Raw genomic sequence first — 72089 nt, 5'->3', positions numbered from 1 at the left:
CCACATGCCAATGAGACCCATTCCCCCTCCTTCCACCATAATGTAGAGCTCTTCTTAGGGCGCCCCGTCGCCGGACCATTCTCTGTGACAAAGCGGGCTTCGACTCCCACTGATAACACTTTTTCCCCGCTCTCATATTTCTCCTCCACGTGGCCTCATCCCGCGGGACTTCTACCCACTCTGGTGGTTGTTGCCGTGACATCAATAATATTGAATTCTGTACACCCCTGACCCAAGCTGATCTCACTCGTCTCAACGCACTGCTCTCCTTCCTCTCAACCATAGTCCGGACATTGTGATTAACCCGCCGACAAGTGAGAGAATACATGTCCCATATAAACCTTTCCCTTAATAAAACGAATAATCGTTCATCTATTCCCGTCCTGAATCGCTTGCATTACATTTGTCTTTGAAAGCAGAGTAAATCGTTTGGCATAGCAATACGTAAGCTCAGTTGTCTTTCAACAAAGTCTTAATATTCAACCAATGTTTATTTCAAGATTAGTGGTAACTATTCAGCTTCCTTTTCACAGATAAGCAGGACGTTCCTTGACAATGGGACCAATTCGAATCATATACAAAAAAATTGTGATCCCCAGTCTTGTAAGTTTTGGAAAGGACAAGCATTTAGCACAATAGCTTTTCAAAAACAATGTTTCAGTTTATCCTACTCTGGAGATACAGCAAGGAGACAATGTCTTCGACCCACCGAATCCACGCCGACTACCGATCTCCTTCACGCTACTATAATATTTCTTTCTTTTTCCTCTCCCTCCAAACAAACGGACAATTTATAGAGGCCAATCAACCTGTGTGGACGGCGGAGCAATCCGAGGACACCGGTAACACGGAGAACGTGGTAAACCTACGCTTCACTCGGGCCATTTCCCCCCATCATGCTTCCCCAGTATGTGTGCTCTCGAGTTAACCAAATTTCTGGTTGATGTAATACCTTTGCCAAAATTAAATGCAAGCTTAGTTTTCTTTGGTCACTGTTGTTTTGGTGCATTGTGTAATAAACACTCTAACAAATAGCTCAATTAATGAAACGAGAGTAATGAGGAAATCATGTTTTTGCATTTTAGATGCATAATAGCGAATAAATGCTCCTTCTGCTCTTGAAATAGCTTTCAGTTGGTTATGTGTACGATGTTTATCCGTATTTTCCGTGTTACCACTGCCGACATAAGTTGCATTCAGTGATCTCAGAAAAACTGTCGGGTTAAAAATAGTAATGCAGAATGATCGCGTGTGCACACTCAGTCGATTGGACTGGTTTTCAAAAACTGCGCCTGTAATTGCATTTCTTCAATTAATTACGAGTCTGTCTGCTAAACGTTCTTTTAAATAATTTTGAAATTAATAAATGCACATTTATGCTTGAACGTGTGTCCTGTTGCTTTTTAAGCAATATTATTACCAGTATCCTGATCACAAAACATTGTTTTACATTGCAGGCACGCAAAGCAACACCGATAATTAAAAACGAAAAATAAGTCACAGAGGGAACAATATACACTTGTGAGAGGCTGGCCTGTGGCATTACCAGGAATATTGAGAACAATTAAGTAAAACTATATTGCAATTATGTATTGCTATTTGTATTTGTTTATTTTTGACACGTTTACCGCCAAAGTGTGTAAAACATATGAGTGCGTGAGATATGTTGGACGATGGGAACCCTTTAACGTCCTGCCCTATGGGAGGTTCGTTTGATCGTCTGGGGTAGGTTCCCGACGCGCAACGTCGCCCATCCACTGCCTGCACAGGATCGGTTCCATGGCAGGAGCAAAAACACAATTCCCTGAATTTAAATATAAACAGTTCTTATCTCTGCATCTCAAGTTTTCAAGTTGTATCGATGTGATTGATGTTGCATCAGGAAGTCAAGGATTCAGTCGCAATAGGGGGTGCTGACTCCGAGGTCATGCATGACAAAGAATACTGATATAGTCGATCGATCGCAAGGAAAACATTGCTATGGCACATCAAATGATCGAATGTTCATACAGGTGTATTCAAGAAAATCGGCACTTAATCTTGCATCCAAATACAAGCAATAAATCATGTGTTTCTCCCAAATCATCTCACCACTTCTATTATCTCACGATGTATTCATCATCATATGCCAGGTGTTGCTCGCCAAACGGTTGCTTGGTGTGATTTAAGCTGGGACCGCAGCTACTTACAATATACATTAATGACTTGGATGAAGGGATTAAAAGTACCATTAGCAAATTTGCAGATGATACAAAGCTGGGTAGTAGTGTGAGCTGTGAGGAAGATGCTATGAGGTTGCAGGGTATCTTGGACAGGTTGTGTGAGTGGGCGGATGCATGGCAGATGCAGATTAATGTGGATTAGTGTGAGGTTATCCACTTTGGTGGTAAAATGGCAGATTATTATCTGAATGGTGTCAAGTTCGGAAAAGTGGACGGACAACGAGATCTGGGTGTCCTAGTACATCAGTCACTGAAAGGAAGCAAGCAGGTACAGCAGGCAGTGAAGAAAGCCAATGGAATGTTGGCCTTCATAACAAGAGGAGTTGGGTATAGGAGCAAAGAGGTCCTTCTGCAATTGTATAGGACCCGAGTGAGACCGCACCTGGAGTACTGTGTGCAGTTTTGGTCTCCAAATATGAGGAATGATATTCTTGCTATTGAGGACGTGCAGCGTAGGTTTACTAGGTTAATTCCCAAAATGGCGGGACTGTCATACGTTGAAACACTGGAGCGGCTGGGCTTGTATACACTGGAATTTAGAAGGATGAGAGGGGATCTTATTGAAACATATAAGATTATTAAGGGGTTGGACACGTTACAGGCAGGAAACATGCTCCCAATGTTGGGGGAGTCCAGAACCAGGGGCCACAGTTTAAGAAGAAGGGGTAGGCCATTTAGAACGGGGATGAGGAAAAACATTTTCAGTCAGAGAATTGTAAATCTGTGGAATTCACTGCCTCTGAATGCATTCAAGAGAGTGCTAGATAGAGCTCTTAAGGATAGCGGAGTCAGGGGGTATGGGGAGGAGGCAGGAACGGTGTACTGATCGAGAATGATCAGCCATAATCACATTGAATGGTGGTGCTGGCACGAAGGGCCGAATGGCCTGCTCCTGCACCTATTGTCTATTGTCTATTGTCTATAATTCAAAAATCAGCAGCCGCAAGTGCAATATTTTGCCATTCAGAAACCACGTTCCGTGTTGTGTAATAGCTTGAAATTATTGAAGTTTCTGTCGGGAAACTGCATATTCTTGTACACAATCATTGAACAACTTTCAGAAGATAGAGTGGGAAAGGACAGTTTTCCCCACTCAAACACGTTGACGAAACAGGCAGAATGGTGTAATTAAGTTAGAGTGTAACGTCTCCAGTGGGATTCATAGAGAAAACCTATTATGATAGTGGGAGATTCAAATTCCACGGAGCTATGAGACATATTTGCGTAAGCAATTCTCCGCTCTTACGTGTCGGACGATCAGCAGACATTTTCTTATCTTCCCACGGATCACAGAATCTCTTGTCCAGAGTAGGTGAATAGTGGACCAGAGGACATAGGTTTAAGCTGAAGGGGATAAGGTTTAACAGGAATATGAGAGGTAACCTTTTCACACAAACGGCGGTGGAGGTATGGAATAAGCTGCCAGAGGAGGTAGTTGAGGCAGTAACTATCCCACATTTTAAGAAACTGTTAAACTGATAAATGAACTGGAGGACAAACGCGGCAGGTGGGACCAGTGCAGCTGGGCACGTGGGCCGGTGTGGGCAAGTTGCGCCAAAGCTCCTGTTTCCCAGCTGTATCACTCTATGCCTCTATGAATCAATGACACAGCCTTCTGCGCCAACAACATGTGATGCTTGACGTGATTTCTATGATCCAGAGTGCCTCTCTGTCGGAGGCACACTGGCGAGCCTGGACTCTGCGAGCCTCGCGAACCAGGCCATGATTCATTCCGATAAGAAGGTTACGATGGCGCATCTCTGGATGTTGGCGAGGGTTGTTGCAGACAGGGCGAACTTCCTAAGCCTTCTAATAAAACAGGCAGGTGTGATTTGTTGGTCATTGCGTTGATGTGACTGGCCTGGGACAAATTGCTGGTAATATTTACTCCTAGGGACTTGATATTTATTCTTACATACTTGATATTTATTCCTAGGAACTTGATATGTATTCCTATGAACTTGGAATGAATATCAATATAGATCAACTGTAACAATGTATTGGCACGCCAAGTGGATACACCAGCACTACACGGGAAAATTGGAAGCCGTGTCATACATTTCTAAATTCAGATTTAAAATAGATTATTGTCAAACCCACCAGGGCGCAATGAAAGGCATTGTTCACACGAAACTCACGATGCAAATAATTTATGAATTTTAATGCTACAATAAATACAACAGTGCGTGCGAAGCAGCAGAATGGTGCAGGTGTGGAACACCTTAGTTGGTGTTGGCCACATGAGCGTACAACAACGGATTAACGGAATGAGGGAACGTTATGAGTAAGATATGTAGCGGCATATCCCGGAAGGGGCTGCGAAACAAGTGATTGTTTCAGTAGTTGGATAGTAGGGAGGAAAAAAAAGCTATTCTTAATTCTGGTAATCCGAACTTTCAAGCTCTTGCATCTTCTCCGAGAAAGTTGAAGAGAAAAGGCAATGACCAGGATAGCAAGAATGCTTGACGATACTTCTGGCCTTCTGGTGAAACGTACTTTGATATTGAACTGGATGGAAGGAATGATTGACTGCAGTCTGTTCACTGTTCTCTGACCGTTTTTCAGACGTTCATGACCGGAATATTTGGCAGTCTAGTTGGAATGTCATCGATGGAGCATCGTAGATTTCCGGCGGTATACTCGCGCCCACGCCATATGTTCTCAGGCACAAGAAAATAAGTCCGCTAATGCATTTTCTTTATGACCGCCTCAGTAGTAAAAAATCGGGATAGGTTGCTAATGATACGGATGGTCAGGAACCCGAAGCCCCGGACAATCTGTAGAGTGGGCTCGTTGATGAGGACAGGACGTGTTATGTTCACCCTCCCGCCTGTTTACGTCAACGACGAACTCTGTCACCTTGATCAGTTAAGATTGATTTCCTGACAGAATACAGATGATTGTTGAACTCCTTCCAACATTTCCTCTCATTCAATATGTGAATGAGGCAATATTGTCGACACCAATAGTGTCGGTGTACACAGATCGATTTCCCATTGTATGTAGTCACAGTTGTTGGTGTTCAAGAAGTGAGAGGGACTGAACAAACGCCACGGAGTATCACTGGTGTTTACTGTCATGGTGGAGAAATGCTATGACCTTTTGTAAACTACTCATGTCTGCCTGTCAGGAAGTAATAAAGACGGCTTTAGATGGAGGCCCTGAAGCCAAGGTTGAGATATTTAGGGCTGAGCTTATTCTTTACTCTGGTGTTGCCAATGAACTTGTATCACCGAATAACATTCCAACACATATATTGCTGTTATCAACGCGATCAGAAGCTGGGTGGATTGCAAGAGAGATGGGATGATCCATAAGCCATTTGTGGCAAATTGCAGGGAGTAAATATTATCCTGCTGAACGTGGGCTATTACCAATCTTTCAATGCACTTTATAATGGTTGACGGTAAATGTGCTGAGCGGCAGTGTGAGACAGGGCAATTTGGTTTTATTTAGTGACTGTACTGATTTAAGTTTCCTTGAATCAGATGGGGGCAGTGGAATGTTGAAGTGAGATGTTAAAAATGGCAGCGAAGACTGAGGCCAGTTAATTGCCGCATGATTTCAGGACTCGCCCAGGGATTCCGTCCGCGCTGGCAGCTTACCGTTAGATTACATTTGTCGAAGGAGATCACCACTGATCGGCGCCGCAAAGGCTGCTTCGCCAAAATTCTGTCTCGTCCTTTTCTTCCTTTTGTTGTATTTACTGTGTGTTAAATGTATGTTTTAGTGTTCTTTAGCTTTGTTTTATGTGGGGGGTGGGGGAATTGCGGGAAACTTTTTTAAATCTCTTACCTCGACTGAGATGCGGTTATATTCCGTATCGTATCACCATCCGCACTGCGGCCTCTAGCTGGGGATCGACTTTGGGACCTCCAACCGCGGGAGCCCGCAGGACTTAATATCGTTGATCTGGTGGTCCCTTTGTCAGGGATCGACCTCGGGAGTTCCAACCGCGGGATCCTGCGGACGTTAACATCGTGGAGCTCGCGGTACCTTGGTTAGGGACCGACTTCGGAAGCTTCAGGCCACAGGTGCTTTGCGGGAGCGTCAAAGCGGGAGCTTTGACGCCCCAATGCGGGTGCTTGGATCGCCGGCTGCGGGAGCATCGATTGCCCCGACTACGGATGGTTCGACTGCCCCGACCGCGGGAGAATAAAGAGAAAAGAAGATTAGACTTTATTGCCTTCCATCACAGTGAGAAATGTGGGGAATCCGCTGTGTTGGATGTTTATTTGAACTTTTATGAAGTTGTGTGTCTTGTTGATTTTTTTAGTATGACTTTATGGTCAATCGAGTTTTACTGTACCTTAATTGGTACACGTGACAATAAAATACCTCCGAACCTTCGAACCTTTGACTTCCTTCGCGATGTGAGGTCAGAGATATGTGGGGGTGGGAGTGAGCGGACGCTCCAAGGTGAAGGTTTGTTCACTTGGCACCCCATTGATTTAATGGAGCATCAAGTTTCTTGGGAAATCTCTTCTTGCATCTTTGCAGAGATGATCATTGGACCTTTGTACACCGGAGGTCTACCGGTCCTGAAATCCTCGGACCTGGACATTAACAGAGAATGAATCTCCCTCTACATCACAGATTCTTGGTTAAGACGGATATAAATTGCGATTGATGGAACAGAAGCGACAATGTATTTCTGGAAGAAACTAATGAGAACTGAGATATACTGGACGAGGCTGCATCAAGTGATCTTGATCGCGTTCTAGTCCAGTGTCTCAAAACAGTCCGGAAATGGAACCGAGGCATCTTTACACCGCTGCTACATTACACTTTGCTTTGGTGTCTCATGCTTCGTTCACTATCTGTAAGCCGCCGCAACAGACTGGCCAAAAGGACGGAAAGCATAGCAACGATTGGCATCCTCGAACGTTGTACAGAAGTGATGAAGGGTTTTACTATCCCCCGTGGCGCAAAGACGTTCCGCCTGCAGTCAGGAAAGATTCAACAGGATTTCTGCATTTTCAGTCTGAAAGCAATGTACGATAGAATGGTATAGAATTCGGTCAGTGCTGCGTTGGCTTTGGCTTGTACTGGTTTGTAGACTGCGGAAAAGATAGTTGAGGTGAATTCCCACGGTAGATAAAAAGTGATGGAAAAGTAAGAACAGCTATTTCAGGCCAGGAGAGTGGGATCGTCAGAAAAGTGCACTGGGGCACTGGCCAAAAGGAGAAGCCGCTGCTTTTCTCTTCGGCGCTGCCATACGATAAGTGCAGAAAGCCTCAGATTGTAGAACAGGGCAAGCTCAGTTGGGTTAAGCCATGTTGAGTGCAACAGAGAACACAGGTACCCTTAAATTCCCTTTGAAACGGCAGGTTTGTTGAAACTTGTCTAGGCAGACTGGATGTTAGCGAGAAGTATGCGGACTGCATGGACTTGCCGTCGATCCAGCTATAAAGCACTGAAAGAAAAGGCAGCCATGATAAGTCAATGAATCCAGTGCGTTATCCGATCTAATGTTTCAACCCAACATTCGTTGATTGATAGAACTCCAGTCTTTCTATAACTTTATCAATAAAACACATATATTTTTACTTTGGTATAAAAAGAAAAAATATCTATCTGAGTCCTTTGCTCAGAACTGCAATATTTATAAAACATTTTGCACTGATTTTGTTTCATTATCACGGGCAAATTATATGGACCTCTTTATGGAATTTCATTGAATTTTCTCCAGATGTGAAGATGCTTTCGTTTGATTGATTTGGTTTATTAATGTCATGTTTGTGGACATTCCATGAAAAGCATTATATGCGTGCCATCCACTCAAATTATATCATATATGAATATAATCAAACCATATAAACGTGCAACAAAAAGAGATGGTAGTGCAAAGAAAAACACACCAGACCCCCAAAATGTAGCATTGTACAGCACTTATTGAATTTCCAGCATTGTAGTGTTGCAGTTGCAGAAACATGTTAGATGTCCACAAAATCTATTGATCATATAACATGAAACAGCTCAGCGCGGGATCACAATGTTTGTGCAGAAGACGATGCCATAGTAAACTAATGCCATCTGCTTGCAAGTAATCTATATCTTTTCATTCCCTGCACATCCACTTACAAACTCATGCACATTGACACGAGCGCACGTCTCCCATAAATAAGCATTGGAAGCTTTTATCGTGCAGTATATTTCTTGAGCGTGCGTGCTAAAATATTAATGATACAGTGCATCCCAATTGTCTTAAACAGTGGCAATAAACAAAATTCACCTTGATTGTATTATAAAGGGAGTGGAAAATTCCGATCATTTTGCAGGGCTCGCTATTCCCTCGAGGTTTATCTCAGATATAAATAAGAGGTAAACAAGAGAGTAGGAGATCCCCGTTCCTTCAACTAACTGGAAACATCGCTTCCCTTTGACGATGGGATTACCGGTCAAGTTACTCGTACAACGCATTTACTATCCCATTCTTGTAATAATTGGTATTCCTGGTAAGCCATTTACATAATATTATTATACCTACACTGAATAACTCGTTCTACGCTCGCTGGCATATGCATATATATATATGGAGAGAAGGAATGGGTGACGTTTTGGGTCGAGACCCTTCTTCAGGATCTACCCGAAACTTCACCCATTTCTTCTCGCCAGAGATGCTGCCTGTCTCGCTGAGTTATTCCAGCACTTTGTGTCCACCATATATATGTGTGTGTTTGTGTGTGTGTGTGTGTGTGTGTGCGTGTGTGTGTGTGTGTGTGTGTGTGTGTGTGTGTGTGTGTTTGTGTGTGTGTGTGTGTGTGTGTGTGTGTGTGTGTGTGTGTGTGTGTGTGTGTGTGTGTGTGTGTGTGTGTGTGTGTGTGTGTGTGTGTGTGTGTGTGTGTGTGTGTGTGTGTGTGTGTGTGTGTGTGTGTGTGTGTGTGTGTGTGTGTGTTTGTGTGTGTGCGTGTATATGTATATGTATATATGTGTATATATATATAAAATATGCCGACATTGATAATGGGCTGCGAATAGATCTGATACTTATATAGACGACTATGAAACTGGTCATACAATAACGGCACTGACAGAAACAAACAAACAAACAACGATTATGACTTTTTTTCCGGAACCGTGAAATTGATATCAATGTTGCATCTGGGTCCTATTCCATGTGACAGAGCAACCCAGTCACGTTTGTGTAAATGAATCCTTGCAGAGTCATCCAATGTCTATATTCGTGCTCTACGCTGCATGTATTCCAAAACCGTTTCGATAATTTGAACCCGCCGTCTGTGATAATTTAATATAAGGTATTTTATTTGGTAGACAATCGAGCCTAACTTCACGTTCGTGACGATAAATATCCCAAGGTATATTTTCTGTTTTTCCATGGTCCGCTTTGGTACTTGGCACAGAAAATCTTAAGTGACTTTTCATTCCATTTATAATTGCCAAACGACGCTACTAACACTGGGAAACGACTCGGTATCATTCTGACCGAACCACGTTATGTTCCTGATAACCCGAGGAGAAGGACGGGTTACCTAAACATGATTGTCTTTTGTATCCTGCGAAAAATGTCAACTGGGGTGAACGTTAGAAAATAACCCCAGGTATAGCTGAACGGTTATAATTAAGCTCAAAGAGGAGATCTCTTCACTCAAAAATGGATGTATTTTATTTGTTATACAATGTGGCAACAGCGCCGAAGTTACGTGGAGAGATATTCTTGGTGGGATGAAATTGAACATTGAACAGTACAGTACAGGAATGAGCCTTTCGGCCCACAATGTCAGTGCCACAGACGATTGCAAGTTAAATAGGTCACATCTGCCTATACACCGACCACATCCGTCCATTCCTTGCACTTCCGTATGCCGATCTAACAGCGTCTGAATCGCCATTACGGTACCTGCCTCCGCAACCACGGAGGTCGATGCTGTCCAGGGCCCCACCACTCTCAACGTAAAAAAAGAACATGCCCCGCAGATCCCACTTAATCTTAACCCCTCTCACCTTATTGCTACAACCTCGAGATTTGCACCCTGATAATAAAGCTCTGATTGTCTACTCGACCGGGTGGCGCCGATTACCGGTACGTGGCAGCCTCGTCTCGTCCCTTTCTTATTTTGATGTTTTTAAGTATATTCTAGTTATATGTTTTAGTGGATGTGTAGCTTTTGTATTTGGGGGTGGGGGACGGACTTTTTAAAATCTTTTCCCGCAACGGAGATGCGACTTTTTCCCGTATCGTATCTCCGTCCGCACTGCGGCCTTAACATCGTGAAGCTGGCGGTCCGTTTGTTTGGTAGCTCCAAACGCCCCGATCGCGGGAGCCTCGATCGCCGACTGCGGGAGCTTCGTTCGCCCTGACCGCGGGAGACAAGGAGGAAGAAGGTAATAGGGGATCTTATCGAAACGTATAAGGTTATTAAAGTGTTGGACACGTTTGAGGCAGGAAACATGTTCCCAATGTTGGGGGAGTACAGAACAGGGGGCCACAGTTTAAGAATAAGGGGTAGGCCATTTAGAACTGAGATGAGGAAAAACTTTTTCAGTCAGAGAGTTGTGAATCTGTGGAATTCTCTGTCTCAGAAGGCAGTGGAGGCCAATTCTCTGAATGCATTCAAGAGAGCGCTAGATAGAGCCCTTAAGGATAGCGGAGTCAGGGTATATGGGGAGAAGGCAGGAACGGGGTACTGATTGAGAATGATCAGCCATGATCACATTGAATGGCGGTGCTGGCTTGATGGGCCGAATGGCCTCCTTCTGCACCTATTGTCTATTGTCTATTGTCCATCACAGTGGGGAATGGGAGGTCGCCAAAAAACAAGATGGGCATGCTGCCCGCGTTGGTGGGGACTCCGAGGAAGTGCCGTGAGTGCGATGATCTCGGAGTTTGCGGGCTCATCACGCCATGAGGACATCCGGAGTTTACTGTCGAGTGTAGAAGGCTTTCTGACTGTTCGGCGGACAGGGACTGCAGAGGGGGACAGCGGTTGGTACAACCTTGTTCACATCACGGTGTAGGAGCGTGTGTGTAGCCCGGACATTGAACTGATGGCTGTGGGTCTACCCTTATGCTGTGTACCCCAGGGATTCTCACACGCCGCTGTGTTGGCTGTGTATGTTTAATCTTTATGTAGGTTTGTATCTTGTTGCTTTTTTGTTATGACTGTATGGCAAATCAAATTTCACTGCTCACACGTGATAATTAAGGGCCATTGAACCACTGAACCATTGAGCATATGCTTCTCATAATTAACCCCTTTCAAATGCGAGCTAATCCTGTCTCGAATAATTCTCTCCAATAGTTCACTTACCGCTGAATCTTGCTCCACGGATCCTCTCCACAACCCTTCCGAAAAACTAACGAACAACTTTGGCCACTCTTCTGTGTTCCTCGCTTGTGGCTGAAAATATTCTCGTCGAGGCACGCACATTCTCCTCTCTTGCTTCCGTCAACACCTTGGGATAGATCTTTGGCCTTGCGGACATAACCATGTTAATGCTTTTCAGGAGCCTCGGCACAAACTCTTTGTAGATCGCAAACTGTTCTAACATGTTTATGTAGTCTCAACAGTAATCTTACTGCCCTCCAAGTCCTTCTCTGTCAGTGAAGGTGACAACTATCCGTTTAACACTTCACCCACATCCTCCAACTTCAATCATATATATCCTCCTTTATCCTTGAGCGTTCTACATTCTCGCGGTTTACCCGCTTGTGATTAATGAACCTATAGAAAGCTTTTGGATGTTTATGAATCCAATCCGCCAGTGACATTTCAAAACGCCTTCTGGCCCTTCTAATCGCCCCCTTCAGGGTTTTTTCCTCCAACATGCTTTATCTTCCCCTAAATAGCCGTCGGATCACATCTTCCCAATTAGTAAAGCATTTTGTTTCAACTGCTAATGCATACTATCTTAATTGTCCAGAATGAGTAACCTATCGATTTTGACTCTGACTTGTATTTCCAGCTTGACGATAAAATATACAAAACAAATACATTACTAATTTACACATTTATTTAATTATCAGTGCCAGAAATGCAAACTGGTGTTGATTTAGTCTGGACGAGAAAGGGAAATGGAAAACATGCAACAAAGCATATTTTAAACAAACATGTCAACTGGTGATTCCACGATCAGTCAAAATACAATTTTAATTCTCCAATCAGAAATTTGTGGGGGTTCTGCAAAAACAGCATCCGTTTGCTGATGGTTTCGACGACGGCGCAGAAAACGATCCTGGCACGTTATTTAACTTTATAAATCGTAAATATCCCATCAAGAAAGCAATTAAAGCACGCTTATCCAATCATGCTCACCGCTGAATCGCTAAACCACAGATAATTTTCTCCAGATGGGAAGTGCAATGATTGTTGACCGGAAATATGAAACAAAATAAAAGCAAATGGTTAATTGCACTGCTTCCTGAAATGGTCTCATCCAGTCCAGATCGTCGGATTAATAAGGCGGGGCATAATAAAGCATATTCCGGTTTCATTCATTCCATGGTTTTAAATAAAACGTGCATAAATGAACATTGCAACCTCGGAAAGAAAGGTAACATAACTTCGATTGATCCCGGAAGAAGATACACCTTAATACAATTCCCTTAATTGTTTCCAGCTAATTTGTTGACAATGTTCATCCTGTCCACCGGAAGATGCGGACTCTCCAGATGCATTACCCGATATCTGGTGTGGATGGCGGCAAGTAACCTACTGCATTTGATAGTTGGTGCGATTCTTTATCAGATTAATGACGCGTTTCTTCCACGGTCATTTCTGCATTACACACCCATCTGCCGGATTATTCTGACTCTGAGTTTTATCGCTATTGACTGCTCCGTCTGGTTAACTGTGGTCTTTACCTTTGATCGATTTGTTGCGATTTGTTGCCACTCGTTACGAATGAGGTTTTGCACAGCAAAAATTGCATCAAGGGTTATCACAGTATGCTCTGCATTATAGAAAATATACCAATCTACTTCTTACTTGAACCTCGCGATATAATTGACCATGTGCCATGGTTCTGTAATGTGAAATCAAATTTCTACGCTTTACCTATGTGGGCTGCATTTTTATGGTTGGAGACCATCTTAACTCCATTTCTGCCATTTGTGTTGATCCCCTTGTTCAATGCCTTAACTATAAGTCACATTATGCGGGCAAACAGAGTCAGAAGCAAGCTCCGTGGAAAGGAAAGCGAGAAGGGCCAGATGGATCAAGAAATTCAAAACCGAAGAAAATCAATAATGCTACTACTCGCAATATCTGGTAGTTTCCTTTTATTGTGGATGGTAAATTTTTCTTGCTTTATTTCTCTATATTTTACCGATAACGAACTGATGAAATCTGATTACAGTGATCCATTCAGCATTGCGGAACAAACTGGATTCCAGTTAAGATTTTTAAATACTTGCACAAACACCTTCATTTATGCTGCCTCCCAAAGCAAATTCAGAGAAGAACTGAAGACAATTTTTAGAAGGCCACTTGTTTTTCTTTGTAATTTATTCCAGTAGATTACACGATTTGATAATTTCAGAAGACATGTACATACACGTCTTTGAGTGTTAGAAAAGCGCTATATAAATGTCATGCATTATTATTATTATTATTATTATTATTATTATTATTATTATTATTATTATTATTATTATATTTAGGTGAATTAAAGGTGTAATTGGCATACGCTTGAATGTCCATTCCGTGATATATTACAGTTTGTCTTGTTTACATAAACGCCTGGGATATATTGTTACATAGGTTATTAAAAAGATAGGTGGTGTGAAATAAAGTTTGAAGTGCTGTGGGTTGTGTATATACGGAAAATAATATAGTTGGTTGCGGACAGGGATGGTGGGTAGGGCGGAAATGGGTTCTAAGGTAAGAGGGGTCAGCGATCAGCGGCGGTATAACAATGGGAGCGGGAGAGAAGGGGGGGTGTTTGTAGGTTGATCACCTAATGTTGGAGAATTCAAAGTGGATATCGTTAGGTTGTAAGCTACCCAAATGGAATATGAAGTGTTGTTCCTTCATTTTACAGCGGTAGAGGCTCACGGCAGAATCGTCAGTGTAGTAATAGGAAGGGACGTCAAAATGGTTAGCAACCGGGATATCCAAACGGGATATCCAGCAGACCTTGGCAAACCGAGCACACGTGTGTGGTGAAAGGGTCGCCTAGTCTACACTTAGTCTCGCCAATGTACTGTAGGGCACATCGGGAACTGAAGTTAGTCGATGTGCACGTGTACCCCTGCCTCACCTGGAAAGCCTGCTGTGGCCCATGAAGGATGTAAGGGGAGGAAATGAGCGGTATCTGGAGAAGAGGTATCTTCGGTTTCCTCCCACACTCCAAAGACGTACAGGTATGTAGGTTAATTGGCTGGGTGAAATGTAAAAATTGTCCCTAGTGGGTGTAGGATAGTGTTAATGTGCGGGGATCACTGGGCGGCACGGACTTGGAGGGCCGAAAAGGCCTGTTTCCGGCTGTATATATATGATATGATATGATAAGACGGAAAATTGGTTGGATGAGAAAATGTGACAGTTGGAGGCGTTGGATATGTCCGAGAATAATGTGTTGGATACGGCTGGTTGTGTGAGAGTTATGGAACAGTAGAACACGTTTTTGAGTCTGGAGAGGAGGCGGGAGGGGTGGGGTGAAGGGACAAGAGTCCAAAATTACGGGGCACGGAGGAATTGTGGGTTAGAGTAAGTTTGATATCTATATACTACTAAAACTCTCGGTTTGTTTGTGTTTATGTGTGTACCATGCCCTCCACATTCCCAAAACGGTAGGCAATAGACAGTAGACAGTAGACAATAGGTGCAGGAGTAGGCCATTCGGCACTCGGAGCCAGCACCATTCAATGTGATCATGGCTGATCATTCTCAATCAGTACCCCGTTCCTGCCTTCTCGATAGCGCCACAATTTTAGGCCCACCCTCCTCACCATTCCGCTGTGGTGTGAATAACCCCACTTCTGTTACTCTTTAAAAACAATTTACTTTATAAACTTTAATAAATCCCCCCCCTCCCCGAAAGACCAGCGAGAGGACCGGCGCCGTCCCGGTGTGCCCCGCGCCTGACCTCCCTCCCATGCTGCAGCGCGCCGCAGAGGCTGTGGCAGAGGGTCCAACAAGATGGCCGTCGCTGCCGCTCCCCGCCGACCGCAGCAGGAGAAATGGGGCTGAAGTCAGTGCCTTTTCTCTGTCCACTCTCGCCCACCCACGGCCCCGGGAGACGCGCCCCGCCTGGCAACGGGTGCATGCCGTCGACACCGTTCCCCGCCGCAGATTGCAGCCGAGCTGCAGGAGACGCCTCGGCCCCGCAGGAGAAACGGAGCCGACGTCACTGCTTTTTCCCTATCCCCCTTGCTGACACACGGCCACGGGGGCCATCGCCGCCTGGCACCGGCTCCACGGTTGGGCCGAGGGGAGCGGGATGAGGGGGAGTAGGAGGGGTTGAGGGGGAGTGGTAGAGAGGCGGGGAGGGAGGGAGGGAGGGAGGGAGGGAGGGAGGGAGGGAGGGAGGGAGGGAGGGAGGGAGGGAGGGAGGGAGGGAGGGAGGGAGGGAGGGAGGGAGGGAGGGAGGGAGGGAGGGAGGGAGGGAGGGAGGGAGGGAGGGAGGGAGGGAGGGAGGGAGGGAGGGAGGGAGGGAGGGAGGGAGGGAGGGAGGGAGGGAGGGAGGGAGGGGAGAGAGCTGAAGTGGATGGGGAGCGGGGGTTGGGGGAAGGGGGTTGGGGGGAGGTGATGGGGAGGGGAGGGAGGGGGAAGGATGGGGAAGGGGTGAAGGGGATGGGGAAGGAGTGGGGGAGTGTGAAGTGTAGGTGGGGGTGCTGCACCAATGCAGGAGAGGTTTGGACCCATCGGCTCCACTTGGTCTTGTGATAGATATAACAGCATGATGCGCGGATTATTGTTACTAAATAAGGCGAATGTCCATCGTAAGCATACGTTTTCCTTGGTTTCTAGCTGAAAACATTATATTACAGAATTTAGTATCCATCCCGATAAACTTCCTTTGCGAGCGTTTGTTAATATTTTTTGAATGATACTTATTTTAGAAATAACTTCCATGCAGAACAATCATTTCGATTTTAATAAACTTCTACGTTAATAATTATCGACTATAAGAAAATCCTGCGGCATTTCTAGTAAAATATTCAGATACATGCTGTTCTACAAATCTGATATATTTTTTTCGCCGCTCCCCCAGCTGAATGCTGACCTTTTCCCACAATACGACATGAAGGGAACGGTACGTTACTGCAATAGAGATTTTTTTTTCCAAATCAGTTAATCGAACGTTTCAATAAATATTGATGTTCAGTCAATGTAGTCTGTCACGATCTTGAACGCAATTGCTGGGAGAGGGATCGCTTCACTGTTCAGCGATAAATAAGTCCAAGATGACTAACATTTCAACCCATTTAACGTCAAAGTGATGAATTTTATTATCAGTCACGTCTTTAATTTTCACGTTCTTGTTTTCAGGATGAATTGCTGCGCAGTTATTATTTGTAGATGTTGGTGAATGAGATGAGACGGTGGAAAAGGATAGTAATGGCACAGGTTTTTATATTCTCACGTGTACACAGATACAGTGAGATACAGCCATATCAAATCTTACTGCACATGAAGCCAATCAAGTCTTACACAAGAACAACGGATAGAGCAAGGAGCAACATATCACTATACTGTGCACAATATAATGTGACAGCATCTTCGTGTTACATTCGCAAGAAAAGAGTCCAAATTCTGTACTGAGTTTAGGTCGATGATCGCGACTGGGGGGAGAAATCTGTTCCTGAATCTGGTGGTTAGTAATTCCAAGCTTTTGTATCTGCCGGAGAGTAGAGTTCGGAAGAGAGGCAGACGGGGTGAAAAAGGTAATTCATAATGTTGGCAGCCTTACCGAGACAGGATGCAGTGTAGAAGGATTACATGGTGGGTACACTAGTCATGTGCGATGAATTGGACTATATCCAGAACAGTTTGCATCTTCATGCGGCCTCAGGAAGAGTGGTTCCTAAGTTACATTTAAGAGATTGTCAGGCTCCCTCAGCAACCGCGATCTCCAAGCCTTAGTGTCATGAGCCATATTCGACACTAATCAGCAGTGGTCCACATCGTCCACAGTCACCAAAAATGATCACATGATGTAGTTTAACCATGAAGACTGTTACAAATACTCCAACACAAATGCTGGCGTTTTCCCGCCAAGGATTCTGTTTCCTGCAGAAATTTGCGACACAATTATTTGGGATTGTGAAGGGCAACCTTCCCACAGCTTCCAGCAACGGTGACGTGAGAATGTATTTTCTAGCTGCCCTAATAATTTCGCTTGCAATTTTTGTCATTGCCGATTGCAATCCGCCCACAGTTATAGTAGATATTCGGGGAGGGGCGGCTTATCGCTTCGTTTCTAGATGAATATTTCAGGATAATCATTTTAGAAAACATAGTTACGGGAGATCGGAAGCGAAGTTGTGAGTTGAGTTGTAACCAGCAGCAGCTTGTATCGCTCTCCGTTCTCGCTGAGGAATTGGAAGACATCCACCTTCACTGTGATCAGAACAAAAACAAAGTTAAATTAAGCTCTTTCCACTACACGTCCCGAGACCGTATCACTACAGCCCACTATACAGGAGACACTTGAGTGCAAAAGTGCATGCTTTATATAAACGTTTGTGTGTAACATTAAAGAACTAGTTTTTTGGCACATTGTTGCATTTTCTCCTGATACACCATGCACCGTTACATATCCGCTGGGACTTACTGCACCGGCATTCAACTCACCATCCTCCGAGTAATCACGTCCAGACTCCCTCCATTGCCCGAGATCTACAAACAGGATATTATTATAGCGCAAGTGTTCCAGCCATTACATGTGGAAAATATATATATTTGTTTGTGCTTGACACTGTGGCTTATTCCTTAATTCGTATTCCCGTCCCATACTCTTACACCCGTAAATCATTTCTGCAATCTACTCCTTGAAACTGTAGAATATCCTTGTCTCAATGGTGCATTTGCACCAGTGCCAACCACTTATACACATCTTGCTCTTTGTTTCTCCAATAGTCGTCTAAATTGGTCCTCTTCAGTAAACCTCCTTCGCCTCATCTATTCTTATAAGCGCTTGAATTTAGAAATGATAGGAGCAGAATTAGGCCATTCTGTCCATCATTCCACTCAGCCATTCAATCATGGCTGATCTATGTCTCCATCCTAATCCCATTCTCCTGTCTTCCCCCAAAAGCCCCTGGCACCTCCAGTAATCAAGAATCTGTCTATCTCTGCCTTAAACAAACATCAATTGTCTTGGCCTCCACAGCATTCAGTGGCAATGAATTCGGCAGATTAACCATCATCTGGTTAAAAAAAACCCTCCCCCTTCACAAAGGAACGTCCTTTAAGTCTGAGGCCATGACCTCTGGTCGTAGACTTTGCACGAGTAGAAACATCCTTTACACATCCACTATCCAGGCATTTCGCTATTCGGTAAGTTTCCATGGGATCCTTCCTCTACCTTCTAAACTCCAGCGAGAAGAAGTCAAGTGCCGTCAAACGCTCATCAAATTTTAACCCACTCATTCCTGGGATTATTCTCGAAAACCTTCTCTAGACCCTCTCCAGAGCTAGGCCAACCTCCCTCAGATATGGGCCCAAAAGATTGCTCACAGTACTCCCAATGCGGCCAGTCCAGCGCCTTACAGAGCCTCAGTATTACATCCCTATATTTGTATTCTAGTCTTGAAATAAATACTGATATCTTCGGTGCTGGTTACATCTCACAATCAATCACAATCACAATAACAATAATACTTTATTTTCCAAGTATGTTTTGCAACATAGGAAGAACTTCATTTGCCATACATATATAGATATCTATTTATCGATATAGATATATATATATGTATCTTCAAAAAGAAACATACAGTTATTCAAACCTTCGCGTGAACAATTTTCATCGCACTATTTCAGTTGTCGAGCATATCCTCCCGACGTCATCTATTGATCCATTTCGGATGCACAGGGCTAGGCGAAGCGGGGTTGGGGGTCATTTAGCAGGGGTTGTACAGGTGTCGTGTCAATAGTTAGCTTCAATTACCGTACAGATATGAAGGTAAACCGCAGAAAGTTGTGAGACTAATCTACCCGTAGCAGATTCATGGGGGTGATGAGAAGGTCTCATTCCCAATATTGATGGTCATTTCCTGAGTGCAAGGAATAATGATGGGGCGGAAATTGATCGGTGAGTCCAACAGAGTTTCTTTGGAACATGATGTGGATAGCAGTACTGGAAACGGGACAGTGCTCGGCCTTATCATAGGATACTAACGGGAGCAGATGATTGAATTGTCGCTGTGGGTACTCTGACAATATTGGGCATATTGGTGTCAATTTCAGGATAGCTATGGATATGGGGATGCTTGGAATTGAATTGTCGGTCCAAATCAGTGGGAATGCTGAATTCAATAGAATAGAATGTTCAGCGAAAGGCGTTTTGGAAGAAAATGGCAAGAATAGGAATCATTAACATCTTTTGAGGAAAACATGGGGCGTGCCTATTTTAAGATAGTAATTAGGAGTACAATGAGGGCGATGGCCACAGCGTAGGGAGAATGCAAAGACATTCTTATCTATACGATGAGTAATTGCAATGTTCGAGAAAGGATTCGATGTGTGCAAGACCTTGGTGTTGCTCAATTTGTGGAGCCAATGAATCCGAGTTTGATCGGATCAGGGCAGCAGCTCAGTTGGTTGAGCTGCTGCTTACGGTACCAGAGACGGAGTTCGATACTGACGTCGGATCCTCTCTGTTTGGAGTCTGCACGTTCTCTCCTGTGATCACGTGGGTTTCCTCCGCATGTCCCCCCCCCCTCCCCCCCCCCCATCCGAAAGTCGTGCGTGTTCGGAGTTTAAATTACCTCTGTAAATGCCCCTAGTGTGCAGAAAGAGTGATAACATTGGGTCGGTGTTGACAGGATATGGATGGTCGGCGCGGTCTCGTTGAGCCTGTTTCTACACTACGTCCTTGAATCAATTCAGTCAGTCACCAAGGGCAAGTTCTCAGCTATATTTACCAAGGAGCATCATGAGGAAGTTTTTGTCCAGGATGGGATATGGTGTTAGCATGCCGGTATCAGGAAGGAAGCTTTTCGATGATATGGAATGCATCAGGACTGATAAATCAAAATTGTTGATATGGTCGAATGAGGTTAAGAGAGCGGAGGTTAGAAAATGTTCTTGGTTCAGTTTCGAACGACAACAAAGATAAAGCAGGTAACCACAGATCACAGAGATTTAGGGGAAATATGAGAGATAATTCTATAGAATATGACATATTTGGAAAGTTGCGGTTGATTGGCTGTGGTCAGTGTGATATTCTGTCGCTCTAAGTTCCTCGATTTTGAGGACAAAAAAAGAATATTGAAAAAGGCAGAGCCTTGATGTTGCCTATGAGAGCATAAATAAGTAAGGCATCTGTCAAAGTCCCACATGCCCGCCTGTTTGAAAAGATTGGTGACAGGACGGAAAGGATAATGAGGAGTGTTTGATGTTCTAATTGCTTGTATGTAAACGGTATTCTACTGGAGGGATAACTGGTGGGAACCATTTTGCTGCTGGTGTAGAGAACATCTTCAATGTGATTCCAGTGCATTGATTAATAAGTTTCAGCTTGACGGAAATTTGGCTATGTTATGGAGAGCGAGGGTGTTTGTTTATCTGGATCTGGATACTGAACAGATGAAAAGTTGGGCGAAGTGTTGGCAGATTACAATTTTCTTCAACAATCCAGCTTGAGACCATTTGGGAGGTGAAATAGGTGTGAGATATCTGGGGTAAGTAGTCCGTCGTAAACGGATGCCTATACACAGAAGGACCCTGGGCATCGTGCCCACAATTCCCTGGAAATGGGAACTTAGGTTTATTGGTTATTGTGGAATGCCAATGACATGTTCAGCGCCCTGACACGCCGAGTAATGTAATAGCTGGGAAATCATTTTGCAACTGTAGAAAGCGCAAATTAGACTGCAAATAGATGATCGTTTACATGTCTATTCTGCAGCCGCGTTGAAAATTATGGTTGCACTAGGAGGAGGGCAGGGAACATTGACCAGGATTGGAAGAATTTATTTATGCGAACTGATATGACATGCTCTGTTTTCCCAGGAGCTACGGAAGCTATGGAATGAGTTAACGGGGATAACTAAAATTATATGAAATTTAATAGAGCAGATGGTCTAAATCTTTTGTTTTAAAGAAGTTTTAAACGTGAAATCCAGGGGAACGGTTATTATATTACAAACTGCGTTTGCAATCTGTAACTTACTGCCAGAGAAAATTATGAGATCAGATGAAATCGTTACATTTAATAGAGGTTTACACAGGCATCTGAATGGACGAGATATTGTCGGATCTGAATATAATGAGGAAACATGGGAATCATACATTCAGATCGTGTTCTTGTCTCCCTACTTTCACCTCACCAGATCTATCTCAGATGATACATTGTAAGCACGCAGACCCCAATAGCTTTCTTCATTGCATCTCTTCCCAACTTGCAGCAAATATTCCTCAATCTCTCAATTCGATGGTTCGCCATATCCGTGCTTGTGAATCACTCAGAAACAAGGAACTGCAGTTGCCTGGTTTACGAACAAAGACATAAATTGCAATAGAAACACAACGGCTCATATAATTGCTCTTGCCAACATGGATAACTTGACATGGAAACGGCGATATGGCTAAAATATCCATGTTCCCCGGAGATGCTATTGGGCCTGCTGAGTTATTCCAGCACTTTGAGTCTTTGCTTATCAAACAGTCAACTGAATTACTTTCCAGATGAATTCACATTTCCATCACCATGTTTTCGCTTCCACAAGCGCCTCTCAATTGTTCTCTCAATTGTGCACATATAATTGCTTCTCATTTCCAACTTCCCTCCAGCACAGCATGCAACTGTCCCTTACCTCACCGACAACGCCTTCAGCTTTACATTTAACATACGTTTAGCCAACGCCAGCGTAATATCGCCACCAATCGCATTTTTCTGAACATGCATGCCTGCATTGAGTTGATCTGTAACTTCGATTTTCTAATTAACATTTTTATTTCCCTTCCAGCCAAAGCGGCTGCGACTAATAGATTTTTATCGCTCATCGTCAGCTGAAAATAACACCTTTTCCCCGGTGTGGGACGGATAAAGGAATATGTTATTTTTGCGTAATGGTGAATGAACTGAAAGAGTCATATTTTCCTTATTCGATTCTCAATTACACACCAATTTGCACTTCAATTGTTCTACTAATGTATATTGCGCTTGATTGTTCTATCTGTCGCTTTTACATTTGACCGTTTTTTTGCTATTTGTTGTCAATCGTTACGGACTAGATATTGTACTCGTAAGTCTGCATCGAAAGTTATAATAGTGATCTTTTTATTAAGCACTTTGGAAAATATTCCAATCTTCTTCATATTCGAACCTCGGGAAATAATTAACCAGAAGCCATGGTCCTGTTATGTGAAATCAAGCTTTTACACTTTACCTGCTTGGATTGTTGAAACAGCTTTAACCCCATTTGCACCGTATGTGTTGATTCTTCTGTTTAATTCATTGACCATAAAGAATATCATACAGGCCAACAGAGTCAGGAGCAAACTTCGAGCGAACAACAAAGAGAGTGGCGAGAATGACCAAGAGGCAATCGATCGTTTTACTGATTGCAATATCCGCGAATTTTATTTTCTTATGGATGGTAAATCTTGCGTGCTTCATCTGTGTGCAGTTCACAGATACGGAGTTCTGGGCATCAGATTCCACTGATGCCTTCACCATAGCGGGAAAATGTGGCTATATGCTGAGGTGTTTAAGTACATGCACAAACACCTTTGCCGCCACATTTGCTGCAAAAGAGAAATAAAAATGCATAAACGGGACTCCACAGGCGAAATAGTGTGTCCCCATGCCGCATTAATTTGGCCATGCCTCTTTATACTTTAATCAGGTCTTTTGAATGAACAAAAACGACAAATTCCACGAGCTGTCGCAATCAGGGTTAATTACAACATACATACAGTTACACCCTGTCTCATTTGCATCACGGGATTGTCCGCATTTTAGCGATGGACACATATACAGGCTAATTATTTCGTACAACAATATAAATAATCTTTCACAGCTAAATCATCAGAAGCCTACAAGCAACTGAAAGTGCTGCAACCAGGATTTTAAAAAGAAAATCCGCTTGAGGAAATCAGCGGCCGAGGTACTGTCTGTCGAAGTTTCTCTTCCTCGGCGGTGGAGGAGTCTGGACCCGATAGGGGGACTATCCATTTCCCCCCGTCAATGTTTCACAAAACGCTGAATTCCTCCATGAGATTGTTTTGAATCAGTATCCCTGCCTTCTGTTCTAGACAATACGTTGTTAATTAGATCTGAACGGCGTCGAGGCCGAATCCTTTCGCTAGCCCGAACGCTATAACACCTTAATAGTTTACGGTAGTTGTAACACCGTCTCTAGATCCCTGACATGTACAAAAAGTGTTCAAGTACATTTTAGAAATTACATACATAAGTATTCCAGCATCAACCTAAATTCCTTATTTAAAGTATATTAAGTCATTCAAAGTAATGTAAACGTATTTTACTACCCCGGATTGCCTTTACATTGTCAGCATAGTACTGAAATACATAGTACATCCACTGACATGGATATCGTCAGAATACGATATTGGTTGCCTTGAGTGGACTTGAAGGTGTGTTTCAAAGTGTGGTCATCCTCTGTTTTCAGCGCATTATGGTCCCACGTTACAGTTAGTCTTCCTTTCTGCCGCAAGAGTGGACTGAAAAAGCACCGACAGCAGTGCGCCGGCTCCATTCGGTTTCCGTTTTCAACTTCGAGGAGCGGGAGTTTTCAAGTTATGCATTAATGTCAATAAGTTAACGACCCGAAACTATATTACCTGATATTATTGTTATTGTTTTGTCATCTAGAAAGGAAGAACTGCAGTTGCTGGTTGATACACAAAAGGATCAGCGGATCAGGAAGCTTTCTAGGAGAACATGGATAGGTGACGCTTCGGGTCGAGACACTTCTTCAGTCTCACACTCCATATTATCTGGAGCGATTGCAATGCAGATACATAACTAAAATAAGTAAAGGCGTAACTCTACTCAATTTCTGTATCTTCTCCATCGGTCGGATAGGATATATCTTCTCTCGCCCCTTAGTCCCTTCTCTCAATAATACTGGGTACCGTCCCAGGAAATTCTGGTTGACACACGGCATCCTGGTAGAGACAGCGTTTCCGTTCGGTAATGTTATGCTCTTTGTTTCTGATATCCTGATGCTATGAAGTGACTCCTTGACCGAAACTAGTCCTCCCCGTTTCCGTACCTCCCTTTCCGTGTGTCAATAGATCCTCAATATTTAAAGCGTTGTGCAATTCTCATTCTTTTTTGAGTGACATGATAAACATTGTTTGGTGTTGACACCAAAGCAAATAACTTATGAGAAACGAGCGATATGTTCTTCAACGTGTTCAACAAAATTGGAGATTAGTTTATAAAGAAACTTAATTACTATGGAAGCTAAATAATCCTGTTTCTTTACATATTCCAGAGTCCATATTTTCCATGCCTTGCGCTTCACATTACAATTTCTCAACGTGGAAAGATATCCGTCCAAAATAGATTAAAATCAGCTATTGCCCTGACCTATAAATCATTGTTCATTAACTCAGAAGTACGAGTCAGTGCCACCAGGGTAGTTTTCACTGTCTATCCGCGGATCAATCCGTGTCTACCAAGCATAGACATCAATCAATAAGTCGTTGGTTAAATATGTTCTCTACTTGCCCTTACGGTATCAGTCGAAAGGAGGCCGCTACGTCCAGGTGGTAATGCACGTGTCCGCTTGAAAACGGCTGCGGGGCTGTCAGCGGTCCAGGTTGAAATTGAGAGCCCCGGTGGGAAGGCCTTTGCGCTCCTACCATAGGGTTTCAAGCTGGAATTGATAGGAATCTTTGATTTTGTGCTGCAAACATTGCCAGTCACGGGAAACCCACCTCCCAAATCTGCAACGACGCCGAGCAGACGATAGTCCATGGAATGAAAGGTAAAAGAGGACGAGGCACTGCATTTTCATGTAGCCCATTTGGTACAAGGACGCAACCCTTCTCTGTTCTAGCAGGCCACAGTTTAAGAATAAGGGGTAGGCCATTTAGAACAGAGATGAGGAAACGCTTTTTCAGTCAGAGAGTTGTGAATCTATGGAATTCTCTGCCTCAGAAGGCAGTGGAGGCCAATTCTCTGAATGCATTCAAGAGAGAGCTAGATAGAGCTCTTAAGGATAGCGGAGTCAGGGGGTATGGGGAGAAGGCAGGAACAGGGTACTGATTGAGAATGTTCAGCCATGATCACATTGAATGGCGGTGCTGGCTCGAAGTACCAACTGGCCTACTCCTGCACCTATTGTCTATTGTCTATTGCCTATTATTGCTGTAGCGGAAAGGGATGTTTATTGCTGCTGTAGTGGCACAACTAAAGTGGGAATTATAACTAGGACATACGAAAAACTTAAAACTTCATCAGCACGATGACTCATTCCAGTGCAGGCACGACCCTCGCACAATAGGTTACGTTGATAATGATAAGTATTCAAACTTTTTAAAAAAACAGTAGTGCTGAATCAAATCAATCATTTGCTGAAAACCGAAAATATTTTCAGATACATTTCAGTCGTTTTTAATCTCGACAGTCCAGCACGTCAAGATATATCGAGACAACCAGCTATGATTGACGTACCTGGTATTCCAATTGCTCCAAGAATAGGATAGTAAATACTTTCCATCCGCAGGATTGCAGTTTTCATAATCGGTGTGGGAACCTGTCCACTTAGTTCTGCAGCCACATGGATCTTCTGCTTTTAACTTAACATGTAAACTTTATATTTTTGAGATACCTCAAGGGACCAATCAGCAAGGACGATAGTTGGACCTATTTAGCTCCATTAATTGGACCGTATTTTCCATATACCTCTCATCACGGTTAAGTTGGTAAGCTGTAGACAGATATTTCATCATTTACATTCGTCAACAACTGACAAATGAGTCAACCCCCATAAAATGTATATGATTTTAAGGCATTTTAGATGCATTCAATGTCATTCATCTTGAACGCGCGGTGCCCTTGTTTGTTGCACCAAGTTTTCATTCTGCATGTTTTTTTAAAATTTCTGTCACGATTTCACGATTTAACAAGAAACAGCATCTGCAGCTGGAAGTGCGATATAACAATATTATGATTTTTGAAGACTGTGCTGCAGTCTGAAAATTTGACAGATATACAGCACAAATCAATACATCAAATAGCAGATAGTGAACGAATGTAGTGGGAATCACATGAATCGTCAACAATTAACCATTTTATATTGTTTTAATGAATATGTAGGGGGTGAATTATTTTTATGTGGAACTTGGCAATAGTCGGATGTAACTTCGAGTTGAGAAAGTTTTAACCTGCATGAGTTCCGTCTGCTGCATTCGTTGTTCGACATATGTCCCCATCTGCATTTTTGAAACAATACATAGAGGATGTTCCCTTATTGCAGGGTACACCCGCTCTGTTCGCAATCCCAACTCGAGCTCCCTTTCCGTGCAATTTTACCTTTCGTTCCATCCCCCATCCTAACCTGCCCAACCTCCAGTGTTGTGCATCGTCCGGCGTAACGTGGAAGAGGAATATCTCATATTCAACCCAATAGTATGAACACTGAATTTGCTAATTTGACGTAATCAACATTCCAGGTTAGACTGGCCTCACACACTTGCCCGTCCCTCTTACATTCTTCTCCCACCAACTAATCTCCACATCGATTCACATCTCCACACTTCCCCAACTGGCTTTACATTCGCCGACTAGCCACTGCTTGTCCATTTTCCACCTGCTTCCATTTCTCGCGATTCAATGTGCGCCTATCAACGACCACCTTCACCACCACGCCTGGTTCAATCTACCCCATAAGGCTTTCCCCATCTAGTTCCAGGTATCACTGACCTAAATCTGTTCGTACCTCACCTTCCAGCTTGGTCTCATCTGTAAATTACCTTCGCCATGTGGATCCATCCATTACAGTCAATCATTTCCCAGCCTCCGCCCAACTCAAACGCTCCCCCCACGTACGATATACCAACCATCCACACTTATGGAGTTCCAATTTCCTCTCGCGTCTCAATCGTGTACATAAATGTATGGTCGGAGCCTGGTGTATCATTTCATATATTTTCCCTCACTAAGAAGTCGCAACTTACAACATCAGTGATAACACTCTTAAAATATCCTGATGAATGAATATCCGCCAATTCAGATGCCAAGGATCTTATTAAAAATGAATTTACTGTTTCCTGTAATTACACAGTGCCTTGGTGTTTAACGCGATTGCAGTCTAAAGTGGTTCATATCAATGCAATTGATGACCAGTGACTTCCATCCTCTGTGTGTCACCTCGAATGGCTGCATAGCATTTAATTGTAAATATCAGAAAAGGGCAGCAGAAGGGCGAAGCAGTGAGTTTCTTCCGCCAGGTGCTCTTTCGTATCGAAGATGTCACCAAACAAATATATAGATCCGAATGTTATTTAGGAAGTTGGAAGAAAAAGCTACCTGGAGGTGTTTTAATACTTTCCTTGCTCTGAATGGGAGTAAAACGAAGATTTCGCTCAGTACCCGTCCGGCGACAAACAGTGGCCGGAGTCACGGCAAGATGACTACACGTTCGGCGTGGAGAGAGGAAACCGGCTTGAATCAGATGTTCATTCCAGAACTTATTCTGAAGTATATCATCAAGCTGAAAAATATCCATAACCGAAACATTATCTGTCCATTCGCTCCACATAAGCTTCCAGGACCGCTTCGTTCCTTTGGCTCTGCAATACTTTGGTGGAGCCGCGGTAGAGTTGCTGCCTTGCATCCCCAGAGACCCGGGTTCTATTCTGATTACAAGTGATGTCTATACGGAGTTTGAACGTTCTCCCCGTGACCGAGTGGCATTTTTCCGAGATCTTCGGTTTCCTCCCACACTCCAAAGATGTGCAGGTTTGTTGGTTAATTGGCGTTGTATAAATATAAATTGTCCGTGGTGTGTAGGATAGTGTTAATATGTGGGGATCGCTGATCTCGGACTCGGCGGGCCGAAGGACCTGTTTGCGCGCTGAATCTCTAAAGTAAAGTAAACTAAGCTTTGCGTATGATTCCAGCATCTGAAGTTTCTTTTGTCTCCCCCTTAAAGCCAGCCATTCATTTGAGTGTGTTACCGATGAATACGAGTCAATAGATTTTTAGGCGCCACATTTATCTGTAAAAACTCGCAAACTATGCCATTTTTGGAAAAGGCCTCAAAGAGATTGAGGCCGATTACTGTCGATAGTTACAAACCACTCAGCAAATTATTTCAATTGAGTAAACTTTCACAATTCCGCTGTTGTTAGCTATAGTTGTCAGGCTAAAGGCCATATTGCAGTAGAGACCAAGAGGCAGCAATCACAAGCGTCTTGTCCATGTATTGGATGACATCATTACTACTGAGCATATTGATGACACATATCGCTTGTCGTCCTTGCTGTTTAGAAGGATGAGAAGTGATCTTATAGAGACGTGTAAAATTATAAAAGGACTAAACAATCTAGATGCAGGAAAAATGTTCGCAATGTTGGGGGAATACAGAACCAGGGGACACAGTCCAAGAATAAAGGGTAGGCCATTTAAAACTGAGGTGAGAAGAAACTTTTTCAGCCGGAGTTGTGAATTTGTGGAATTCTCTGCCTCAGAAGGCAGTGGAGACCAATCACTGGATGAATGTAAAAGAGAGTTAGATAGAGCTCTCGAGGCTAGCGGAATCAAGGGATGTGGGGAGAAGGCAGGCACCGGTTACTGATTGCAGATGATCAGCCATGATCACAAGGAATGGCGGTGCTGGCTTGAAGGGCCAAATGGCCTCCTCGTGCACCTATTTTCTATGTTTCTATGCTTCTACACATACTTTGATTGACATATGTATGAGTTCACCGGACTCGCTTTGTAATTGTAGGCCTAAATGTCGAAAGGAACCGTTGATCTCCCTCCAAACAAATGACCACCCTGCCATGTCATTTCAATGATTTTGAAGATCTCCCCACAAAAATTCAACTTTCGTCCTCCACTGGCAAAGCTTTTTAACTATATTTCCAATGGACAGCATAACTGTAGCTAACAACATCGGGTCGTGAGAGTGTAATCGTTTGTCCCCTGGACTAATTTGCTTAGTGGTTTGTTGCTACCGCCGATCGCTAAAGGATGAGTACGGGCAAATAATTTTGTTCATTCTTGAATATTTAAACGAAGATTCCCGAACACAGCGACAAGGGAGGTAACAGATGCTGAATATGGAGGCATGAAATCACTCAGTGGATGAAGCAGAATTTGTGCAGGCAAAGGGATAGCAAATGCTTCAGGTCTGGACCTTGCATTCGGATGTAACGTTGGAAGGAATGCTAAGGCAATCTTTGTGTTATATTGCAGCTTTTATTGTGATTACTGATGACATTTGGGTCAGACCATTGCTAAGGAGCTGTAACGCACGGAAACAGAACCAATCGACCCATTTTGTCCATACCGAGCAAGTTGGTATCATTCGCCTGCATCTCCCCTATATACCTCCAAATAATTTCTATTCATAAATCTATCCAAAATGTTTGTTTTAATTCGTAAATGTATTCGTTTCTTTTGTTTCCATCTGGTGGCTCTTTCCAGATACAGACAACGCTCAGCGTGAAATCTTTCTCGCTGACGTCCATTTTAAATCTCACCCCTCGCATCTCAGACATAAGCCTTTTATGTTTGGAATCCTCTTTTTGGAAAATGACAATCAGCGTTTACATTATCCATACCCTCCTGATCTTGTCCACGTCATTAAGGCGAGCTCGAAGATTCCTGCACTCCACAGGGAAAAATCCTTGCGTATCCAACCTCTCTCTACAAATCCCAGGTAACATCACAGTAAATCTCTTTAGAGCCATATCCAACTCAATGACATCCTTCCTGTAGCTGGGCGATCGGAACTGCACACTTTACCCGGTTTCATCCAGTCACAGAGTGCTACATCGTGGATGCAGGTCATTCGGGCTAACTTCCGGAGACCGCTAACATGTCCTAGCTACACCAGTCCCACCTGCTCTCGTTTGGCCCATATGCCTCCAAACCTGTCCTATCCATGCACCTGTCTAACAGTTTTGTAAACGTTGGGGTAGCCCCGGCCTCAACTACCTTCTCGTGCGGGTTGTTCCATACCGCCACCACCATTAGTGTGAAATGTTTACCATTCAGATACCGATTAAACCCATGTCTTCTGATCCTCGAGTCACCTCCGCTGCGCCAAAGACAGTGCATCTACCCGTTCTATTCCTCTCATTATTTTAGACGCCTCTATCAGATCCGTCCTCATCCTCGTGCGGTCCAAAGAATAGGGTCCCAGCGTACTCGACCTTTCCATATAGCTCATACCCTCTAGTCCTGCAAATTCCTCGTAAATCTTCTCTATATCCTTTGCAGCTTCAGTGTCATCTTGCCAACGACTTATATATCTGTCTTATAATGTGCCAACTTCTCTACTTAATATCCTTCCCACTAAAGATAAGCGTGCCAGGGATCCTCTTCACCAACCTGTTACCTGACTTACCATTTTGGGGGAACCTGCGCCAGCCGTGCCACATCCCTATGTTCTCAGACACGCCATAGGGCTCTACCATTTACTGTGTAAATCCCAGCCGTGGTTTGAAATAACAAAGCGCAACTTCTTGCATTTGGCAGTTAAACTCCTTCCGATATTCATCGTCACAGGTTCCCAGTTTATCTTGGTCCCCTGTAAAGGCAGGTACCTGCGCATGCTGTCTTCTATGATGCCAATTTTGGAGTCATTCAAATAATTGTCATGAAAATCTTTAATGTATATATGATACAATAGTGAGCTTAATACTGACCCTTGTAGCACAGCACTGTCACATAACTTGAATTAAAACGAAAATAACTTATCTTTCTAACTCATTATGTATAACCTTCGTCAGATATTTCTTGGATTGGAAACAACAGAGTAGATTCCTTGCTATGCGGAGGCTGAGTGCGGGTTCAGAATCGCGCATTGTGATGTGTATGTGTGTGTGTGCATATCTGATACACAATAGATACGTATTTAACGCAGGGATGGAACCCATATAATTTATTTAAATATATTGGCGAAAGCACATAGAGGACGTTTCATCATATTTTTTAATTCTTCTCTGAAGGTTCTTTGCGAGGCACCATAAATGAATGCGTTTGTGCAAGTACTCAAAAATCTTAGTTTGTAGCCAATATTTTCTGCAATGCGGAATGCGCCATTGTCCCCTGACTTCAGTAACTGATTATCTGTAAAATACAGAGAGATGAAACATGCAAAACTGACCGCCCATAACAGAATGAAACTGCCAGATATTGCCAGCAGTAAAATAATTGATTTCCTTCGGTTTTCAATCTCTTGATCAGTATGCTTCTTGTCGCTCTGTCTCCCTCTGATTTTTTTTCTTACACTGTTTGCGAGTATAATATGCCTGATCGTCATACCGTTGAACACAACAATCAACATAAATGGTAGAAATGGGGTTAAGATGGTTTCCAACCACAAGAACGCAGCCCAAATAGGTAAAACGTAGAAGCTTAATTTCACATGGCAGAACCATGGCACGTTGTCAACTTTTTCTAAGGGTTCAAACAGAAAGTAGACTGGAATATTTTCCAGTACGCATATTAAAGATAACACTGTTATAACCCTCATTGCGTTTGCTTCAGTGCAATATTTTGTGCGTAAAGACTGGTAACAAATCGCAACACATCTATCAAAGGTAAAGGCCACGGTTATCCAGACAGAACAATCAATGGAAACATAGATCAGAGTGAAAATAAGGCTGCAAATGGGAGTGTAATTGAGAAAGGAGTGTGGGAAGTATGCGTCCCTAATCTCATGAAGTATTCCGCTGATAATTAAGTACATTAGATTAGCTGCAGCCATCCATACTAGATATCGGGTGATGCAACGAGAGAGACCGCACTTTCCAGAGGATAAGATGGAGATTGTCACTACATTAGCTACAAACAGAAAGAAAATGAATTACAACGTATGCTACTTGACAGGAATGGTCGGTAAATAATTGTTCTATCACAACAGGCATTTTTTAATTCTTCGTTCAACTGTATCTTCAAATCTATCCCATGCATTTAAGAATCCTGACTAATCAAAGCTTTTAAACGCGCCCCTTAATGCAATGAATGTTTTCCCGGCTTCCGGATTTCTTAGAACTAACAGATCCTGGGCATGCAATGACTACTCATCTGGAAACCTTGCCATGTCTGGAAATGTCTAGTGAACTTTGTGCATAAGTATTCTGGCAAGTACATCCTGAATATGTAGGGTGACCAAATCTGTAGACACACAAAACAAATGAATTCCGGTGAGGCTTAATTTCTCCTAGATGTATTTCCTCTCATACTAAAGGCCAATATTTTATTTGATTTGTCGTAGCATTGGTTTGTCTTTGGTCGCTCAAAAGCAAGTACACAAAGGAATCTTTAAACATCAACTCTTCTTATTTCCTCCTATTGAAAACAAGCTACTTTATTCTCTTTTGCGCCACAGATTGTTTCTGCGCATTTTTCGATTTGTTTTCCATCTAGCGTCATCAATTCACGAACTTAGCCTGTCGCTTCTCTTTTACGTCACCAGCTTTCCTTGGACGGGGGTCGCATTATATCTGAAGAGTTAGGTACAACGTGCCTTGCTCACTGAGCTCAACACGATCAAAACCCATCCCGAATCAGTGTAAATTATTAATGTATAATTCGTATTGGCTCCAATGGGCGAGATTAGAAACAAGTCTCAAGATTAATTCAAATTTGCACGATATGCATTTGTGAGCGTATTGGTCTGCAAATATGTACAACTATGAAACGGCCAAATCGTTTCTCACCTTTCACCATGAAGTGTGCCGACCTAGACAGTGATCAAACTCTCTTGTTCTCACGAAGTGATCAATTAATCGGTTGGCAATCACGAATGGTAGCAAGGCGCTCATCTGTTCCGGATACATAAGGTCATAAGGAATAGGAGTGGAATTAGGCCATTCGGTCTTTCAAGTCTACTCTGCCATTCAGTCATGATTGGTCTATCTCTCCCTCGAAACCCTATTTTCCTGACGTCTCCCCGTCACCTCTGATACCTGTACTAAGCAAGAATATATCTATCTCTGCCTTAAAAATATCCACTGACGGCCTCCATAGCTTTCTGTGGCAAAGAATTCCACATATAAACCACACTCAGACTAAATATGTACAATGTATAGAAATGAATGCAACAAAACCGCTTTGAATTTTTTTCGTTCACGAGGTGACGTAAGGCTTGCTTGTCCGCAGGATTATAACAAACGAATTATGGGCTATACCGCGGTTTCACCCATCAAGCTTCTTCGGAATCGGCGAAGCCACACGGACACGCCGTCGGCGGTCTAAGGACCCTCAGCGCCATGGAACCTGTCCAGTCTTCCAACTATAGGATAGATAATTACACTTGTTGACGTTAGAAAAAAAGTATGTACATCGTCTTGGAACGACCATTCTTCTACTCTGAGGACAAAATTATGTTTAATTATTTTCGCCTTCAGTTATCCATCTCAAAGAATAAAAGAATTTATAAACCCAAATACAATTATACCCATAACACAAATGTAAAGTGGCTTACCGGGAACGCCGATTGTTACAAGAAAAAGATTGTAAATGTTTTCTATTAGTAACTTTGAAGCGAATACCATTATCAACTAGAATGTACCTTTCCGTTGGTATGGACCAGACATGTAGATCTCCTGCCTTCACATTTCCCCGTTATTTATATATCAGAGAAAACTCTTGGGTTTAACGAGCACGGCAGTACGATTGGATCGATTTATCCACGTGATCCCTCTGAGAAGGGAGCGGTTTCCCAGCTGTCAGTGGTAACGCCTATTTTGATACAACTTGCCCCGAATAATTTAGTATGGATTCCTCAGCAAATGTAATTGTATTTCGCGCTTCAAATATTAATGTTGCGTTCGTTTGAACAAAATGTAGAGGAGAAGTGCACTTGTTTATGATTCGTATGCTCTTTCGTCAAAACGAACAATGCGTTGAAAACGTATTCAGATACTGAGAAATACAACACAATTTCATAATACCGTCTAGTTGCGGTTACACTTCCAATCTTTAAATCCAATTTGGGGGGCGATCGTGCATCGAAACAACTTGAATTGGTACGTGCTAGCTGCAGGTCAATAGGACTATAATCGATAGTCACAGTGGGCGGTGTGGAGGAGACGGGCTGGATGTTTTATTTCCGTATTGAATAACTCCCACCATTTATGATTCTGTATCCGATTTGCAATTACTATGGCAAAGATCGATCAGGTCATTTAGAATGCAACTAATCTGAGTAAATTCAAATCAACACATGTTGGCGACGTAGGGGATTGCTGCTTAGCTCTGTGAGGATCTGTGACTTGAATAAACTAGAAAGAAAAACAAGAGGCCGTTTGATTATTTTCTTCATTTCGTCTCTGAAATTGGTTTGAGAAGTACCATAAATGGAGGTGTTTGTACAAATCCTTAAAATTTTAACCGAAATATCGTTTCTTGCGCAATGGTGAATGCGTCCAAGTAATCAGATTTCATCACTTCATGATCGGTGACACATAGAGAAATGAAACAGGCAAAATCGATCATCCATAACAGAAGGAAATTGCCAAACACTGCGAATAATAAAAGGATTGATTTATTTCAGTTATCAATTTCTTGATCCGTCTGGCATTTCTCACTTTCCTTTTCCGGATGTTGCTTCTGACTCTATTTGGCCGTAAGATGTGAATTATTGTTAAGGCGGTGAACAGTATGATCAACACAAGTTTCAGAAATGGTGCTAAGCTGGTTTCCACCCACAAGAACGCTGCCCAGATAACTAAAACTAATGTGAGGTTTCTTAGTTTGGTTGGTTAAAATAAGTGACTTTGCTTTGTTGTGTGCTATAGACAGAGAGACGAAACCTACAACCACATAGTTCCCAGAACGTGGTGTCACTGGTCGATAGAGTGGTAAAGGCATGTTGGGGACGTAGGGGTTAATTCCCGGAATGGTTGGGCTGTCGTATGTTGAAAGACTGGGGCGACTGGGCTTGTATACGCTTGAATTTAGAAGGATGAGTGGGGATCTTATTGAAACACATAGGATTGTTAAGGGATTGGACACATTAGAGGCAAGAACCATGTTCCTAATGATGGGGGAGTCCAGAGTTCAAGGGCCACAGTTTAAGAATAAGGGGTAGGCAATGTAGAACGGAGACGAGGAAAAACTTTTCAGTCAGAGAGTTGAAAATCTGTGGAATTCTCTGCCTCAGAAGGCAGTGGAGGCCAATTCTCTGGATGCTTTCAAGAGAGAGCTAGATAGAACTCTTAAAGATAGCGGAGGCAGGTAGTATAGGGTGAAGGCAGGAACGGGGTACCGATTATGAATGATCAGCCATGATCTAATTGAACGGCGATGCTGGCTCGAATGGCTGAATGGCCTACTCCTGCACATATTGTCTATTGTCTATAGTCTACTGTCTATTGTCGATTGTCTAAAGACACAAGAGAAAACGGGTGGTGGAATCTTCAGCAACACCCAAATTGCTGGAGGAATCCCGCGACTAAGCAACATTTATGGATGGAATGCACAAACGGGACACAACAATTCTGCACGTTGATTGAAATTGGATGGAGACAATGCTAGAAATGAGGGGCTTGGTGCAAAACAAAACCAGGCCAATAACGAGACGATATATTATAGTTGATGGGCGTTGGATGATAGAAGATGAGTGGTGTAAATAACAAATAATAGAGGTGAAAAGGAGACGAAGGTGTCAGATAATGGAAGTTGAGGAGTGAAGTGGAAAGCCGGGCAGAAATGTTTACATGGAAGGGATAGGGGAAAAGAGGAGACATAAATGTAAAATGGGATCTCCTGGATGGGACATGCGTGTACGAAAGGGAGTGTAACAGGACGGTGATTGGGAGGGTACATCAACGGGGAAATCGTTGCGTACCGGGGGGGAAGGTGACAAGAGAAAGGGGGTTTTACGTCAAATTGTAGACCTCACTGTTCAAACCTTTGGGTTGTAAGCTACCCAAGAGAAATATGTGGTGCTGTTCCTCCTGTTCGCGTGCAGCTTCGCTCTGGCAAGGATAGGGGAGGTAAATTTAAATAGGGGAGCACGCGAGATGTCCAGCCGGCCGTGGCAGGCAGTGCGCGGGTGATCGGACAAAGAGTCACCTAGTCTTCCTTTGCTCGCATGGATACATGAGAGGTGACAAAGGGAGCAGTGAAGGCTGCCTGCACGAAGGTCAGTGAGCGGTGCAGGAATAGGCGTTACATCTTCTGCGACTACCGGGGAATGTATAGACGGCGGGACAGTCTGTTCGTGAAGGGATGACGGAACCAATGATTTGTGGAGGTCATTGTCTGTGCGGAAAGCCGAAAGTGGTGGGGACGGGAAGGTGGGGGGAGGGCGGGATCACTTTGAGAGTTGCGGTAATGTCCAACAATAATATCTTTGGTGCGGAGGCTGGTGAGGTAAAGGGTAAGGAATAGAGAAACGCTAACTTTATTCCGTCACGGGATGGGGAGCGAGAATAGAACTGCAGTAGAGAGTTGACGTGTGAGGAGTCCATGCGTGGCAGCAGAGGGAAAACAGGTGTACTGAATAAAGAAGGTATCTCAGATGGCACCCTTGAAAGAAGCAGGGTCGGAGAAATTATAGCCAACTTAACCTTGAGACCCAATGGTAGACGTCATTAGATTACCTATCCCCCCTGGCGGAGAGAGGGGTTAAAGGAAAAATAGGCTGTTTGAGGCGATAGAAGTTCAACGCAACATCAGAACACGTTGAGATATGGCCGTGGTGGTACAATGTTACGATTTTCTAATTAACATTTTTATTTCCCTTCCAGCCAAAGCGGCTGCGACTAATAGATTTTTATCGCTCATCATCAGCTGAAAATAACACATTGTCTATTCTGGATCATAGAAATCACGTCAAGCCTCACATGTTGTTGGCGCAGAAGGCTGTGTCGTTGAGGTATAGGGGCATAGAATGATACAGCTCGGAAACAGGAGCTTTGGCGCAAATTGACCACACCGGCCCACGTGCACAGCTGCACTGGTCCCACCTGCCGCGTTTGGCCTCCCGTTCAATTATCAGTTTAACAGTTTCTTAAAATTTGGGATAGTTACTGTCTCAACTACCTCCTCTGGCAGCTTATTCCATACCTCCACCGCCGTTTGTGTGAAAAGGTTACCTCTCATATTCCTGTTAAACCTTATCCCCTTCAGCTGAAACCTATGTCCTCTGGTCCACTATTCACCTACTCTGGACAAGAGATCCTGTGATCCGTGGGAAGAGCAGAAAATGTCTATTGATCGTCTGACACATAAGACCGGAGAATTACTTACACAAATATGTCTCATAGCTCCGCGAAATTTGAATCTCCCACTATCATAATAGGTTTTCTCTATGAATCCCACTGGAAACGTTACACTCTACCTTAATTACACCATTCAGCCTGTTCCGTCAACCTGTGTGAGTGGGCAAACTGTCCTTTCCCACTCTATCTTCTGCAAGTTGTTCAATGATTGTGTACAAGAATATGCAGTTTCCCGACAGAAACTTCAATTATTTCAAGCTATTACACAACACGTAACGTGGTTTCTGATTGGCAAAAATGTTGCACTTGCGGCAGCTGATTTTTGAATTATAGACAATAGACAATAGACAATATGTGCAGGAGGAGGCCATTCGGCCCTTCGTGCCAGCACCACCATTCAGTGTGATCATGGCTGCTCATTCTCAATCAGTACCCCGTTCCTGCCTTCTCCCCATACCCCCTGTCCGCTATCTTTAAGATCTCTATCTAGCTCTCTCTTGAATGCATTCAGAGAATTGGCCTCCACTCTCTTCTGAGGCAGTGAATTCCACTGATTTACAATTCTCTGACTGAAAATGTTTTTCCTCATCGTTGTTCTAAATGGCCTACCCCTTCTTCTTAAACTGTGGCCCCTGGTTCTGGACGCCCCCAAAATTGGGAGCATGCTTCCTGCCTGTAACGTGTCCAACCACTTAATAATCTTATATGTTTCGATAAGTTCCCCTCTCATCCTTCTAAATTCCAGTGTATACAAGCCCAGCCACTCCAGTCTTTCAACGTATGACAGTCCCGCCATTTTGGGAATTAACCTAGTAAACCTACGCTGCACGTCCTCAATAGCAAGAATATCCTTCCTCACATTTGGAGACCAAAACTGCACACAGTACTCCAGGTGCGGTCTCACTCGGGTCCTATACAAATGCAGAAGGACCTCTTTGCTCCTATACCCAACTCCTCTTGTTATGAAGGCCAACATTCCATTGGCTTTCTTCACTGCCTGCTGTACCTGCTTGCTTCCTTTCAGTGACTGATGTACTAGGACACCCAGATCTCGTTGTCCGTCCACGTTTCCTAACTTGATACCATTCAGATAATGATCTGCCTTCTTAGCACCAAAGTGGATAACCTCACACTTATCCACATTAAACTGCATCTGCCATGCATCCGCCCACTCACACAACCTGTCCAAGACACCCTGCAACCTCATAGCATCTTCCCCACAGCTCACACTACTACCCAGCTTTGTATCATCTGCAAATTTGCTAATGGTACTTTTAATCCCTTCATCCAAGTCATTAATGTATATTGTAAGTAGCTGCGGTCCCAGCTTAAATAACACCAAGCAACCGATTGGCGAGCAACACCTGGCATATGATGATGAATACATCGTGAGATAATAGAAGTGGGGAGATGATTTGGGAGAAACACAGGATTTATTGCTTGTATTTGGATGCAAGATTAAGTTGCGATTTTATTGAATACACCTGTATGAACATTCGATCATTTGATGTGCCATAGCAATGTTTTCCTTGCGATCGATCGACTATATCAGTATTCTTTGTCATGCATGACCTCGGAGTCAGCACCCCCTTTTGCGACTGAATCCCTTACTTCCTAATGCAACATCAACACAACTTGAAAACTTGAAAACTGTTTATCTTCAAATTCAGGGAATTATGTTTTTGCTCCTTATGTTTTATGTTAATTGGCTGGGTAAATGTAAAAATTGTCCCTAGTGGGTGTAGGATAGTGTTAATGTACGGGGATCGCTGGGCGGCACGGACTTGGCGGGCCGAAAAGGCCTGTTTCCGGCTGTATATATATGATATGATATGATATGATATGATATGATATGATATGATATGATATGATATGATATGATATGATATGATGATATGATATGGAACCGATCCTGTGCAGGCAGTGGATGGGCGACGTTGCGCGTCGGGAACCTACCCCAGCCGACCAAACGAACCTCCCATAGGTCAGGACGTACAAGGTTTCCCATCGTCCAACTTACCTCACGCACTCATATGTTTTACACACTTTGGCGGTAAACGTGTCAAAATTAAACAGATACAAATAGCAATACATAATTGCAATCATGTTTTATTTAATTGTTCTCAATATTCCTGGTAACGTCACAGGCCAGCCTCTCACAAGTGTATATTGTTCTCTCTTTGACTTATTTTTCGTTTTTAATCATCGGCGTTGCTTTGTATGCCTGCAATGTAACAGTATGTTTTGTGATCAGGATACTGGTAATAATATTGCTTAAAAAGCAACAGAGCATAGGTTCAAGCATAACTGTGCATTGATTAATTTCAAAAATAATTAAAAGAACGTTTAACACGCAGACGCATAATTAACTGAAAAAATGCAATTACCGTCGCAGTTTTTGAAAACCGGTCCAATCGACTGAGTGAGCACACGCGACCATTCTGCATTACTATTTGTAACCCGATAGTTGTTCTGAGATCACTGTATGCAACTTATGTCGGCGGTGTTAACACGGAAAATACGGATAAACATCGTACACATAACCAAGTGAAAGTTATTTCAATAGCAGAAGGAGCATTTATTCGGTAATATGCATCAAAGGTGCAAAAACATGATTTCCTCATTACTCTCGTTTCATTAATTGCGCTATTTGTCAGAATGTTTATTGCACAATGCACCAGAACAACAGTGACCAAAGAAAATTAAGCTGGCATTTAATTTTGGCAAAGGTATTACATCAATGTTAACCAGAAATTTGGTTAACTCTAGAGCACACATACTGGGGAAGCATGATGGGGAAAAATGGCCCGAGTGAAGCATAGGTTTACCACGTTCTCCCTGTTACCGGTGTCCTGCGATTGCTCCGCTGTCCACACTGGTTGATTGGCCTCTATAAATTGTCCATTTGTTTGGAGGGTGAGGAAAAAGAATGAAATAATATAGAAGTAGTGTGAAAGGAGATCGATAGTTGGCGTGGATTCGGTGGGTCGAAGACTTTGTCTCCTTGCTGTAGCTCCAGAGTAGGACAAACTGAAACATTGTTTTTGAAAAGCTATTGTGCTAAATGATTGTTCTTTCCAAAACTTACAAGGCTGCTGATCACAAATCTTTTGTACATGGTTCTAATTGGTTCCATTGTCAAGGAACGTCCTGCTTATCTGTGAAAAGGAAGCTGAACAGTTACCACTGATCTTGAAATACAAATTGGTTGAATATTAAGACTTTGTTCAAAGTCAACTGAGGTTACGCATCGCTATGTCAAACGATTTTCTGCTTTCAAAGAAAAATGTAATGCAAGCGATTCAGGACGGGAATAGATGAACGATTATTCGTTTTGTTAAGGAAAAGGTTTATATGGGACAGGTATTCTCTCACTTGTCGGCGGGTTAATCACAATGTCCGGACTACGGTTGAGAGGGAGGAGAGCAGTGCGTCGAGATGAGTGAGTTCAGCTTGGGTCAGGGGTGTACAGAATTCAATGTTATTGATGTCCCGGCAACAAACACAAGAGTGGGTAGAAGTCCCGCGGGATGAGGCCACGTGGGGGAGAAATGTGAGAGCGGGAAAAAATGTGACGTCACTGGGAGTCGAAGCCCGCTTTGCCATAGAGAATGGTCCGGCGACGGGACGCCGTAAGAAGAGCTCTACATTATGGCGGGAAGAGGGAGTGGGGTCTCATTGACATGTGCGCGCAGGGGTAAATAGGTAAGGCTTCTGTTGAGGACCGTTGGTTCTGCATCCGAAAGAGAGAGGTCAGTGGGGTGGTGAAAAGACGCCATGGGGAGGGTTGTGGTCAACGGAGGGAGGTGATGGAGAGATCGAGGGTGAGGTGCTGTGGGGAGATCATGGGGACTGAGACAGGGGGGTGCGATGAAGTGTAGTGTAAAGGTGGTGCCATTACTGAGGTTCCCTGTTGGCAGTGGGAACAGCGCGACTCAGGAGATCCAGCAGGAGAGTCAGTCCACGTGATGTTGTTTGGACCGGCAGCGTGGAACCTCCGAACGGAACAGAGGCTGGAACCGGTATGAGCTGATACCTCCCGCCTGCTGATGGCCGGGGCAGAGTCAAGGATCGGCTGTGTCAATGGCTGCGGGCGCGCCAGCAGACGGATTGCAGATAAGGGTCGTCGGTGGCGTTGGCTGGCACGACATGGAAGCGGTGGATAAAACCATGCGGGCCGGCGGTGCGTCGACGTCAGTAGGCCCGGCCTGGAACCGAAGATGGGGAAGTTCGGCCTAGGACTGTCCCAGGTCGTGGTGGGGGCCAGTGGCGGCGACGGCTGCGGTGGTACCGGCCCCGGGGTGATACTAAATCGGTGTTATCCCACTTGCTCTCCCAGTCCTTAAACACAAGGGACGATTTAGAAATGCTAATTAACCCTTTTCGGGATATAGGAGGAAACCGGGGCACCAGACGCGACTACACACGGTGACAGGAAGAACCTGTAATCTATACACAGACAGCACTCGCTGCCATAATCGAACCTGAGCATCTGACGCGGTGAGGCAGCAGCTCTACCAGCGGCCCCACCCTGCCGCCCAATTTCATCTTGAACTCACTCAGGGCGAAATTTGGTCGATGCAGGTCATCCTATCTAGAATGTAACTAGGTATATAGATTGGTCAAGTCAACCTTGATTCCAGTTACCTCTTTTGCGCGCAAATACTTTATGCAATCTGCTGACAGAATGTACAGAATATACGAGTGGAGCCATTACTGAGCTTCCCTCTTGGAAATCTGGAGAGGGGTTTAGAAGGATGCGGGGAGACCTCTTTGATACTTGTGAATAGTGAAAGGCCTGCATAGAGTGGATGTGGAGTGGCTATTTCCACGAGGGCAAAGCGCCAGAATTAAAGGACGTTCCTTCGGGAAGGGGATGAGGAGGAATTTATTTCATTAGAGGGTGCAGAACCTGTGGAATTCATTGCCCCAGAAGACTGAGGAGGCGGCCAACGGATATTTTTAAGTCATAGATAGACAGAGTTTTGATTAGTACGGGGATCAGTTGTAATGGAGAGAAAGCAGAAAAATGGGATTGGGAGGGAATGACAAGTCTCCCATGATTGAACGGCGGAGTAGACATGATGGGTCGAATGGCATAATTCAGCTCGTATCGCTGATGGAACATAGAAAATAGGCGCAGGAGGAGGCCATTCGGGCCTTCGGGCCAGCACCGCCATTCATTGAGGTCATGGCTGATCATCCACAATCAGTAACCCGTGCTCAACCTCTCCCCATATCCCTTGATTCCGCTAGCCCCCAGAGCTCTATCCAACTCTCTCTTAAACTCATCCGTGATTTAGCCTCCACTGCCCCCTGTGGCAGAGAATTCCACAAATTCACAACTATCTGTGTGAAAAAGTTGCTTCTCACCTAGGTTTTTCAAATGGTCTCCCCTTTATTCTAAGACTGGGACCACTGGATCTGGACTCCCCCAACATTGGGAACATTTTTCCTGCATGTAACTTGTCCAGTCCTTTTATAATTTTATATGTCTCTATAAGATTCCCTCTCATCCTTCTAAACTCCAGTGAATGCAACCATAGTCTTTTCAAACTTTCCTCATATGACAATCCCGCCATCCCAGGGATCAATCTCGTGAACCTGTGATAATTACTGTCACAATTACAAGGATGTCCTTCCTCAAATTAGGAGACCAAAACTCATCTTATGAACGCGAAGTTGTTGGGACCGGCAGCATGGAACCCTGTGCATGGAACAGGGCCTGGAACCGATATGAGCCGACAGATCCGGCCCCGCTGGTGGCCGTTAGTGAATGAAGGAACGGTGGAGACAATGGCACCGGCCCGTCGGCGGACGGAGTGTGGGGGTAAGGTCGTCAATGGCGTGGACAGGCATGGTTTGGGACCCACGGGGGAAGCTGTGCGGTTAAGTGGAGCTTCGACGTCAGTAGGTTCGGCCTGGGAGTGGCCGAGGGGGTAGTGGTGGATGACGGCGGTTGCAGCTTCGATGGTGCCGGCCTCGGAGTGTGTTTAGTTCTATGTTTGTCCACTTTCTTATCCAATCCCTGCAAAATATGGACAATTTACAGACGCCCACAAACCTACAAAACCCTCACAGCTTCAGGATGCAGGGGGAAATCGGAGTACACTGAACAAATACACGCCCTATCAGGGAGCATTTGTAAACTGTAAAACGACTGCTCTCAAGCTCAGAATCGAACCGGGATATCTAGCGCTGCGAGACAGCAACCGGACCAGACTTCTTGGGCTGAAATAGGCACTTTTTATCACTGCATCCAGATTGTAATCAAATATATAGATTGCTAAAATTCATCATGTTGAGCATCACCTCTGCTGCTCGCCAATACTGTCCATAACATGCTGACCAGAGGTGCACACAGGACTTTACTGTATGTGAAGTAGTTCCCGACCAGAACCGTCACCTCTCTATCGATGGACACAAAATGCTGAGTAACTCAACGCAGCAGAGAGCTTCCCTGGAGAACATGGATGGGCGACTTTGCGGATCAGAACCCTTCCTTCGTCTGAAAAAGGGTTCCGACACGAAACATCGCCTGTTCATGTTCTGCAATGATGCTGCCTCAACCGCTGATTTACTTCAGCGTTGCGTCTCGACATTCGGTATAAACCAGCACCAGCAGTTCCTTGTTATTACGTCACCCATCTCTGTCCCCGAGAGATGCTGCCTGACCTGCCGTGTTCCGCCAGCACTGTGTATTTTTTGGAAAACTAGTCGTTGGGTTAAAGTACATTCTACCACGATATCTGTGCTTATAATTTCGCAGCTGTGCAAACAAATTGTTGTAGTTAACACACAATGCTATATTTGTGCGATGAACTACTTATCTAACTGTCGACGATGCACCTGAAGACTCCACCATCCGATTCTGTTCTCTGATGCTGTGTGAGTTTCTCATGTTCTCCCCGCCACCGCGGGGAATTCCCTCGTGGACTCCATTTACTATTCAGGCCCCAAAGATGTAAATAGTTTACAGGGCAAATGGCCTCTATAATACTGCCCTGGTTCATCTGGGCTGCTTGTTCAATAGTGTGCATTTGGGCGGCTTTTTAGGGAATAAATTAAATGGGCGTGCGGAGGGGAAAAGGACTGCAAGCTTTACCCTGACGGTCGGTATTGACGCTATGGTGCAAATAATATATCGGAAAGCCAGATGCAATGATATAACGTAGAAGGCAACGTAACTGAGAAACGAATTTTCACTTTGAACGCATATCACAACTAACACTTTATTGAATTGGAAATTAAAACGAATGGGCTCTTAATCACTTTTATAAATTCCTCCCTGAACCTTTTCTGAGACACCCCATAAATAAACGTATTGGTGCAAGCACTCAGAGATCTCAGCATATATCCGGACTGTTCCGCAATGGTAAATGGGTCGTTTTGATCTGTTGTCGAAAACTCCACGTCGAGGAAGTGTACACTCACGAAGCACACGAGGTTTACCATCCACAGTAGGACGAAGCTACCGGATATGGCCAGCAATAGAATGATGGACTTCCTTCTGTTCTCCACCTCTTGATCCGTGCCGCCCTCGTCCTTCGAGTTCCCTCGGAAACCTCTCCTCACCCTGTTGGCGTGTATGATGTGCGTCATTGTCAGGGCATTCAGGAGCATGATCAGTAAAATTGGTACAAATGGGGTTAAAATTGTATCGATGGTCAAAAGTGCTGCCCATAACCGTGAGGTGTAGAAGTCTGGGTTTATGACACAGGACCAGCCTACGTTGTCAATTATTTCTCCAGGTACGTAGACAAAATATACAGCAATATTTTCAATAACACAGAAGATACATGTCATTGATATCACCAAAGCCGCTGTTCTCCCGGTGCAATATTTTATTCGTAAATTCTGAGTACATATAGAGCCAAATCGATCGAAGGTGAAGGTCACCGTTAACCACACAGAGCAGTCGATGCAAATAAAGCTAAAGAATATACTCAGTTTACAAATTTGAGTTGTGTGGAGGAATGAATAAGGAAAATAGCCATATGAAATCTCGGAGAGAATTACCTCCAAGATCAGAACCATTAAATCAGCTACGGCCATGGATACCAGATAGCGGGAGATACACTTGGAGAGTCCACACTTTCCCCGGGAGAGGATTACGATTGCCATCAGGTTGGCTGTAGGAAAGACGAAATTAAAATCACCAAAATTCACTATTCCAGAAAAACATCAATTTGACAGTAAATGGATTATATGAGACTGCCACCTCCCCCTTTTACTCGTTTCGCCCACACATCTCTGATTCTGAGAAGGACATCTGTAAGATGGACCTCGCAAACTAATAGCAAATACAATGCAGTGGCCAAGGCCATGGCTGGATTTACACAGTCGCGGCCTATCGCAGAACGATTATTAAGGGGTCGGACGGGTGTAGTGGATATATATCAATCGTGAATTCCATTCGCCTGTTCACAGAGGAATGTGGAGAGTAAAGAATCTCGGTGGATTTACCCATCACAGTCCAGCGTCATACCTTACGTTATAACCTTCCACATGCAGGCAAAACGTAGCATCAACTTTAAAACAAGAACAGTTGACAAGTATTCCGTGCACACATAAATCGCATTGAGATGTCCGCGGCGAGGCGTGGCCAGACTCGCATTGCTCAGCAGATTGAATTCGCGATGCACATATGAATGCAAATACTACATACAATTCACGCCTCTGCTAAAATATATTTCCTAACGCATTTTGCGTTATAAGGCGTCCTATTTTTTCGCCACTTTCCTTCAAGACAAATTGACAGGCGCACTGCTGCCTGGCAGCTAAACAAACTAGGATCGACACTGGTCACAGGTGCTGTTGGCACCTTCTCCCTGAGCTGGGGTAGGTTCTTCCTGGGTCATTGCTTGATGGGTTAGACAATAGACAATAGGTGCAGGAGTAGGCCTTTCGGCCCTCCGAGCCAGCGCCGCCATTCAATGTGATCATGGCTGATCATTCACAATAAGTACCCCGTGTATCAGATTGATTGATACAGCATGGTAACAGGTACCCGGCACACCGAGTCGTGCCGATCATCTATCACACTGGTTCTATGTTATCCAACATTCGCATCCAGTCCCTGCATATTAGAAGCTAATTATAGGATCCAGTTCAACTACAAACCAGCACGGGTTGTGAGAGGAATGTAGAGCGGCCGTAACTTTGGGATGTGGATGGAGCCAGAGCTGACCGTTGAATCACCACAATCAACCGAGATTACGTGCAAATTCTACACGTGATCTCAGGTCAGGATCAAACCAGATCTCTGGCGCTGTAAGGCAGCAGCTCTCCGAGCTCCGCTGATATGAGGCACGATTCTCCGTTGTTCTTCTACTTGCGATACACTGCTGGCTGGTAGGTTACCTGTCCCAATAAGTTGTCCTTACTGCTTCGGCTCATGGCAAACATTTTGGGTAAATTGAGAAGAGCATGTCAACGGAAAATCAGCCGGTGTATCCGATTGCAGTTGGTCGTGACACAGACAAGATTTACACGAACTTGCCGCCCTCCCTGTCACAGGGTCAGCATTCACTGCATTCGCTATAAGTCCACTTCGATTTGGCGATGAAGAATAATTACAGTCCTGTGTTTTTCACAGCGCTAATGATGTCAGAAGCGTCCGCACCAGCAACAGATTGGTATCGTACATGTGCGAGTATCTGTTAATTCAGTGTGCGAGGGACGGAACCGGTAAATATAAGCCGCACAATGCTGGATCAGTAACTCAAGCAATAATTAATAACACAGACTTTTTAAACAGTAAAGACGAGAGAGCGAAACTTGGGTACAGAATAATAAAGGACTTACCAGGAATACCGACAATGACAAAGATAGGGTAGAAAATTTTCTCTACCTGGTTGAGTACCGGCAGGTCCATACCCAGAGGCAATCGTTGTTTCCTGCCAGTGGTATGACAGGTCGCTTGCTTTTAAAGATAGCAGCATATTCTCCAGATAAATCATATGACCACTAATCAAGGCAAATTAATTGGGGTTAGTGTCAGTCAGTTAAACAAACAAAGTTACCCTCATCACGTCAGTTACTGCTAATTATGTTATTGCGCAATAACTGCTAGCATTGTTCTGGAAAATAGATATTATCTTATTCTATTACAGAAAATAGGGAGAATTATAAGTAAGAACATATGTTTATGAGTCTATTCGCATTCTCTACTTCCTGCGGCAAAGCAATGTTGAATTATCCCCCCATATCCATGTGCCTATCTAAAAGCTTCTTGCACGTGACTCTCACATCTGCTTTCATCGCCATCGCTGACAGCCCGTTCCAGACACTCCACGATTGAATAGCGCAGACTTGATGGGCCTAATGGCCTAATTCTGCTCCTATCACATGATCTTATGATCTTATGCTCCAACAAATGTATTTATAATTGATCTGCGATTTCACTTAACCTCAATGCAGACTTATGTAACCATTTTTGTGGCTGCCGATATATTTTATGTTGCCCTGTGTACCTTCTAAACACTTGAAATTGACAAAGGGGTCCAATTCAGATAGGTAAAACGTTTGACACAATGCTTTGACTCAATGTTTCCCTAATTGTAACCCCATTCAGACTTTGCCTGGCATCACTTTTGATGCCACCACCATCCCATTCCACCTACCTCCATCAACAAGGCAACGAAACTAAATAGCTGACGCGTGGTAATCAACTCAGTAGATGTTTTCACAGTGAATCACATCACATCGGCACACGGGATGGTGGGAGGGATAGTCCTCAGGAACTTGGAGGCAAAGTGGACGTTAGTGTTTAAGGAAGATAAATGGACTAATACTGCTCAGATGCAGGAGGCGGCCCGGATGCAGTCGTAGATGAGGCTGTCAACGAGTTGGAGGCTTGGCCCATTGTACACGTGGATCAACGACTGTTCGACGTACACGACAAAAAAATCCATGCATGTGTCCATTCGAGCGTACGTGGCTTTATCTTTAACTTGGTGAATGTGAGAGGAGTCGAAAGAGAAGTTGTTCCGGGCGAGGAGATATTGCGCCAGCGGAGGAGAAGGTGAATAAAGGGACATTGAATGTGTCTCTGCTCGAGGAAGAATTGGAGTGCCTTGAGACTCAGTGTAGGATGAAGGTGAAATGGAATTGGACGCCCATGGTGAAAATGAAGCAATTGGGGCCTAGATACTTAATGTTTGTTAAAGAGATGAAGGGCGTGTGAGTTGTGGTTGACGGAGGTGTGAAGCGACACAAGACGAGGGATGAAATGGAATCGCCGTAGGTGGAGAACGGTTCAACGGGGTAGGAGAAGGCAGTGACAATGGGTCTGTCCGCTTTGTGCATTTTGGGAACGCGATAGATGTGCGCAGCGTGGGGCTGAGGAACGATAAGGGCAGAGGTTGTGGAGGGGAGATCGCCGGAGGCGGTGCGATCAGAAACTGAATGGGACATGATACCCTGGAGTTCGTCTGTGGAGTCATGGTTCGCGGGTAATTATGAGGAGATGTCCGAGAGCTGATGCCTTACCTCAACTGGGTAGAGGTCAGCCCGCCTGATTACAATGGCATCTCGCTTGGTGGTGGGTTTTATAACAATGTCGGGATTGTTGTTGAGAAAGAGTAGGCCTGTGCGTTCAGAATGGGCGAGATCCGTAAGTGGAGTCGAGAATTCAAGACGGTTGATGTGTCGGCAGTTGGAAATAATATGGTCCAGGTAAGGCTCACGGGATTTCACTGTTCCGGCTCAAAACGTGATACGGTCATGATACAGCAGGGGATAAGTTGAATGGGCGCGCAGATGGGAAGGAGGCCGCAAGGATTACCCTGACAGTCGGCATTGACTCGATGGTGCGAATGGTGTCTCGCAAAGTAAGATGCAACAATATAACACAGAAGACAACGTTATTTCGAAAGAAATTCTCAGTTTTCATCGAGACATTAAAGACACTTTATTGAATTGGAAAAGAATACGAATGGGCTCTTAATGACATTTTTTAGTTCCTTCCTGAATTTATGCTGGAACACCCCATAAATAAACGTGTTGGTGCCGGCACTCAGAGCTCTCAGGAGGTGGCTGATCTGGCACTCTGGTGTCAGGACGATAGCCTCCTCTTGAATGTCACTAAAACAAAGGAGCTGATTGTGGACTTCAGAACGGCTAAACATCCAAGGACGTACACGCCACTGGAGATAAATGGGTCTATTGTGGATAGGGTGAGCAGTTTTAAATACTTGGGAGTCCGCATCGCAGAGGATCTGACGTGGGCAACGCACATTGCCGCACTGGTGGGTAAGGCTAAGCAGCGCCTTTACCACCTTAGACAACTGAGGAAATTCAGAGTGTCTCTGAGGATCCTTCATTGCTTCTACTCTGGGTCTGTAGAGAGCATCCTGTCCGGCAACATTACAGTCTGGTTTGGGAACAGCTCTGCCCAGGACAGGATGTCGCTGCAGAGAGTAGTGCGTTCGGCAGAACGCACCATGGGAACTACACTCGTCCCCCTGCAGGGCCTATACATCAGGAGGTGCAGATCCAGAGCAAGCAAGATCATGAGGGACCCCTGCCATCCCAGTAACGGACTGTTCCAGATGCTACGATCAGGCAAACGCCTCCGCTGTCACGCTGTGAAAACGGAGAGGATGAGACGGAGCTTCTTCCCACAGGCCATCAGGACTGTCAACTTTTATAACCCCAGAGACTAAATTTTTGTCGACACTACTAGTAACTTATTAACTTTATTTATATGCTGTAACTGTAATTCTTTTTGTGCACAACCCGCAGGCATTGCCACTTTCATTTCACTGCACATCGTGTATGTGTATGTGACAAATAAATTTGACTTGACTTGATATCCGGTCAGAGTTCATCCAAACGGGAATAAATCTTATGTCGGTATTGTCTGACCGACAAATCAAGATCCTCGTCATGTCCCCCGTAAACCCCTCCCACGCCACCTTCAATAACCTGGCAGATCTCACATTCGGTCCTGGTGATTTATCCACCTTATTACTCTTCAGTGGCCTCAGCACCACCTCTTTCTCGATCTCAAACTGCTTCCGCATATTTGGATTCTTTACTCTGATCTCGCTGTCCCCCAAATCCTCTCCTCCGTGAGTACCGATGCACATTAATCGTTTAGCACCTCACCTACATCCTCCCACTCCGCATAGATACCATCCCTTTTCCCTGTAGACCTACTTCCTCCCAATCCACCCTTTTATTTTTAACATTGTCTAAGAAACGTTGAAGGTTTTCTTAATCCGATTCGCCAATTATATTTCATGGTCCATTTTGGCTGTATTAATCGCCCGATTGAGTACTTTATATTGAATACTCCTGCACACTTTATATTCCTCATAAACCCCGTCAGATGCCATCTTCTTGAACACAACAAGCGCCCCGTTTTCTTCCCGACCACGTTTAAACCTCCTTGGCTATTCACGATTCCCTTAACATGACGTCCTTACCCCTCCCTCCCTACTAGAACATGCGGATCCTACATTTGATCAGCTGGCCTTTAAACGAGTCCCAGGTGTCTGCTGTGGACGTACCCAATAACAACTGCTCCAAAATATACCCTCCCTTGCTCCTGCCTAATGACATTGTAAACTACTTTGACACGAATTTAGTACCCCCTTCATGTATACCTATCCCTATTATGAACAATCTTAAAACGTTTAGAGTTTTGAACACTACCTTCAAAATGCTCTTTTACCGCAACACCTTACCTGGCCAGAAATGTTTTCCAATACATGATCCAGTATGGTCCCTCTTCGCGTCGGACTATCTACATACCTTTTAGGGAAATCCTCTTGGATACACTTGATAAATTGCACCCGTCTAATCCTCTTGCATTAAGTTACTGTAATTATTGGGAAAGTTAGCCTCACGAACTACAACTACACTGTGCTTCTTCTATCCTTGCATAATCGATATACGTATCTCGTCCTCTATCACCCACTGCCTACAATTTAATCTCATCAGAGAGATGGTACCATTCTTATTTTTTAAGATCAACCCTGAATACCTCAGTTGACGTACCCTCCACTCTGTCATCTTCAAATACCGCCATAACATCCTCCCTGATTTGTGAAGCAATCAGCAATCAAACAACATTTTATGCCCCTGCTAATGAAGACAAGCATCGCATAAGCCTCCTTGTTCAACGTATGCTTTCCAGTTTCAGAGATCCTCGACCTGTACATCAATTATTCTCTGATGCTCAATTATCTATGGGGAACCACCATTCATTATAAAACATAGAACACAGAAAGGTCCAGTACAGGAACAGCCCCTTCGATCATACCTGCTTGTGCCGAACATGATGGCAAACTAAACTGATGTCATGTTTCTGCAAGAGATCCATACCTCTCCATTCCATGCATACCCACGTGCGAAACCAAAAGCCTCTTCAATGCCACGATAGCGTCTGTCTCCACCTCCACCTCTGGTAGCGCGTCCCGGGCATTCACCACTCTCGGGACTATTGCGACATGTGTTTTTTAGTCTATAAGAAAATAACTGCAGATGCTGGTACAAATCGATTTATTCACAAAATGCTGGAGTAACTCAGCAGGTCAGGCAGCATCTCGGGAGAGAAGGAATGGGTGACGTTTCGGGTCGAGACCCTTCTTCAGACTGATGTCGGGGGTGGGACAAAGGAAGGATATAGGTGGAGACAGGAAGATAGAGGGAGATCTGGGAAGGAGGAGGGAAAGGGAGGGACAGAGGAGCTATCTGAAGTTGGAGAAGTCGACGTTCATACCACCGGGCCGCAAACTGCCCAGGCGAAATATGAGGTGCTGCTCCTCCAACTTCCGGCGGGCCTCACCATGGCACTGGAGGAGGCCCATGACAGAGAGGTCAGACTGGGAATGGGAGGGGGAGTTAAAGTGCTGGGCCACCGGGAGATCAGTTGCGTTAATGCGGACCGAGCGCAGGTGTTCAGCGAAGCGATCGCCGAGCCTGCGCTTGGTTTCGCCGATATAGATAAGTTGACATCTAGAGCAGCGGATGCAATAGATGAGGTTGGAGGAGGTGCAGGTGAACCTCTGTCTCACCTGGAAAGAATGTTTGGGTCCTTTGATGGAGTTGAGGGGGGAGGTAAAGGGACAGGTGTTGCATCTCGTGCGGTTGCAAGGGAAAGTGCCCGGGGTTAGGGTGGTTTGGGTGGGAAGGGACGAGTGGACCAGGGAGTTGCGGAGGGAACGGTCTCTGCGGAACGCAGAGAGGGGAGGGGATGGGAAGATATGGCCAGTGGTGGGGTCCTGTTGTAGGTGACGGAAATGTTGGTGGATAATATGTTGGATCCGCTGGCTGGTGGGGTGGAAGGTGAGAACGAGGGGGATCCTGTCCTTGTTGCGAGTGTGGGGATGGGGAGCAAGAGCGGAGCTGCGGGATGTAGAAGAGACCCTAGTGAGAGCCTCATCTATAATGGAGGAGGGGAAGCCCCGTTTTCTGAAAAACGAGGACATCTCGGAAGCCCTAGTGTGAAACACCTCATCCCGGGCGCAGATGCGGCGTAGACGGAGGAATTGGGAGTAGGGGATAGACTTTTTGCAGGGGACCGGGTGGGAAGAAGTGTAGTCCAGATAGCTGTGCGAGTCGGTGGGCTTGTAATAAATGTCCGTCACTAGTTTTTCTCCTGTGATGGAGATGGTGAGGTCCAGAAACGGGAGGGAGATGTCAGAGATAGTCCAGGTATATTTAAGAGCAGGATGGAAATTGGAGGTGAAGTGTATAAAGTCAGTGAGTTCTGCATGGGTGTAAGAGGTAGCACCAATGCAGTCGTCGATGTAGCGGAGGTAGAGTTCGGGGATGGGGCCAGTGTACGTCTGGAACAGGGATTGTTCGACGTACCCAACAAAGAGGCAGGCGTAGCTAGGGCCCATGCGAGTGCCCATAGCCACGCCTCTGGTTTAGAGGAAGTGGGAGGAGTCAAAGGAGAAGTTGTTGAGGGTAAGAACCAGCTCTGCTAGGCGGAGGAGAGTGTTGGTCGATGGGGATTGGCTGGTTCTAAGCCCTCCGTTAAACCTGCTCATGCCCCACCGAACTTATCTCTACCTACCTCGATTCCATCCTATCCCCCCGGTCAAATCCCTCCCCACCTACGTCCAAGACACCTCACACGCTCTCCATCTCCTGGATAACTTCCGGTTCCCAGGCCCCCACTCCCTCATTTTCACCATGGATGTCCAGTCACTCTACACTTCCATCCCCCACAAGGATGGTCTCGAAGCCCTCCGTTAAACTAGACCGTAGAACCAGCCAATCCCCATCGACCAACACTCTCCTCCGCCTAGCAGAGCTGGTTCTTACCCTCAACAACTTCTCCTTTGACTCCTCCCACTTCCTCCAAACCAGAGGCGTGGCTATGGGCACTCGCATGGGCCCTAGCTACGCCTGCCTCTTTGTTGGGTACGTCGAACAATCCCTGTTCCAGACGTACACTGGCCCCATCCCCGAACTCTACCTCCGCTACATCGACGACTGCATTGGTGCTACCTCTTACACCCATGCAGAACTCACTGACTTTATACACTTCACCTCCAATTTCCATCCTGCTCTTAAATATACCTGGACTATCTCTGACATCTCCCTCCCGTTTCTGGACCTCACCATCTCCATCACAGGAGAAAAACTAGTGACGGACATTTATTACAAGCCCACCGACTCGCACAGCTATCTGGACTACACTTCTTCCCACCCGGTCCCCTGCAAAAAGTCTATCCCCTACTCCCAATTCCTCCGTCTACGCCGCATCTGCGCCCGGGATGAGGTGTTTCACACTAGGGCTTCCGAGATGTCCTCGTTTTTCAGAAAACGGGGCTTCCCCTCCTCCATTATAGATGAGGCTCTCACTAGGGTCTCTTCTACATCCCGCAGCTCCGCTCTTGCTCCCCATCCCCACACTCGCAACAAGGACAGGATCCCCCTCGTTCTCACCTTCCACCCCACCAGCCAGCGGATCCAACATATTATCCACCAACATTTCCGTCACCTACAACAGGACCCCACCACTGGCCATATCTTCCCATCCCCTCCCCTCTCTGCGTTCCGCAGAGACCGTTCCCTCCGCAACTCCCTGGTCCACTCGTCCCTTCCCACCCAAACCACCCTAACCCCGGGCACTTTCCCTTGCAACCGCACGAGATGCAACACCTGTCCCTTTACCTCCCCCCTCAACTCCATCAAAGGACCCAAACATTCTTTCCAGGTGAGACAGAGGTTCACCTGCACCTCCTCCAACTTCATCTATTGCATCCGCTGCTCTAGATGTCAACTTATCTATATCGGCGAAACCAAGCGCAGGCTCGGCGATCGCTTCGCTGAACACCTGCGCTCGGTCCGCATTAACGCAACTGATCTCCCGGTGGCCCAGCACTTTAACTCCCCCTCCCATTCCCAGGCTGACCTCTCTGTCATGGGCCTCCTCCAGTGCCATGGTGAGGCCCGCCGGAAGTTGGAGGAGCAGCACCTCATATTTCGCCTGGGCAGTTTGCGGCCCGGTGGTATGAACGTCGACTTCTCCAACTTCAGATAGCTCCTCTGTCCCTCCCTTTCCCTCCTCCTTCCCAGATCTCCCTCTATCTTCCTGTCTCCACCTATATCCTTCCTTTGTCCCACCCCCGACATCAGTCTGAAGAAGGGTCTCGACCCGAAACGTCACCCATTCCTTCTCTCCCGAGATGCTGCCTGACCTGCTGAGTTACTCCAGCATTTTGTGAATAAATTGTTTTTTAGTCTATGTCCGGTTCTATGTGAAGATGATCCCCTATTGCTTTTATATATGTTCCGCATATGAGCCCAGTTGGATCAATACGTCTACAGATATCTCCAAAGGTTGGTGGTAATATTAACAGTGTTTAGATTATTAGCTACAGGTGATTGTGTGGTGATTATTGTGAGGTGGTGAAGTTTCGAATAATAAGGATTGGACGTACACAATTTGCAATTTTGCGTATAGTTATGATAGTTACATTTTCTGAACTATGGGCAGGCATTTGAGAAGGAGCAGGCGAGGTTTCCCAAGATGCTGCCTGCATCAGTGGTTATCAGCCATAAGATATTTGAGAGAGTTTGCTGTATAAACTCTACCCTGACTTGCACTTTCAACTTGGGCCCAGTTACCTTGTTACTGACAGATCAGAACGGCAGAGACACAAAGACGTCTCAATGAACAGTGGTGAGTTTCTCAAACAAGTCCCTTTATTCGTTTATTCAAAGCCTCAACAGTTAGTCAAATACCCGTCAGTTGGTCAGTGTGTTCCTCGTGGAGGGAGAGGGGATGGCCGCGCCTGTGTGCCGTTGCCTGTTACCGCTCCTGTTTGCCCTGGTTCTGTTTGTGTCTCTGTGCTTGCATGATGTGCAAGCCACTATGGTCTACGAGCGTCAAACGCTACTGAATATTCGAGCCTCTGTCATGGACTTCTACACCCGGGGTCCCGGACAATGAGTATTTCATCGCTCTCTATTTCCCCAACTACCTGAAGGTGTATGGGCCCGGCCCTGCGTCTATCGCCGTAGGAAACGTGCTAGGAGGAGGACTAAACACGCGGATGCCTCGGCGAAACGGAAAAATCTCGCCCACTTTTGCTCAACACCGGCCTACCTCTTTCAGCTCTGCGAATGTGGATCCGATCGGCCGTGTCGTTCCATCCATCGGCGCTCCCTCGAGATCAGGTACGCCTTTCTCCGCCCGATTATCCCGGACACGCACCTGGACACCGGACCGCTGGCCTGCGGGCTCCCAGCCAAGCTGTCTGTGAAGCGCAGTGGCGTGGTTTCCCTGAACCTCCGCCCCCTGGCGTGGGAGCCGTTACCGGATTACAACGTTCCTGCTATCACCATCAAAGTGGCTCTGATCAAAGCGCGATCCTTATCCAATAAGACTTTTATCCTCAATGACTTTTTCACCGCCCGTGGATTGGACCTTACTGGTGACAGAAACCTGGCTTAACTCTGGTGAGCTCGTTCCACTTGTTGTACTCTGTCCTCATGACTGTAACTTGTTTTGCTCGCCTAGGCTCTCCGGACGCGGCGGGGGCCTACTCGCTCTGTTTAAAAAACATTTCTACTGCCGCCTATTGAACTCAGATCATTTTTCCAGCTTCAAGGTGCAATTAATTAAAGTAGGCCTGGTCTATCCCCTCTTAATTGTTCTTGTGTACCGCCCACCAAAAGTGCATAAAGACTATATCACTCCATTTCCTGATTTCATCCCTAACACTATGCCCAACTTTGATCGTGCCCTGATTCTTGGTGATTTTAATATTCATGTTTGCTGTCCTGCTAAGCTTCCTGTAAATGAATTGATGCATCTAGTTGAGTCTTTCAATCTGACTCTCCTTACCACGGGTCCTACTCACAAGCAAGGCCATACTCTCGACCTCGTGTTATCGTCTGGTTCTCCGATCTACAATGTGGATATAATTGATGCGTGTCTGTCAGATCATACTGCTGTTATATTTGATGCATCTCTGTCCTCCCCTCTCACCAATTCTCATCTCCCTGTTCGTTGGTCTCGGTACAGTAACTCTTCAACTGCCAATAAGTTCTCTGAGGTTCTCATAGCTGCTCCCAATACCTGCACTATTGAGGCTTCTCCACCCCCCCCCCCCCCCCCCAACTCAGCACTGAGGATCTTACTTCTTCATTTAACACCATTTGCTCTTCCATTCTGAATTCTGTTGCTCCACGTAAAGTGAAAATGCGTAAGCCAAAAGGTCGGCAATGGTTTAGTGACAGCACTAGAGCCCGAAGGATGGAGTGCAGAAAATCAGAACGGGGGTGGAAATGTTATAAGCTTCAATTTTCCTTTGAAATTTTGAGAAACAATCTTCAGGAAGCAGTTAAGGCTGCGAGCGCAAAATACTTCTCTGACCTTACTTCCAAAAACTCTCATAATCCCAAGGTCTTGTTCAGTACCATTACTTCTGTTATATGTTCCGCCTCCAGAACCAGCTTAGATGGCTCCCCTGCTAAGTGCGAAGAATTCTTACGATTTTTCAGTACAAAGTCGAGGATATTAGAATGAACATTTCCCCTCCCACCCGTAACATAGCAGTCTCACTGGTCTGTTCATCTAAATTGGATTGTTTCCAACCCATCACGCTATCCGCCCTTGCAAAACTTGTTTCCATCATGAAACCTGCAACCTTCCCTCTTGACATTGTCCCCACTGACCTCCTGAAGGATGTCTTTGACATAGCCAGTCCCAGTATCCTTTCTATTATCAACAGCTCTCTGGCCACTGGCACCGTTCCAACTTGCTTCAAGCGCGCAGTGGTCCAGCCCCTCCGGGAAAAAAACTAATTTAGACCCCACCTTGCCAAGCAACTACAGACCAATTTCTAAACTTCCATTCCTGTTAATGGTTCTCGAAAAGGTAATTCTCATTCAATTACCGCCATATCTACACCAAACTTACATCTTGGAAAGTTTCCAGTCAGGTTTTAGGGCTCACCATAGCACAGAGTCTGCCTTGAATACACCTGTATGAATATTCGATCATTTGATGTGCCATACCAATGCTTTTCGAGCGATCGATCGACGAAATTAGTATTCTTTTTCCTGCATGACCTCTGAGTCAGCACACCCTTTGCGACTGAATCCTTGACTTCCTAATGAATAAATTACATCAATACAACTTGAAAACTTGAGATGCAGAGATAAGAACTGTTTATCTTCAAATTCAGGTAATTCTGTTTTTGCTCCTGCGATGGAACCGATCCTGTGTAGGCAGTGAATGGGCGACGTTGCGCGTCGGGAACCTACCCCAGACGACCAAACCAACCTCCCATAAGTTAGGACGTACAAGGGTTCCCACCGTCCAACATACCTCGCGGACTCACATGTTTTACACACTTTGGCGGTAAACGTGTCAAAAATAAACAAATACAAATAGCAATACATAATTGCAATCATGTTTTATTTCATTGTTCCCAATATTCCTGGTAACGCCACAGGCCAGCGTCTCACAAGTGTATATTGTTCTCTCGGTGACTTATTTTTCGTTTTAAATCATCGGTGTTGCTTTGCGTGCCTGCAATGTAAAAGTATGTTTTGTGATCAGGATACTGGTAATAATATTGCTTAAAAAGTAACAGGACATAGGTTCAAGCATAAATGTGCATTTATTAATTTCAAAAATATTTAAAAGAGCGTTTAACACGCAGACTCATAATTAACTAAAGAAATGCAATTACCGTCGCAGTTTTTGAAAACCGGTCCAATCGACTGAGTGAGCACACGCGATCATTCTGCATTACTATTTTTAACCCGACAGTTGTTCTGAGATCACTGTATGCAACTTATGTCGGCAGTGTTAACACGGAAAATACGGATAAACATCGTTCACATAACCAAGTGAAAGCTATTTCAAGACCAGAAGGAGCATTTATTCTCTAATATGCAACAAAGGCACAAAAACATGATTTCCTCAGTACTCTCGTTTCATTAACTGAGCTATTTGTCAGATTGTTTAACACAGAATGCATCAGAACAACAGTGACCAAAGAAAATTAAGCTGGCATTTAATTTTGGCAAAGGTATTACATCAACGTTAACCAGAAATTTGGTTAACTCGAGAGCACATATACTGGGGAAGCATGATGGGGAAAAATGGCCCGAGTGGAGCATAGGTTTACCACGTTCTCCCTGTTACCGGTGTCCTGCGATTGCTCCTCTGTCCACACTGGTTGATTGGCCTCTATAAATTGTCCATTTGTTTGGAGGGAGTGGAAAAAGAATGAAATAATATAGAAGTAGCGTGAAAGGAGATCGATAGTTGGCGTGGAATCGGTGGGTCGAAGACTTTGTCTCCTTGCTGTATCTCCAGAGTAGGATAAACTGAAACATTGTTTTTGAAAAGCTATTGTGCTAAATGCTTGTTCTTTCCAAGACTTACAAGGCTGGGGATCACCATTGTTTTGTACACGATTCTAATTGGTTCCATTGTCAAGGAACGGCCTGCTTATCTGTGAAAAGGAAGCTGAATAGTTACCACTAATCTTGAAATAAAAATTGGTTGAATATTAAGATATTGTTAAAAGACAACTGAGCTTACGCATCGCTATGTCAAACGATTTACAGTGCTTTCAGAAACAAATTTAATGTAAGCTGTTCAGGACGGGAATAGATGTACGATTATTCGTTTTGTTAAGGGAAAGGTTTATATGGGAAAGGTATTCTCTCACTTGTCGGCGGGTTAATCACAATGTCCGGACTACGGTTGAGAGGGAGGAGAGGAGTGCGTTGACCCGAGTGAGATCAGCTTGGGTCAGGGATGTACAGAATTCAATATTATTGTTCTGACGGCAACAAACACCAGAGTGGGTAGAAGTCCCGCGGGATGAGGCCACGTGGAGGGGAAATGTGAGAGCGGGAAAAAATCTGACGTCACTGGGAGTCGAAGCCCGCTTTTCCATAGAGAATGGTCCGGCGACGGGGCGCCGTAAGAAGAGCTCTACATTATGGCGGGGAGAGGGAGTGGGGTCTCATTGACATGTGGGCGCAGGGGTAAATAGGTAAAGCTTCTGTTGAGGAGCGTTGGTTCTGCACCCGAAAGAGAGAGGTCAGTGGGGTGGTGAAAAGACGCCAAGGGGAGGGTTGTGGTCAGCGGAGGAGGGTGATCGAGAGATCGAGGGTGAGGTGCTGTGGGGAGATCATGGGGACTGAGACAGGGGGGTGCGATGAAGTGTAGTGTAAAGGTGGTGCCATTACTGAGGTTCCGTGTTGGCAGTGGGAACAGCGCGACTCAGGAGATTCAGCAGGAGAGTCAGTCCACGTGATGTTGTTGGGACCGGCAGTGTGGAACCTCCGAACGGAACAGAGGCTGGAACCGGTATGAGCTGATGCCTCCCGCCTGCTGGTGGCCGGGGCAGAGTCAAGGATCGGCTGTGCCATTGGCTGCGGGCGCGCCAGCATGCGGATTGCAGATAAGGGTCGCCGATGGCGTCGGCTGGCACGACATGGGAGCGGTGGAGAAAACCTTGCTGGACGGATGTGCGTCGACGTCAGTAGGCCCGGCCTGGAACCGAAGATGGGGAAGTTCGGCCTAGGACCGTCCCAGGTCGTGGTGGGGGCCGGCGGCGGCGACATCTTCGGTGGTACCGGCCCCGGGGTGATACTAAATCGGTGTTATCCCACTTGATCTCCCAGTCCTTAAACACATGGGACAATTTAGAAATGCTAATGAACCCTTTTCGGGATGTAGGAGCAAACCGGGGCACTAGGCGCGACTACACACGGTGCGAGGAAGAACCTGTAAACTATACACAGACAGCACTCGCTGCCATAATCGAACCTGAGCATCTGACGCTGTGAGGCAGCAGCTCCACCAGCTGCTCCACCCTGCCGCCCAATTTCACCTAACTTACGCAGGGCGACATTGGATCGATGCAGGTCATCCTATCTAGATTGTAATTAGATATGTGGACTGGTCAAGTCAACCTTGATTCCAGTTACTTCTTTTGTGCGTAAATACTTTACGCAATATGCTGACAGAATGTACAGAATATACGAGTGGAGCCATTACTGAGCTTCCCTGTTGGCAATCCTGAGAAGGGTTTAGAAGGATGACGGGAGACCTCTTTGGTACTTGCCGAATAGTGAAAGGCCTGCATGGAATGGATGTGGAGTGGCTATTTCCACGAGTGCAAAGAGCCAGAATTAAAGGACGTCCTTCGGGAAGGGGATGAGGAGGAATTTGTTTCATTAGAGGGTGGAGAACTTGTGGAATTCATTGCCCCAGAAGACTGTGGAGGCGGCCAAAGGATTATTATTTGATAGTTCCTTGTTATTACGTCACCCACCTCTGTCCCCGAGAGATGCTGCCTGACCTGCTGTGTTACTCCAGCACTTCTTTGGTAAACTACTACCGAGGGTTCTTTGGGTTACATACATAAATTTACCCGGTGCTAAACTAGCTTTATATCCAATTCTACCACGAAATCTGTGTTTATAATTTCTGAGCTGTGCAAACAAATTGTTGTAGTTAACACACAATGCCTGTAGATGATGCACCCGCAGACTCCTCCTTCCGATCCTGTTCTCTGATGCTGCGTGGGTTTCTCATGTTCTCCCTGCCTCCGCGAGGAATTCCCTCGGGGACTCCACTTACTGTCCACGTCCCAAAGACGTAAATAGTTTACAGGGCAAATGGCCACTATAATACTGCCCCGGTGCATCTGGGCTGCTGGTTCAATAGTGTGTATTTGGGTGGTTTTTACAGAATAAATTAAATGGGCGTGCGGAGGGGAAAAGGACTGCAAGCATTACCCTGAAGGTCGATATTGACGCTATGGTGCAAATGATATATCGGAACGTCAGATGCAATGATATAACGTAGAAGGCAGCGTAACTGAGAAAATAATTTTCACTTTGAACACATATCACAACTAACACTTTATTGAATTGGAAATTAAAACGAATGGGCTCTTTATCACTTTTATAAATTCCTCCCTAAATTTTTTCTGAGACACCCCATAAATAACCGTATTGGTGCAAGCACTCAAAGATCTCAGCATATATCCGGACAGTTCCGCAATGGTAAATGGATCGTTGTTATCTGTTGTCCAAAGCTCCACGTCGAGGAAGTGCACACACACGAAGCACACGAAGTTTACCATCCACAGTAGGACGAAGCTACCGGATATGGCCAGCAATAGAATGATGGACTTCCTTCTACTCTCCACCTCTTCATCCGTGCCGCCCTCCTCCTTCGTGTTCCCTCGGAGACCGCTCCTCACTCTGTTGGCGTGCACGATGTACCTTATTGTCAGGGCATTCAGGAGCATGATCAGTAAAATTGGTACAAATGGCGTTAAAATTGTATCGATGGTCAAAAGTGCTGCCCAAAACTGTGAGGTGTAGAATTCTGGGGTTATGCCACAGGACCAGCCCACGTTGTCAATTATTTCTCGAGGTACGTAGGCAAAATATACAGCTATATTTTCAATAATACTGAAGATACATGTCAGTGATATCACCAAAGCCGCTGTCCTCCCGGTGCTATACTTTGTTCGTAACTTCTGAGTACATATAGTGACAAATCGGTCGAAGGTGAAGGTCACCGTTAACCACACAGAGCAGTCGATGCAAATAAAACTAAAGAAAATATTCAGTTTACAAATTTGAGTTATGTTGAGGAATGAATAAGGAAAATAGCCAGTCGAAATCTCGGAGAAAATTACCTCAAAGATCAGAACCATTAAATCAGCAACGGCCATGGATACCAGATAGCGCGAGATACACGTGGAGAGTCCACACTTTCCCCGGGAGAGAATTACGATTGCCATCAGGTTAGCTGTAGGAAAGACGAAATTAAAATCACCAACATTCACTATCAGAGAAGAACATCAGTTTGACAGTTCAGCGAAAGTAAATGTAGTATATGAGACTGCCAACTACCCCTTTTACTCGTGTCACCCACACATCTCTGATTCTGAGAAGGACATCTGTAAGATGGACTTCGCAAACTAATAGCGAATACAATGCACTGGCCAAGGCCATGGCTGGATTTACAGAGTCGCGGCTTATCGCAGACCGATTATTAAGAGGTCGAACGGGTATAGTGGATATATATCAATCGTGAATTCCATTCGCCTGTCCACAGAGAAATGTGGAGAGTAAAGAATCTCGGCCGATTTGCTCATCACAGTCCAGCGTCATACCTTTAGCACCAACTTTAGAACAAGAACAGTTGACAAGTATTGCGTGTAAACATAAATCGCATCGAGATGTCCGCGGCGTGGCGTCGCCAGGCTCGCATTGCTCACTAGTAGTTGTAGATTGAATTTGCGATGCACATATGAATGCAAATACTACATCCAATTCACGCCTTTGCTAAACTATATTTCCTAACGCATTTGCGTTATAAGGCGTCCTATTTCTTCGCCACTTTCCTTCAAGGCAAATTGACAGGCGCACTGCTGCCTGACAGCTAAACGAACTAGGATCGATACTGGTCACAGGTGCTGTTGGCACCTTCTCTCTGAGCTGGGGTAGGTTCTCCCTGGGTCATTGCTTGATGGATTAGACAATAGACAATAGGTGCAGGAGTAGGCCATTCGGCCCTCCGAGCCAGCGCCGCCATTCAATGTGATCATGGCTGATCATTCACAATCAGTATCCCGTGTAATCAGATTGATTGATACATCATGGTAACAGGTACCCGTCACACCGAGTTGTGCCGATCATCCATGAACGGTTCACACTAGTTCTATGTTATCCAACATTCGCATCCAGTCCCTGCATATTAGAAGCTAATTATAGAATCCAGTTCAACTATAAACCAGCACGGGTTGTGAGAGGAATCTAGAGCGCCCGTAACTTTGGGATGTGGATGGAGCCAGAGCTGACAGTTGAATCACCGCAATCAACCGAGATTACGTGCAAATTCTACACATGATCCAACGTCAGGATCAAACCAGATCTCTGGCGCTGGAAGGCAGCAGCTCTCCGAGCTCCGCTGATATGACGCACGGTTCTACGTTGTCCTTCTACTTGCGATACACTGCTGGTTGGTAGGTTACCTGTCCAAATAAGTTGTCCTTACTTCTTCGGCTCATGGCAAAAACTTTGGGTAAATTGAGAAGAGCATGTCAACGGAAAATCAGCCGGTGTATCCGATTGCAGTTGGTCGTGACACAGACCAGATTGACCCGAACCTGCCGCCCTCCCTGTCACAGGGTCAGCACTCACTGCATTCGCTATAAGTCCACTTCGATTTGGCGATGAAGAATAATTACAGTCCTGTGTTTTTCACAGCGCTAATGGAGTCAGAAGCGTCCGCACCAGCTACAGATTGGTATCGTACATGTGTGAGTATCTGTTATTTCAGTGTGCGAGGGACTGAACCGGTAAATATAAGCCGCACAATGCTGGATCAGTAACTCATGCAACAATTAGTAGCACAGACTTTTTCAACAGAAAAGGCGAGAGAGCGAAACTTGGGTACAGAATAATAAAGGACTTACCAGGAATACCAACAATGACAAGGATAGGGTAGAAAATGTTCTCTACCTGGTTGAGTACAGGCAGGTCCATGCCCAGAGACAATCGTCGTTTCCTGCCAGGGGTATGACAGGTCGCTTGCTTTTAAAGAGAGCAGCATGTTCTCCGGATAAATCATATGACCACTAATCAAGGCAAGTTAATTGGGATTAGTGTCAGTCCGTTAAACAAACAAAGTTACCCTCATCACGTGAGCTGCTGCTAAGTATGTTATTGCGCAATAACTGCCAGCATTGTTCTGGAAAATAGATATTATGTTATTCTATTACAGAAAATAGGGAGAATTATAAGTAAGAACATATGTTTATTCGTCTATTCGCATTCTGTACTTCCTGCGGCAAAGCATTGTTGAATTATCCACACATACCCATGTGCCTATCTAAAAGCTCCTTGTAACGTCACTCTCACATCTGCTTTCACCACCATCGCTGACATCCCGTTCCAGACACTCGCCACTACCTGCAAAACAACTTGCCCGCGTATCTGCTTTAAATTTTGACCCTTTTGCCTTAAACGTACGCCCTCTTGTCCGTCCCAGCATGGACAAGTGTCGGACTGTCTACCTCATCTCGGCCTTTCACAATTTTATTTATTTATATTACGTCTCTCTACGTCCTTCGGCATTCCATAGAAAGCGATCCAAGTTTGTTCAGCTTCTCCTTGTGAATAATACAGTCCAGTCGAGGCAGCATTCGAGTAAAACTCTTCTGCGTTCACTCCAAAGCCTCCATATCATTGCTGTAAGGGGGCTACCAGATATGTTAGGCCTCCAAATGAGGCCTAACCAAAGTGAGAGTGAACTACATCAAGGCTTCGTGACCTTTCTAATTATAGCCCGTCCAATGAAGGCATGCATTCCGTACACATCCTTTACCAATCTTTCTGCTTGAGGCGCCACTTTCAGGGAGCTATGGATATGGACCCTAACAGTGTTCTGTACATTAGTGTTCGTAAGTGTCCTGTGTGGAGAGGATGTTTCCACTAGTGGGAAAGTATACAACTACAGGTCATAGCCTCAGAATTAAAGGACGTTCTTTTTGGAAGGAGATGAGGAGGAATTTCTTTAGTCAGGGTGTGTTGAATCTATGGAATTGATTGCCACAAAAGGCTGTGGAGGCCAAGTCAGTGGATATATTTAAGGCTTAGATAGATACATTCTTCACTAGTACGGGTGTCAGAGGTTATGGGCAGAATGCAGGAGAATGGGGTTAGGAGGGAGAGATAGATCAGCCAGGATTGAATAGCGTAGACCTGATGGACCGAATGGCCTAGTTCTGCTCCTATCACATGATCTTATGATCTGATGCTCCAACAAATGTATTTATAATTGATTTGGGATTTCACTTAACCTTATCCTCAGTGCAGACTTATTTAACCATTTTTGTGGCTTCCGATATATTTTATGTTTCCCTGTACACCTTCTAAACTCTTGAAATTGACAAAGGGGTCCAATGCAGATGGGCGAAACGTTTGGCATATATGTGTCTGAAGGGCTCTATTCTATGCTGCACAATGCTTTGACTCAATGTTTCCCTAATTGTTCCCCATTCAGACTTTGCCTGCCACCAAGTTTGATCCCACCACCATCCCACTCCACCTACCTCCATCAACAAGGCAACGAAACTAATTAGCTGACGCGTGGTAATCAACTCAGAAGATGTTATCACAGTGAATCACATCACATCGGCACTCGGGATGGTGGGAGGGATAGTCCTCAGGAATTTGGAGGCAAAGTGGACGTTAGTGTTTAAGAAAGATAAATGGACTAATACTGCTCAGATGCAGGAGGCGGCCCGGATGCAGTCGTAGATGAGGCGGTGAACGAGTTGGAGGCTTGGGCCATTTTACACGTGGATCACCGATCATTCGCCGTACTCGACAAAAATGTCGTGCCCATTCGAGTGCACGTGGCTTTATCTTTAACTTGGTGAAAGTGAGAGGAGTCTAAAGAGAAGTTGTTTGGGCGAGGAGATCTTGCGCCAGCGGAGAAGAGTGTGAGTAAAGGGACATTGAATGTGTCTCTGCTCGAGGAAGACTAGGAGTGCCTTGAGACTCAGTGTGGGGAGGAGGTGAAATGGAATTGGACGCCCATGGTGAAAATGAAGCAATGGGGGCCTAGATACTTAATGTTTGTTAAAGAGATGACGGCCGTGTGAGTTGTGGTTGACGGAGGTGTGAAGCGACTCAAAACCAGGGATGAAATGGAATCGCCGCACGTGGAGAAGGGTTCAACGGGGTAGGAGAAGGCAGTCACAATGGGTCTGTCAAGGCATTCCGCTTTGTGGATTTTGGGGAGGCGATAGATGTGGGCAACGTGGGGCTGAGGAACGATGAGGGTAGAGGTTGTGGAGGGGAGATCAACGGAGGCGGTGCGATCAGAAACTGAATGGGACATGATACCCTGGAGTTCGTCTGTGGGGTCATGGTCGACGAGTAAGTATGAGGAGATGTCCGAGAGCTGATGCCTTACCTCAACTGGGTAAAGGTCAGCCCGCCTGATTACAATGGCATCTCCCTTGGTGGTGGGTTTTATAACAATGTCGGGATTGTTGCTGAGAAAGAGTAGGCCTGTGCGTTCAGAACGGGTGAGATCCATAAGTGGAGTAGAGAATTCAAGACGGTTGATGTGTCAGCATTTGGAAATAAAAACGTCCAGATAAGGCACACAGGATTTCACTGTTCCGGCTCAAAACGTGATACGGTCATGATACAGCAGGGGATCAATTGAATGGGCGCGCAGAGGGGAAGGAGGCTGCAAGGATTAACTTGACAGTCGGCATTGACTCGATGGTGCGAATGGTGTCTCGGAAAGTGAGATGCAATAATATAACATAGAGACAACGTAATTTCGAAAGAAATTCTCAGTTTTCATCGAGATATTAAAGACAATTTATTGAATTGGAAAAGAATACGAATGGGCTCTTAATTACATTTTTTAGTTCCTCCCTGAATTTATTCTGGGACACCCCATAAATAAACTTGTTGGTGCAGGCACTCAGAGCTCTCAGCATATATCCGGACAGAGTTCATCCAAACGGGAGTAAATCTTATGTCGGTATTCTCTGACCGACAAATCAAGATCCTCGCCATGTCCCCCGTAAATTCCTCCCGTGCCTCCTACAATAACCTTGCAGATCTCACATTAGGTCCTGGTGATTTATCCACCTTATTGCTCTTCAAGTGCCTCAGCACCACCTCTTTCTCGAACTCAAACTGCTTCCGCATATTTGGATTCTTCACATTGATCACGCTGTCCTCCAAATCCTTCTTCTCCGTGAGTACGGATGCAAATTAATCGTTTAGCACCTCACCTACATCCTCCCACTCCGCATAGATACCATCACTTTTCCCTGTAGTCCTACTTCCTCCCAAGCCACCCTTTTATTTTTAACATTGTCTAAGAAACGTTGAAGGTTTTCTTAATCCGAACCGCCAATGATATTTCATGGCCCATTTTTGCTGTTGTAATCGCCCGATTGAGTACTGAATACTCCTGCGCACTTTATATTCCTCATAAACCCCGTCAGATGCTATCTTCTTGCAAATAACAAGCGCTCCCGTTTTCTTCCCGACCACGTTTAAACCTCCTTGGCTATTCACGATTCCCTTAACATGACGTCCTTATCCCTCCCTCCCTACTAGAACATGCGGATCCTCCATTTGATCAGCTGGCCTTTAAACGAGTCCCATGTGTCTGCTGTGGACGCACCCAATTACAACTGCTCCAAATATACCCTCCTTTGCTCCTGCCTAATGACCTTGTAAACTACCCCCTTCATGCATACCTATCCCTATTATAAATAATCTTAAAACGTTTAGAGTTTTGAACACTACCTTCAACATGCTCTTTTACCGCAACACCTTACCTGGCCAGACTTGTTTTCCAATACATGAGTATGGTCCCTCTTCGCGTCGGACTATCCACATACCTTTTAGGGAAATCTTCTTGGATACACTTAATAAATTGCACGCGTCTAATCCTCTTGCATTAAGTTACTGTCAGTATTGGGGAAGTTAACCTCACGCACTACAACTACCCTGTGCTTCTTCTATCATTGCATAATCGATATACATTCTTGGAGATTTTAATATTCACGTTTGCTGTCCTGCCAAGCTTCTTGTAAGCTTCTGCTAAGCTCGTTGTACCCCTGGGTACAATGACAATAAAGATGTATTGTATTGTATTGTATTGTAAGTGAATTTATACATCTGGTTGAGTCTTTCAATCTGACTCTACTTACCACGGATCCTACTCACAAGCGAGCCCAAACTCTCGACCTCGTGTTATCGTCTGGTTTTCCAATCTACAATATGGAAATAATTGATGCGTGTCTGTCAGATCATAGTGCTATTATATTTGATGCATCTCTGTCCTTCTCTCTCACCGATTCTCATCTCCCTATACGTTGCTCTCAGCATATTGAGGGTCTCAGTATATGCTCTCAGTATATTGTACTATTGAGGCTTCTCCCCCCCCCCCCCAAGCCTAAGCCTAAAGGTCTGCCTTGGCTTAATGGCACCACGAGAGCCCTAAGGATGGAGTGCAGAAAATTAGAACGGGGGTGGAAATGTGATTCAATTTTCCTTTGAAATTTTGAGAAACTATTTTCACAAATATCCTACAGCTGAATGGAAGCAAGTCTGAAGTCATCCTATTTGGACCCCCTGACTCTATCAAAGTTATAACCAACAGCCTTGGTAACCTATCCACCCTCGTTAAACCTCATATCAAGCACCTTGGTGTGATATTTGATTCCGCATTTAAGTTTGACAAGCAAGTAAATTCAATGGTAAAACCAGTTTCTTCCAGCTTCGCACCAAAGCTAAAATCAAGCCGTTCCTTTCGTTCAAAGATCTGTAGAAAGTCATCCACGCCTTTATATCCACTCGCTTGGACTACTGCAACTCCCTGTATGCTGGGATCAGTTAGTTATCCCTGTCCCGCCTGCAATTGGTCCAGAACGCCGCAGCAAGGCTCCTTACAGATACTCGAAAGAGCGACCATATTAACCCTATTCTGGCCTCTCCCCACTGGCTGCCAGTACGGTTCAGAATCGATTTCAAGATTTTCTTGTTTGTCTATAAAGCCCTAAACGGGCTTCCCCCCCCCCATATCAAAAAACTTTTAACCCCTTACTCTACCTCCAGGTCCCTCGCGTCGGCTGACTTTGGGCTACTGGCTGCCCCGCGGTCCAGGCTGAAGCTCAGGGGTGACCGCGCTTTTGCGGATGCAGCTCCGAGACTGTGGAACAGCAACGCCCTCCATGTCAGATCTGCTCCGTCCGTCGGCTCTTTTAAGTCCAGGATCGAAACATACTTCTATTCTTTAGCGATTTGAAGCCTTCTGAAGGGGCTGGTTTTTGTTTTGTGCTGCTCCTTTTGAACTGTGTTTTGTTGTACCTGTGTGCTGTGATGTCAGTTTCTTATTGTGGTTTTAGTACCGCTCTGATGTACAGCACTTTGGTCAACGTGGGTTGTTTTTAAATGTGCTTTTGTAAATACATTTGACTTGACTTGATTTGACTAACAGTATACTGCGAAGCACTCTGAAATAACCCATAGTGTTTCAACGACTCACAGAATCGGGAGGCTTTTTACAACCGATAGCACAAAGATTAAATTCAGATTTTATTTGTTGATATTATGGTCTTCTGGCTGTTCACCTTCCCTCTCGAGGATGTCCTGAAATCGGTCCGTGACATCTTGAACCCTGGCACCAGGGAGGCAACAGGCCATCCTTGAGTCTCGCCTACCTCCACATAATCTCCTGTCCGCACCTCGGACAATGGAGTCACCAATTACTATGACTCTGCCCGACGTCGGTCTCACCGGTCGAGTCTCATCGTTGATATTGGACCCACCGACCTGTCCGCCGTACATTCAATGGGCGTGCGTTGGGGAAAGAGATTGAAGGAATACACTGACGGTCGGCATTGACTCCAGTAACATACCAACTACTGATATTAGGCTCACCTGCCGATAGTTCCCAACATTTTCCCTGCAGCCCTTCTTGAAAAGACCCACAACATTTGCCACCCTCCAATCTTCCGGCACTGTGTTTAAGAACGGCCTGTAAATTTCAACCAGGGCTCCCGCAATTTCCTCTCTAATTTCCCGCAATGTCCTCGGTTATATTTGATCTGGTCCACCTGGAGCGAGAACGCCCTCGACCACCGCTACGCATCCATAAATAAGTGCCTACCCTTGCATTCCTCGACCACATTCCGGAAAGTCTGATCACCTAGATGCGCTACTACTCCCTGCCTGCAATCAAAACCTGAAGCAGGAAGAGCCGGTACAGAACTTTTCTAAATGCTGGTCAGTGGACACTGTCCCATGTGACGGCCGAGCCGGTGCATAAGTCAAACGACCCAGAGTGGTTAAAAGAAAGCTCGCTGTGATGTTGGCAAAGCCACCACGAATACCAAGAGACAATACCGAGGCAACCTTGAGTCCCAGTGTAATAAGTCGAGCATCCGCAGACTGTGACAAGGCCTGAATACTGTCGCTGGACGCAAGGCGAAGTCAGGCAACACCGCTGGTGATAGTGCGGCCATCGCTGATGAAATTAGTGCATTTTAGGCTCGCATTGAACGGGACGATGTCATCCTGACCATCAACGCGTTTCCACCCTATCCCAATGTCACTTATCAACATATCATCATATATCTACAGCCGGAAACAGGCCTTTTCGGCCCTCCAAGTCCGTGCCGCCCAGTGATCCCCGTACATTAACACTATCCTACACCCACTAGGGACAATTTTTACATTTACCCAGCCAATTAACCTACATACCTGTACGTCTTTGGAGTGTGGGAGGAAACCGAAGATCTCGGAGAAAACCCACGCAGGTCACGGGGAGAACGTACAAACTCCTTACAGTGCAGCACCCGTAGTCAGGATCGAACCTGAGTCTCCGGCGCTGCATTCGCTGTAAAGCAGCAACTCTACCGCTGCGCTACCGTGCCGCCCTAACTTGCAAACGTTAGAGCGGCCTTCCTGAAGGTAAACCCACGGAGAGCAACGGTTCCATATGGAATCCATGGCTGCATCCTGTGGATCTGCGTGGACTAACTATCTTCGTGGATATCGTTAATATCGCCCTACTCCACTTTGAGGTACCCGCCTGCTCCAAGAAGAGCAGTTTCATTCCGTTGCCAAAGAAAAGCAAGATCTCATGCTTCAACTACTACCGTCCGGTCTTGACACCCACCATCATTAAGTGCGTTGAGTGACTGGTTGTGGAATGCATTAAACCAGCCTACACGTGCAAGCTTGATAAACAACAAAATGTTTTAAATTAGTATCGGTCGTTTAAATAATCAGATTAAGCCAGATTACCTCTGCCACTGCTATCGACGTCTAC

This window comes from Rhinoraja longicauda, chromosome 19 (genome assembly GCF_053455715.1).
Source record: "Rhinoraja longicauda isolate Sanriku21f chromosome 19, sRhiLon1.1, whole genome shotgun sequence".
Taxonomy (NCBI): domain Eukaryota; kingdom Metazoa; phylum Chordata; class Chondrichthyes; order Rajiformes; family Arhynchobatidae; genus Rhinoraja; species Rhinoraja longicauda.
The sequence above is the reverse complement of the archived record's forward strand: the minus strand, read 5'-3'. Positions refer to the sequence as shown.